The sequence below is a fragment of the Elephantulus edwardii genome, unplaced genomic scaffold (genome assembly GCF_000299155.1).
Source record: "Elephantulus edwardii isolate Elephantulus edwardi_28Jun2011 unplaced genomic scaffold, EleEdw1.0 scaffold00161, whole genome shotgun sequence".
Classification (NCBI taxonomy): Eukaryota; Metazoa; Chordata; class Mammalia; order Macroscelidea; family Macroscelididae; genus Elephantulus; species Elephantulus edwardii.
In genome coordinates this window covers 4,615,613-4,674,528 of record NW_006399911.1, presented here as the reverse complement: position 1 = coordinate 4,674,528, position 58,916 = coordinate 4,615,613, and the positions used below count along the sequence as shown (strand labels likewise).

The following is a 58,916-nucleotide window of genomic DNA, read 5'->3' as shown; positions in this document are numbered from 1 at the left end:
CCCCCCCCCGATTAACTGCCTCTGAAAACCTGCCGGAGGGTCAGCTATGGGTCAGCTATGACTCAACAGTACACAACAACAAACTAAGGCGAGCTCAAATGGATAACTATCCTTTTATGATAAAAAAAAAGGAAAAAGAATTAAAAGAAAGATGAGGTAAAGGAAGAACCAGTAGTAGATTGGAAGAGGTGTTGAGGTCTGGGGACCTCCAGGGCATTGGGGGCACCCAAGTGCAGTTGGAGATCCTGAGGGCTGTGGGAACCCCAGAAGGACGTGAGATTCCCCAAGAAAACATACAAGGGAGGGCAGACTGCCTCCTCCAGGGTTATCATATTGTCATTGCTATGCTCTCTGCTGTATCTCCCCACTTCATCCCAGGCCCAGCACAGAGGGTTAACCACACACACTGGGGCCCAAGCAGGATCCAGCTGAGCCTTGCTGGAAAAGACCGTGAAACCCATTCAATGCCTGTGGGGAGAACGTGCTGCTGACCTACGTGGGCCACACTGGTCCTCACCTTCCAACACCCACAGACATCCCCAACCTGCCCTTCCCAGGCAGGCAGCCAGAGTTCACGCAGAGAGCAGCACGGTTAAGAGTAATCAGAAGGCAGCCTCAGGAGCGCTCCTGGCAATTACGCTGATCACCCCAGGCTCTTGATTGTCCCCCTCAGAAAGTAAATCCCAGGCAGCTGGGCCTGGATACAGGTGGGTGGGGTAACCACAGCAGGGCTGATTGTGCCAGAAGGGTGGCAGGGCCCAAAACGTGAGCATCACCGTCACACCCTAAATGGGACACATTTGCTAAATTTATTTCTGATGCAATTTTACGGTGATTACACTGATTTCTCTTTAGTAATTGAGTCTGGTGCATAGCTTGATGCCTGTGGCCTGGCTGTGAGGCGGCTGGTGCAGGAACAGGAGGCGCTGAGATTTATGGACAACTGTCACTGTCCTCGGATGAAGCTTGGGAGACAGGAAGGCAGCACGTGGACAAGGGGACCCTCATGCATCTCTCTGAGCATCCACTGGCCTGGGGGTCTAGATGAGCCCTGTGCTTGATTCCCTCACTTGGTCTGAACTCAGATGTTGACACTGTATACTCACCAACAAGATAAGGTTGCTGGATGTGAGCCCAGGCCACAAGCATCATGCTTCTCTGGGAAACAGGCACCAGGACACGAGGTTGTTGTTGTTGATATGCGCCATTGACTCACCTGCGACTCATAGCAACCCTATGTACAACAGCCCTAAACTCTGCCCTATCCTGTGCCAATCTCACCATCTCCAACACACCTACCCCCAATTCCCCAGTCACCGAATCAATCCATTTCATAGAGGATCTTCCTCTCCTGCAGTGTCCCTCCACCCTCCCAAGCACGACGTCCTTCTCCAAGGACGGGTCCCTCCTTGCAACATGTCCAAAGTATGTCAGATGAAGCTTCATAATGAATGGTGAAGAGGTTGAGATTGTTCAGTTTTGGTTTGTTTAGATCCAGAGCCAACACTCTTGGCACCAGCAGCCAGGAAATTAAAAGATGTATTGCTATGGGAAAGTCTGAGGTTAGAGACCTCTCTAAAGTGCTAAGTGCAAAGATGTCTGTCTGGAGACTAAGGTGCGCCTGATACATGCCATGGACACGAGGTGACCCGTTCAGAACCAAGCAGCATTTCTAACAGTGAGACCAAGCAGCAGGTCTGGGCTGCAAAGGGCTCTGGGAAGCAGAGGCCAGCACCTCCCACCAACCAGGGACCTAGCCAACTCATTCTGGGAAGCGAAGCGGCCCCACCCTCAGTTCCAAGGGCTGTATTTTCACAAGCCTCGCAGAGCAGTCCTGGCCCACTGAGCTGTCCACAGGCCATCGATTGGGACCTTCACATGGATATTAAACACTGCTCAGACCTAGAAGTTTCAGAAGCCACCAGCCTCTGGGGTGCAGCCTGGCACAGGTATTTTGTTCAAGTCTTTGTTGAGCGCTGGTAGCCTATTCCTAAGGAGTTGTGCTGCCAACCCAAAGGTAGGTGGTTCAAATCCACCAGCTGCCCCATGGAAGATGGACAATCTTCTCCCATGGGATTTACTGTCTCTGAAAAAACCCGCTGGAGGGTCAGCTATCTCTATGGTACACAACAAACCCTTCAACCCCTCCCCAAATGCCCCACCTCTGGACAGTGATGAATCACCTTGGGGAGGTCTGTTTAAAAGGTCACAAGAGCCAGGGTGTGGAGTCAGCACACCCCACTTTGGTCAGGGGTCGGTTGCACTGCTAATGCCCCCTTCCCAGAATGGGTTCCGCCTGTTTTCATGGGGCTCAGCAAGATGCCTGGCTGTCACCTCCCATCAACCTGCCCAAAAACACACCAGGAGTCAGACACTGTAGCAAAAATGTTTAATCTCTCGTCATGTGTGTGTATTTACAAGTACTAAATCTGAGGAACAGTAAAATAGGAAAGAGCCGTGTATGTACACAGAGGCTGCACACCTGGCAGCCACGGCCACCGCCAGAGCTACCAGTGGGCTCGTGAGCGTGGGCTCAGGGTCACTCTGCTTTGCGGAGGAGGGTCTGCGGCATTAAAGGACAGCTAATTGTGGACTTCATCTTAAAAATATCTTCTCTCTAAATACATCTATTCTAGCTGTGTAGCACCAACAGTGGGAGCCGTCATGCCCAAAGCCAGGAGGGCCCCCACGCAGGGCTCTCAGGAAAGTCACGCCGGGAGGGCGAGGAAGGATGCTTTGGTTCCTCGGTGGCAAGTCCCTTGCCCGGCACAGAAGGGAGGTGGCCAGGGGGCCCACCCCAGCCTGCTCCTGGCAGCCCTGACTCCGGGGCCAAAGTTGGACAGTGGCAGAGCCAGCAGCCCGGGTCAGGCTCTGAGGGTGCAGGGCAAGCTCGAGGTATATCAGGGCCTCCTTAGAGGCTTCAGGTTCCCAAACCAAGCGTGCGCTGTCCTTGGGGCACCCCTGAAGCAAGTCCAGGAAAGAACGAGGGCTGGGCAGGGCCAGGATGTAGCTGGGTGCCCAGACACCCCTGGGCCCTCCTGCAGGGTGGGCAGTAGCAGCAGTGTCTGACAGGCTAGGGTGTCCCCTAAACAGTACCTCCACTGGTAGCCTGGGTTCCCCGAGCCTGGCCTAGTAGAGCAGGCTTTCAGGGCGCTTGTCCATCTTCACTGACCATTCCAGTTCAACCCTGCTCCATCAGGATCACCTCCCTGGCCAGTGAGAGGGGCAGCTAAAGACAGAGGACTAGGACCCTGCCCCCCCACCTCCCGGAGTGTGGCCAGGGCTATGTGTCTGAGCCTGTGAGCTAAGAGACGCTGCTGAGCTGGGAGACGGCGTTTTCAGAATTGCCTTGTTCAACGCCTATGTAAACAGATATTGCTAAAGTGCTTGCAACTCACCACGGGTGTGGCTCCAGGACCCGGCTCGCCACAGGGCTGTTCCACAAGGCAGCCCACGCGGACGAGGGCAGCTGGGCAGGGCGCCCACCCCTCTGCATGAAGCTTCAGCAAGGAGGGGCCAGGGGTGGGCTGTGAGAGGGAGGCCAAGGAATCCCGGCCCGACTGAGGGGGAACTGGAAGCACAGACGGCTTTGCTCAGAGCCAGTGTCCAGGGAAGACCTCAAGGGGAAATTGAAGCTCGTGCCAACCTAGGCTGAGCCAGTCAGCGTCAGAAAGGGGCTGGGAGGGGTCCAGGGGTTGGGTCTCAGCCAAAGCCAGGGGGAGGGAAGAAACCAGTCTTCATGGTCTCCGGGAACCTGGATCTGCTCTGTCCCCAAGTGACCGAGCCCTGGTGTCACCCTCAGGCTAGGACAGGCCCGAGTTCAAACGACAGGAGGCCCATGCCTGCTGCAGGCAGACCCCAGGGGCCAGGAAACTCATCTCCCTGGCTTGAAAAGCTTCCTGAGTCAGGGCCAGATCCACACAGCGGGGGGCATGTCCACACAAGGTGGCTCCTGCCTGACCTGGATCTGCGTGAGCACACCTCGTATGGCAGCCTTGGGGGGTAGCGGAGGGCTCTGCTGCTGGGCTGGGCTGGAGAGCAGGCTGGCCCGGTCACAGTTAGCTGTCCCTTAAAGTCGTGGAGTCTTTAGTACCATCGGAGTGAACTTGAAACGGGCGGCTGTTCGTTTTCACAAGTGACTAATTAATTAAAAAAACATTTAAAAAAAAAAGGTCTAACAACCTCTAGTACCAACACTTGCAGGTTTTAAAAGATTGACTTGGACTAAACGCTAGGACGGTCATGCAGTCACCCACGGGCTCACACCTCGTGCTTGGGCGGCAGGAAGGGCCCCTCAGGCAGAGTTGAGAGGGACGGTCCAGACACAGGGCCCCCAGCAGCTCAACCGCCTCCCCAGACCTGGCCTTCTTCCCACTGCCTTAAGATCTTGTTCTCAGTGGTCACACGTCTCCTCCTCCAGGGACTATACACACCCCACTGGGGCTGAGGGTGGAGGATGAAGCCACACATGAATATATGTATATATTCACTTGTGTGTGTGTGTGTGTGTGTGTGTGTATCAAGTCTTTCATTAAAAACATGTCCATTTTTGCCCAGCTGATCTGCAGTCTCTCTGCTTCCTGGACTCCAGTTTCCAAGCCCAACATGATCCAAACCAGGGATGGTCAGAGGCTCTGGGCATTGCTTTGTTGCCCATGCATCCAGCATGAATAAAAACTATTGTCCCAGATGTCCCACTGAGAAGCCGAATGTCACTGAGATGCCAGACTGGAAGCCACTGGAGAGGGGAAGTTGAGAGCAAGGAAGAAAGGGGCAGGGTGCCCAATCCCAGGAAGTCAGTGGCCTGGGAAGACTCACCTGCCCTGTGGGCAGCTGGGAACTAGCTTGGGAGCAATAAATAACAAGCGTGCACACAGGACCAGGACGGAACCTGGACCTGAGTAGCTTCCAGGGCACAGCCCTGAGGACAGGAAACTCCAAAATCCAGTCTGAGGTCACCAGGGCTGCAAGACCCCTCCATAGGAGGGGCGGCTGAAGGGCACCTCTGAGTGAGGTACACAGCATCCTGTCTGGCCCGCGGGAGCACGCGGTGAATCAGGGTGGTCACGTTGGGCGTGGTGGGGTCAGCAGCCCCGTCTCATCCTGACCCACCTCAGGCCTCTAACCTCGCCCCCAGCTGCCGAGCAGGCCCTGGGCTCCACACTCAGCCCCCGGGGGGTTGCTACAGCCTGAGAAGCCGTGCTGGGTCGGCTCCAGGAAGGCTCTGGCCTTGCTCCTCACCCTCAGATGTCCCTCTGCCCTCCCGAAGGCCCGCAGGCGGCTCTGGCCGGGCAGCCAGCCCACCATCCTCGGCAGACCCCTGATGCACAGAGTGGAGAAGCAGACACGCAGGCACATCCGTCCACACACAAAGCTGGCTCCATGCCAGGCAGAAGTCAGCAGAGGCTAGAGGACGCAGTCCTTGGAAACGCAAGTCAGCCGTGTGGGGTCCTGAAGTCCTGGGCTCCAAGCTCCACAGAACAACCCAGAGAGGATGGCCAAGAGGCTGCCATCCGGTCTCCCAGCCCAGGCCTGGCCTGCCAGCTCCACATTGCTTGTCCTTGCCCTACGCAAAGGCACTGGCCACTGCCTCAGCTGCTTAGGGACATGGTGTCCACGACCTGCTCCAGCTTGCTTCGGAGCCGCTGCCGCCGGGCCTGCTCGTCCTTTTCTAGGGCCACCAGGATCTCGGGAAAGGGAGAGAGAAGCATTATAGGTCCGTTCAAACTACTTCCTCAGAGCAGGTATGCAAGTGCCCCAGGCCCCAAGGACACATAGGAGAATGGGCTGGGCCACGGCACCAGCTGTTGGGCAGTTTATCCTTGCCCTTCCCTTGGCCAGGCTGCAGTGGTAAGGGGCACTGCCTAGCTCATCATCTTGCCTGGGCCACCCAAGCCTACCTCAAGTAAGGGGCTCAATGACGGCCCTAGCAGCCCTGGACTGTCACCACTTGCTCCTCTCTCACTCCATGTGCATATGGAATCCCAGTCTCCTCCCAGGCCAGCCACCGCTTCCCCCACTTCCCGTACTCAAGACTTGCTTTCCCAGTTTCCTAATGATGACCCTTAGCTGCCATGTATCTAAGGTGGGCAGCCACCTGCTCTTGGCCCCTGGCCCGTCCTCACCGTCCCAATACCAGTGAGCGCCCCCTCCTACCTCACTCTTCACGCTGCTCCCCACTCTCCTCAGTCCCCCTGGGTCCCCCGCTTCCTGCTGCCTTTGTTGACTGTCTCCATGCCCCTGCCTTACAGTGCTGGTGTCAGGGACATGTGGGCCTGTCTGTGCCCTCTCAGACACATGCACCAGTGCCACCAGCCTGACCACGCTTCAGCCCATGGATCCTGCGCTCACATCCCTCAAACTAAATGTCTGCCAGGTGAGCCGGACCCCGTAGAGCTGCCCCTCTGCAGTCTCTCCACCTCCATTCAACACACCTCTGTGCTTCCCACTGCTCAGGCCAGAACAGGGCTGGAACTGCCATCCACACAGCCCAGCAGGTCCCTAGGGCTGTACTGACGCATGTCTGCTCCCTACTAGTCTCATCATGTCCCTTCTCTAAATATCCACTGTCCCCATCTCATCTGAGAAACTGGTGGGCCCATCGAGGCCTGCAGGCCTGCTGCTGAATCCTGATTCTGCTGTGTCTCTCATACAGACCCATGGTCAGGCCTCTCCTCCCAGATGCCTTGGTCCACACAGACATTGGGGAGGCTCCCAGGACCCTCTCCACGTCAGGGAAAGGGCCATTCAAGAGCCTTGGACCCAGGCCAGAGACTTCTGCTTAGACAACTCCAATGCTTGTCACCAGCCACACCCTCCCCAAAAGATGCATCCCCCGTCCCGGTCCCCAGGAGAGGAACATTTTTGTGACCTGTTCTAGCATGATCCTGCAATTTCCAAACTGCCCCTTTTAACAGCCAAGGGCTACCTCAGAGCCCTGACCAACAGGCATCAGCAGGGCTGAGACAGGGTGGTAGAAGGCTCGAGAGCAGGTGAGCTGAGGGTGGTGGTGCCCACATCCCAGGACAGGAGGCCACTGCCCCGCGAGGCTCACCTCATCCTTGTACTTGGTGATGTAGGAGTAGATCTCATGCAGGGCACTCATGCTGTTGAACTGGCTCAGGTGCAGCCTTGACTGCTCGGCCAGGTACGCACTCATGTCTTGGTCGCTGATGGCTGGCATTTTCGCAATGTCAGCATAGTACCTGTGGGCAGCCAGGTGTGGTGGAATTCAGGTCCTAGCCCTACCTGACCACCCATCTACCCAACCCCGCACCCGCCTGTACCCCCGCACCTCTCCACCCAGCTCTTGTAGTTAGGGATGTCCTTAGCATAAAGCAGCTTATTGGAGGGCGAGTCCTTGCCCAGCTTGTGCTCAGATGTGGAACAGGAGTCCATAAAGGTCTGGGCGACCACCGACAGGCAGGCGTCCGTGATGCTGCTCTTGTGGATGTCAAACACAAACTGTGGGTTCTTGATGACGTTCACCCAGAAGCGCAGAGGCAGGCTGTGGGGAGGTGGCCTGCTCAGAACCATCGACACACTGCCTGGCCCACACCCCCAGGCCAGGCCATCCTGACTGGCCAGGCCTCTTAGCCAGTGTGAGACTGCACCCCTGGGCCTCGGCTTCCCCTTTACAAGGAGGGGTTGGTCCATGACACGTGGTCCTGCTGATGTTGACTGACTTGAAAGTGTCCTCGGACATCCACACAGATGGGGGAACTAAGGCCCAGGGAGGTCAGGAGTTCTCAGTGCTTGAGGGTGGGCACACAAAGGCTGTCCTTATCTCCTAACCCACTGACCAGGCTCACAGACACAACACAGGCTTTCTCTCTCACACACACACACAGCCATGTGTATATACATACATATGGTCAGCTACACATGTGTACGTGTGAAATGCTCACAAGCACCATCACCCTTACATGGTCACACACACCTCCACCTGTACATGGTCTTACACACAGTTACTAGTCACAGGCAAGCACACAGCCAGACACAAGACACACACACAGAGCACAGTCACAGAGCCCAAGGAACATGGGCAACTTATACCTGACAGAGTGCAAAGGAAAGACATACTCATGACTGTTCAGCACATCCAGTTCACAGCTACACACAGGGGACAGGAGTATCTCTCTCTCTCTCTCTCTCTCTCACACACACACACACACACACACTCTCAGCATGCTGCCTGGGCGCCCGCTCCCTGGGTACCAGTTGCTCTTCCAGGTGTGCCGCACGTCAGAGTCGTGGATCTGGTGCTTGTCAGCCTGCTCATCTAGGAAGTCAAACATGTACTTGATGGCCAGGGGCAGGGCACTGCCTCGGTGGGCTGTGCTGAAGATGGTCTCGAACAGGTCATCCACAAACTTTTGCAGTGTGCCCTGGGTGGTAAATGGCACATCTTTCGGCTCTGATACACCACCAGCCCCTTCCTGTATGCCAGGGACCCCACCTCCCAGGTGCCCCGGGCACAGGGTTGGAGGAGGACTGGAGACTGGGCTCCCGTCTGTGCCTGCATCCCTGCTGGCCTACCTTGGTGGCCAGCAGCCGTGTCAGATAGATCTCTGAGACCATCTTGCTGCCGCGGTCCCCTTCACGCTGGTCAAGGTGGTCATGGTTCTTCACTAAGTGCCAGAGCTTGGTGCCGCTCTCCAGGTCGGGCGTGATCATAGGCGTGCGTGAGCGCAGGCTGTCAGGGCTGCTCGCCGTGCGCAGCATGCTCTCTGCAGGCACATGCGGGTGTGTGTCTGTCAGCCCCACCCACAGGGACCCAATTGGCACCACAACCCAAGACCAAGTGTCCAAGTGGTAGGCCCTGACGGGGTCCCCACATCAGCCAGCTCTGACTGCCAGGGAACCTCACCAAGGTGAGATAGCATGAAAGAGGCGCTGGTCTCATGGCTCACCATATCTGCTAAGGGATTTGGTGAAGGTTGAAGAGTTGGAGATGTTGTAGGCAGATGTCTGCTTGGGCACCAGTGCCACCGAGGACCCATCCGTCACCTAGGTGCAGAGAATCAGAAGATGCCACCACTGCCTCACGTTCACCTGGACAGTGAGTGGTTCTCCCTGTACTTGCCACCACACTCAAGAGCCTCTGCTTTCCCAGCACCCATCAGAATGACGCTAGAATAGTTTCACACACTTTTTCTGGGCCTTTTCCATCATTCACCTCACCAGGTAAATCAGAACGTGGCACAGAGCCTGGCAGCAGAACTGGCCACAATCCTCACCCTGGCCCTCGCCTCACTCTAGGGCACTTCGAGCCTCTCGGGAAGAGAGCTGCTGGCCAGCCAGCAGGGCAGTCACCTGGTAGTGAGCCAGGGTGTTCAGCCTCTTCCAGTCATTGTCGATCTTGGTGGTGACATCCTCGTCCTGCAGGATGATCCGAGCCATGCGGCCCTGGCGCCACTCTGAAGGGAGAGAGGAGAGCACAGCAGGGGTTGGTAGGGGCAGGTCATCTGGCAAAGGGCCTTGGACTCCGAGAAAGGAGGGCACAGGAGGGTCTACCTCCAAGCAGCTCCAGGCTTCAGCAGAGAGCCTGAGATGCTGCTTACAGCAGAGTGAGCACCCTTGGGGATGTGCTGTGCCCTCTGCTACAGATGTGCTCCATTCCCGGCTCACACAGAGGCAGCCAGACCCCAGGTTCTAGCCAAGTCTACTGTGGGCTCCAGAACCCAGCCCCCAAACCTGCTGCTACTCCTATAACATCCTTGCTGAGCACATGGCACCTCTGCCTAGCACAACATCAGAGCTAGGAGTACCCTCCTCCAGCTGCCCTGGCCTACAGGTTGTCTCTACAAAATACCCCAGAGCAGTTCTGGAGACAGCTCCGCTCTCATCTTCATCCATGCCCCAGATCAATACATAGCTTCTAAGCTGCCTCTGGCTTCCAATCTCAGTTCTAAACCCCACTGCCCTCAGCCAAGTAGTTCTCAGACCCTGATCACACCCTCCATCCAAATCTTCACCCAGACCAACACCCCTCGCTGCTCAGACACACTCTGGCGCCTGCTAACCCTTGGGCACACATAGCACCCAAGCCCTGATCAGAAAGCCCAGTTCCCTTCAGCTCCTCTTCCGGCTCACCTAGGTCCATGTCCCCAGCCTTGGGCCGCTGGGAGTAGGGCACACCCTTGTAAACAGCATCCAACAGCTTCTCCTTGACCTGCGTCACAGTGTCACAGTTGAGCCCTTTCACTGGTACTTCGGGCGCATTCTCGTTCTCAGGGTTCACACAGTTGAGGGTCTGTAGCAGGGAGAGCGTGGCAGCATTAGTATTTGGATCCTGGCACACTGGCAACCCTCCGCACTGAGATGGATGAGTCCACGGCAGTGCCCACCAGGTAGGAAGAAGGGACAGGGTCCAATCTGGCAGCACCACTCACCAGTGTCTTATAGTCAATCTGCTGGCGGATGAGCTTGTCCTCGCTCAGGGAGTAGCGGGCCTCGCCCGTGATGGCGTCGATGGGACCCTTCTCCATCTGCTGCTTGATGGCGCAGTACAGCATGAAGAGCGGCTCCCCAGCACACTCCTGAGGTGCAGGCAGGAGTCAGGACCTGGGCCCTGCACCCTGCCCTCCCAAGCCACCTAGCTGCTGCTCCCAAAACAGTTACTGAACAGCCCCAGGCAAGGAGAGAAAGGAAAATATCCAATTGGGTTTATGAGGCAAGTGTAACACAGTTTTCCAAAATACCTGAGACTGGGCAAAAAGTAAAAACACACAACCACAAACCAATTTTCCTCAAAGAGATGACAGAATGAAATACTGCCTGGTCCTGAGTCAACTTCACAATTGTTACTCTATTCCACAACTGATGAAGACATAGGATCAATCTGTCTCCTTAATGGTCTTATTTTTCCCTCAACTCTATTAAGCACGATGTCTTTCTCGAAGAAATGGCCCCTCCAGATAACACGTCCAAATCATATGAGACAGACTTTCGCTACCTTCACTTCTAAAAAACACTCTGCCTGCATTTTTCTTCTAAGACAGGTATGTCTGTTCTTCGGCAATCCGAGTACCCTTCACCAACACCACAATTCAAAGGTATCAATTGTTCTGCAGTCTTCCCATCTAATTTTCACATGCATTTGGTACGTTCACATGCAATGGAAAATGTCATGACTTTTGTTCAGACTCACAGTAGTCTTTAAAGTGATAGCCATGATCTTCAGGACTTTAAAAAGGTCCTTTTGCAGATCTGCATAATGCAGTATTTTTATCTCTTGACAGCTGTTTCCATGAGCAATGATTATGGATCCAAGTAAAAGGAAATCCTTGACAACTTCACTATTTTCTCCATTTCTCTTGATGCTGTATTGTGTTGTATTGATTGGTAGTATAGAGAGGATTTTTGTTTTCTTTAGGTTCAGATGCAGGCTCAAACAGAAGGCTCAAAGCTCAAACTGCATCAGCAAGTACTTCAAGTCTTTATGTTCTGCAAGTTAAGATGACACCATCTGCATAACAGCCTGTTTTAACAAGGCTTCTTCCAACATCAATGTCACATTCTTCTTCATACATTCCAGCTTCTTAGATTATTTACTCAGCATATAAACGGAATATGTACAGGGAAGGATACAATCCTGACACACACCTTTTCTGATTTAACCATGCAGAACTGTTTCTTGCTCTATGTATAGGTTCCAAATGAGTACAAGGAAGTGTCCTGGCGTTGCCATTCTTCTCATTGTTATCCTAATTTGTTAGGATCCACACAACTGGATGCCTTTGCATGGTCAATAAAATACAGGTAAATATCCGTCTGGGAGTCTCTGCTTTCAGCCAAGATCCATCTGATGTCAATAATGACATTCCTAATTCCATAGCCTCTTTCTTCTGAATCCAACTTTAATTTCTGGCAGTTTTTCCACTCAAGGTACTGCTCCAGTCATGTTTTAATTCTTTTCAAGGTTTTAATTGTGTGTGATATTAATGATATTATTCTGTAATTTCTGCCTTGTAGGGGACAGTCTGTATTTGGAATGGTCAACAATTGGCAGTTGGTTGGCCAGGTAGCTGTCTTCCAAATTTTTTGGCACAGACAAATGAGCATATCAGTGTTGCAACTGTTCGCTGAAACTTCTCAACTGGCATTCCATCAGTTCTTGGAGATTTGGTTTTGGCCAATGCCTTCAGGGCAACTTGGACTTCTTCCTTCGGTACCAATGGATTTTGATCATATGATTCCTCCGGAAATAGGTGAGCATCAAACAATTTATTTTGGTACAGTGGCTATGCACTCCTACCATTTTCTTCCGATGCTTCTCTCATCATTCAATATTTTACCCAGAAATTCTCTAAATTCAAGTGGAATACACTTTCAAGGTTTTAGTTTGGTTCTTGCGGATTTTTTTTCCTTTTCTTCAGCTTAAATTTGAACTTGTTTATGAGTAACTGGTGTGTCTATTAATGCCTGGTCTTGCTCTAACTGATGATACTGAGCTTCTCCATTGTGTCTTTCAACAGATACAATCAATTTGATTCTTGTGTATTTTACCTGGCCAGAACTGGTCCACATATATTATCAGGTTTTGTTTCTGTTTCATTTTGTTTTTCAAAAAAAGTGCTTGCAATGAATACTCTGTCATCAGACAAAATTGTATCAATGTGCTCTCCAGCCTTATTTCTATCACCAAGGCATTATTTTCCAACTACCAATTCTCCTACTCTGTTTCCAACTTCGGCATTCCAACCACCATTCATCATTAGTTCTAGATTGTAAATGGACAGAATCCCTCCGATTCTCCATCTTTGGCTTTAGTAGTTGATGCATACTGTTCAACAACAGTCACATTAACACGACTTCCTCACAAGATCATAAACATTATCTCAGTATTGTACTTTAGGCTGTTTTTGTTGCTGGTTGCCTTCGAGTCAAGTATGACTCATTGCTACCCTATGAACAAAAGGCCTGAAGCCCCTCTACAACTATCAACATTTATCCAAGTTCACAGAGTTTCCAGAGGCAAGTTATTTAGGAAGTGAATGCCACTCCTGCTTCCAAACATGTCATAGTATGTCATTGTTTTGATGTGCCATTGAGTCACCTGCTTCCAAACATGTCATTGTTTTGATGTACCATTGAGTCACCTGCAATGTATAGCGACACAAATATATAGTTCAAATCCGAAGTCTCCTCTTTTGATCCCAAGGAAGTGGCTTTCATGTCAATGGACCAGCCTCTCTCTCCTCCTGGTCAACCATCAAGCTCTCAGCTCCTCCAACAAATCAGACCTGAACAGTGGCGCCTCTTCCTCCCTCTTTAAGCCTGTACATCTCACAGTTTCTGATCATTCAATGTCCCACCAAGGCCGGGGGTGGGGTGGGGTGCTGGAAATCAGGCATCTACTTCCAAATTTATCCCACAGATATTCATATGCTCCTGACCACCTGCCTGTAGGGATAATGGCACAACAGTTAAGCACTTGACTGCTTAGTGACAGGTGGGTAGCTCACACCCTTCTAGCTGCTGTACGGAAGAAAGACTTGTCAATCTGCTCTGGTAAAGATTACAGCCCAGAGAATGCTGAGAGACAACTGAACAATGCCACGTGGAGTAGCAAGGAGTGCAGCCAAAAATGCTCCTTGGGAAGCAGGGCTAGATCTTGAATTTTTCTTTCTTTTTTTTAAGAAGGTGTTTATTACTCTTCTTTGCATTCCTGGCATATGATTCAAAATGGCCAATACTAGTCCATTTCAGTTCACTAATACCTAGGATATCCATCTTTATGTGTTCCATTTAATTTTTTAAAACTTCCAATTCTCTAAGATTCATACTTGACACATTCCATGTTCCAATTATTAATGGTTATTTGGCTCTCCTTCTCCTTATTTTGAATAGTGCTATATAAGCAACTGAAGATCCTTCACTGGCTGAAAGCCTTACTCAGTCCACGTGACTAGTGCAGACTCGACAGTGAGACAGCAGCAATTCTCCAGTCTTATTCTGAGAACCTTCCAATCTGAAGGTCTTTACCAGCATATGGTGAACAATGTTCCTCTGTTATTCATAAGTTTTTCACTGGTAAATTACTTCACAAGTGGATGACCAGTCCTGCTTAGTATATAGTCTGGAAGCTCTACTGAAATCTGTCTGCCACAAATGACCCTGCTGGTATTTTAAACACTAGTGGCAAAGCTTTCAAAACCACAGCAACACGGAAGTACAAAAAGCTGACAGGTGAGTGGTTAATCTTTCTCAATAAAATCCTGTCCCTACAACCAGAAGAGAATAAAGTACATAAACGGGACATCCCCTTCTAAGAAAGTAATCCTTTTGCACATAAAAAAAAAACACACAAAACAACACACTTCTCCAAACAGCGCAAGAAAGAAACCCACAGACAAGGGAAAAAATATTTGGCAATGACATATCTGATAAGGGATTTATATATAAAATTTATAGAATACTCTACCACTTTAATAAGAAAAAGGTAAACTCCCCAATCACAAAATAAGCACAAGATATGAACAGACACTTCACCAAAGAAGACACTCAGATGGCAAACAAACACATAAAGAAATGTTCAAAATCCACAGTTATCAGAGAGATGCATATCAAAACAAATATGAGTTATCATCTCACCCCAGCAATAATAGCAAAGTTCAACAGAGCAGCAAACAACAAATGCTGGTGAAGTCTGTAGAGAGACTGGAACTCTTATTCACTGCTGGTTGGGAATGTCACCACACTGCAGGGCAGAGTGCTGCTTGCTCAGGTCTCCACTGGTCCTGGCTGTCATCATTTTCTCTAGCCTGTGTCTACATTAGCCGCACCCCTGGCACAGGGGAACTTCTGCAGGTCAAGCGGGCAGCAGGTTCCTCCAAGCCCACAAACCCACTTTGGCCCTAGTAACCAGATGCGACAGTCTCCTATGCAACTTGAACAATCAGAGAAATAGCTGCTAAGGAGAAAGTTTAAATACGGATCCTCCCAAGACCTACAGACAACAGCATGCCTGTCTTTGAAATTGCATTCCATTTGCAAACTTGGGTTTCACTAAGTTGGTCAGGAGAAGGAGAGAAAAGGGCTGGGGGTCAGAGCACAAAACCATTAACAGCTGCCTCTTCCCAGAAACATCACCAGAGAGTGGTAAGGAAGAGCTTTCCATAGCCTCATCAGACCAAACACCTGCACGAAGGCCCCCCAGCCCAGTACTTGTAGGACACAGAAAGACACACAGTAGCACCATTACAGGTCAGAGAGGTGGGGTCACCGGCCCAAGGCCACACAGTGAATGAACGCAGAAGCCAAGATTCAAACCCAGACTCCAAAATGAGCTGCATCAGATGTCCCAGGCTGGCCAGACCACTCAGTCCTACCCTGCGGTTCTCCCCAGCCCTCGTCTAGCTCCACTCCTCCTTCTATGGGGTCCCTCAGATAGTGAGGTCAGGATCCAGAACCCAAGGGCTTCCCCCCATCCAGTCAGCCCCTAGGCTCCCTCCAGCTGTGCAGTGCAGGAACTGCCCGAGGACACTGCTCCTTCTCAGCATGATGCTGCAGCTGAACCAGGGATGCCAGGGCACATGCCTCTCCTGGCGGGAAAGGGGAGTTAGGACCCTGCCTCATACCACACACCAGCAAGACAAATCGAAAAGGCCATACTGGAAAACCTCCTGGAAACCACAGGAAACGGACAGAGAGACAACTCAAAAGAAATACACATGACCAATCGAGCACGCAAAAAGATGTTCAAAAGATTACCAAAGAAATGCAAATTAACACCACATTAACCATTCCCACACAGCAAACTGCAATGATGAAGAAGATTATTAAGAAAATGTTATCAAAGGTATGGGTAAATGGCATTCAAATGCTGCTGGCAGGAAGGCAAAAAAATGTGTGCAACAGTTTTTGCACGGCAGTTTGGGGAGGTGCACCTGACCACCTACAGTCTCCTTCTAGAAATCCACCTAGAGACACAGAGTAGACAACACCCAATGCATTAGGGTGGGGCCGCCACCCCTCACACCAGTCAGCAGTGCCCCAGGCCATCCCTCAGAAGATGCAGCAGCAGTTGGAAGGAGCAGGGCAAGAATGGAGTGCTTCCTGGAAGATGTTCACACTGCCCAGAGCGGGCACGGGAGGTGGGGCCCACTGGTGCAATGACACAGTCCAAAAAAATAAACCCAGAACTCTGATGTGAGAGAAAACACAGACCAATGACTTCCTAACATTAAACTGCTCTCTACTTGCACACATTTACTTCAGTTAAAAAGCCCATCATCTACAAGGACAAGCAACAGACCACTGAGAAAGGCTCGAGCCAGTATACCTTCAGAACTGGAGGACTCACCCCTTTATATTTGCTCCTCTGTGTTTTGAACATGGATTATTTTTTATTGTTTATGTTACATGGATTGTTTTTTATGTTATTTGTTTCTAAACAATATTTTTTTAAAAGAGTTGTGCTCTTTAAAGACAGCATACAGTACACACACAACCACATAAAAAGCCAATGGTCAGCACTAACAATGGAAAACGGCCCCTGAGGCTGCCTAGGGGACCCACAGGGTGAGAACCATTCCTCCTTCCCTCCCACTGTGATGAGAGGCCAGGCCCTTTTGGTGTGGTTAGTGGGGAATCAAAGTAACCCCTGCATGAACCCTCCAGTCCAGCACCTGTGTCCTCCTGTGTCTCAGGACTGGACAAGAATTCCAACATGGCAATAACTAAGAGTAGGCCTGCCTGGAGCCTCCCGAGGCCTCCAGTGAGGACAGGAGCCAGTGTGGCTTCCAGCCAGCCAGTCTCTGACCTTGGCCCTCGCCCTCCACACATACCTGCTCCTGCTCACAGGGCACCCTCAGCTTTCCTCTTGGCTTCTGTTCTCACTGACTCTTGTCACACATGGTTACATCCCCATCCCAAACCTGCTCTTCCTGAGGTATCTTACCCACAGGGCCAGAGGAGAGCCCCCTGGACAGCAACCCGTACTTGCCCCTCCCTGCTGGAAGCCTCTCCCAGTCAAGTCACAACCTGCCTCCGAGGTGACCGGCCTCCTGAGCAGCCTGGCGTTACAGAAGACAGACTGCTGACCTTGGGCCATTCTTGCTCAGGTTGTTAACGGGCCAGGACTAGACAAGGGCCACTACACTGACACGGTGCACAGCTGGCCTCACTGCTCAGAGATCGGTTCCAGGCATTCCTTGTGGTCTGCAGCACAAGCACGAGGTGAAAAAACCTCATCTTCACAGGAATGTGCTTCCTACAACCGCATCACGACAAAAGTGATCATGGTGCATGAACACTTATCACTGCACAGCCTCACAGCAGGCCCCGCGCTCCACCTACTGCGCCTACCACCTCGGCTTTTGCTTTCATGGGATGTTCTTCCTCAGCTTAAACCTCGGACCACACTGGAATCCCACCCTCCCTGACCACCACAACTCAGTGTCCCCCTTTGAAAGACACCCCTCTTGCAGCTTGCTCTTTTTCAGACAAGAAAATCAAGGAGAGAGTTACACAGTTCAGCAGCTGCCACTTGCAACCACTCCTCAGCCACGCAAGACACTGCCTCGGTTACCATACCCTCCAACAACTCAGAGCACACACCAGTCTGTGACTGAGTGATACTACATCACCTCATGAGGACAGAGGCCCTCCACACCACACCTTCATGTGGTCCAAGAATCAAAAAGCTGGGTTTTTCTATGTGATTTCTCAAACTGCACGCAGCCAACTGTAAATGCAAACTATAGACCGAACTCACCTGGGCCTAACACGTTCAGCCTGGTGCAGTCAGCGTGCAACCTCTGCCTGCGCCCTGTCAGAGGCTGGTCACAGGCGAGGGGTTGCACAGGGCTTTCACACAAAGTGCAGAGTGTGCCCCACAGGACCTCGTACAGGCAGCCCCCCCAAGCCTGCACCCCACTCTCAGCCCAGAAGCTCTTCTCCTCAGCCACGTGCACATGTGTGTGCAGAGCTGGCTGGAGACCATTCTGAGAAAGGAACTAGGGAACAGGACAGGTGTCCCCAACAAGCCCACGCCAGGCTACGCACCCCGAGTCAGACTCTCAGCAAGGATTCTGTGAACCCTCCACATCCTTGTGCTCTGTCCCTGACACACCTCAGTCTCAGATTGTCACCCCTACAGCACTGTACCCCTCCCCCAGCACCCCCACTCTGACTACCCCCTCTCCTCGACTTACCTTGAGGAACTTGTACAAAAGGAAAGTAAACCAGTTGGTCAGCATCTTCTCCGCCACCGACTCAGTCCTGGGGGGACGAGGCAGAAGAGGCCATGGAAAAGCATGCCCATCCTTCTTGTGCCCCCCTCCACTCTCTGTGCATGGTTTCAGTGGCTGGCGTAGACACGGCGGCCTCAGCTTTCTGCTCCCAGAGCCCAGATCTCTGCTAGACCTCAGGCTGGTACTGAGCAGCCGACCTCTGACCAGGGGCATCATAGCATGAGGTCTACGTGCACTACCCTGTGGGTGCCTGGGGCTTTGCCTTCAACCTCAAGCAGAAATGAGCGGAGGTTCTGGGTCTCGGGCTCACCGGCGCAGCAACAGCTTGGGGTGATTCTTGCTCTCCAGATTCTTCTCGATGAGGTCGGACAGCAGCTGCTTGAGCACGCCGGTGGCATACTCCATCTCGCCCTGCAAGGCTGTCATGATGAGCGAGGCCACGTTGCCACGGTCACGCATGGAGAAGCTGCGCTGGGCCTCCAGTGTGCGGATGAAAGTCAACAGGAAGTGCTTCTTGGTCAGCAGCTGTCCGAACAGTGTCAGCGACTTCTCCACGTTAGCCTGCACCTGTGAGGACATCACCACTCAGACCGTAGGATCAGCCCCAAGGGAGAGAGAAGAGCTGGCCTCAGGGCCCAGGAGCCCCAGGTACACAGGCAAATCAGCACAATGAGGAAAGGCAGAGTGAGCCTGGCAACACTGAGCGTCCACCGTCCTTCCAAGTTCACACTGTCATTAGGATGAGCTGGGGGTGTGGGTGAAGGGCCAGACCTCCCCGGACAGCTCAGAGGAAACCTAACTGCTGAGAGCAGCACTCAAAGCCCCTTCCCGCTGGGCCATTAGTGCTCTCCCATCAGCTGCCATCATAAGCACCATCCTTCCCAGTTCATGGATGCAGAACCAAGGCCCACACAGGGGCAGGGGGGATGCCCTGGTCCCAGGTCTGCTCTCTCTCATTCCCATCAAGGCTTCTCAGGGCAGGGAGTTTCCCTGCAGACTCCAAGCCAGCTTAGCTCACCCATACCGCGCCACAAGTAAACTGGTGGTGGGGCACAGGGTTCACCCACAGTCAGTCACAAGCAAAGGCAGTAAGCGCAGAGAGAGAGATACCAGAGCGTGCCAGCAACAGGGTAAGGAAGAGACCATGTCCAAAAGGGGCGCCTCATCACAGTATCCCTCAAAGGCAGCCTGGGCTGCGGACAGAACTCCATGAAGGCCCTCGGGTTCAGCCTGAAAGGGCACTGCCAGCCTACAGAGCCAACACCAGAGGGTAAAGACGGAGGGCTGTCAGTACAGCAGAGAAGCCAAGTGGCTCTGCCGGAACAAGAGGCTCGGGGTTGATGTGCCGGGGCCTGTGTAGTTGCCACTCAAAGGGGCATAGTGATATTCAGGTGCCCAGAATAAAGCCCACCTTTCTGAGGGACCCTATCACACACTCCCAATGGCCAGAGTCAGCCCAGCACCATCCACTACAGGTCATTCCACCCAGCACATACTGAGGCACCACCCCATAAGCTACCACTGATGCCCGTGCAATCGGAAGACTCAAAAGGAGGCAGGCAGACCACAAATCATCCATCAATCAGGGAGCCCCTGGAGCCCAGGCTGCAATGATGAGATGTGGTATCCCCGCTTGAAGCCAGGCCCCCTTTCTACCAGTCCTGGGGCACCAGAACAGAGCCACCCTCTCCAGCAAGTAGGCAGCTGGGAGCCATGTGACCAGGCTTGGAGCTCAGAGGCCTTGGCTGGTTGGGGTTCTGCTTCCAGCTCTCCTCTTCCCCTTAGACTTCAAATGCTCCCCAGAACCCAGCTAGCTGCTCACCAGCACCTTGAGGCAGCCCTGGGCAGAAGCAGACGTGTACACTCCACGCCAGTGTTATTATACCTCCATCTCCTTGAGCACAGGGTGGTCCTCGATCCCAGGGAAGAGCACTCGCATAGCGTAAGTCCGATAGTCGAGGAACGGAATGCCGGAGCCATCCAGGTCGCTGGTCAGCTCGTGGATATCCGTCTGCAGTTCGGCGAAGGCTGTGGGCCAGATGCTGTTCAGAGCCACTCATCCTCCCGAGCCAAGCCACACGCCTAAGTCACTACACACTCAGGATGCTCCTGACTTCCCTGGGTCTCAGTTTCCCTATCTCCAATCCAGGGAAACAACCAGGCCCCTGCCTGACTGGCTGACCACAAAAGAGGATGTTGGCACACATGCAGGGTCTAGTAGGGGATGCGACTTCTGCACTTCAAATGCTAGCATTTGAGGGGAGAGCAGCAACAGGTGGCCGGCTCTCCTGCCTCTCCCAGTCCACATCGCTTCCCTGCACTCTCTGTGGCTCAGCTGCCTGGGAAGGAATGAGATGCAGATGGATGGAGGATGGGTAGCAGCCCAAGACCAAGAACAAGGAACTGCAGAGGCCCTCCCCACACCTGCAGCCTCTCTGTCCACCTGACAGCGAGCACAGGAGCCCAGGTCCCTCCCAGGCCAATCGCTGCCAGGTATGCCAGGCATGCCAAGACAGAACATTCCAGAGCCCTGAGGTGTCGGCCCACAGCAACCTGGGAACATGCTATCTGATCAAGAGCCTGGGGAGCCACACAGTTCTGTGGAGCCGTCTGGCAGGTTTAATTAAAAGCTGGAGCCTTTCATCTCCTGGCACTGCTGCCAGGCGCTCAATTACCTCCGCCCAGTCAGGCCATACTGCCAGCTGCTGTGCCCGGCACATGCAGAGCAGACGAAGGCCATCCAGCCAGCAGACTGCCAGTGTTCTCGCCACCCTGGGACCCGGCCTACAGAAGCCCTCCCCAGGCCCTGTGCACCCCACCCCTGCCTGGCCAGTTCCTACCCTGAGTCAGCAAGAGTGCATGTGGCCAGCCTCTGGGCACAGCCCACATTCCTCAGTTCAAGGGGACTCCAGGAATGGATCTTAGTGTTAAAAACCTTGGAAGACCCAGGTTTCTTAGCAGCATGGGGCAGGGCAGACAGCTACGAGGCCACCGTGGGAGAAGGTGTAGCGGGCCTGTGCCCCACTGTGGCATCCTCTCCTCACCCTGGGTGGGTCAGGACAATCCAGAGATGGTAGAGAGCTCAAAGAACCGACCTCTGAGTGGAGGCCCCACAGCCCTCCACAGCACTCACAGTCAGATGAGGTTGAGGATCACTTAAGGCCAGCAGTGGCCCAGCTAGGACTTAGGATAGTGCAGGGTCATGGACTGTCAGAAGGGAGGACCGTGTCCCAGATACCCAAAGCCCAGGAAACTGGCTACCACTCAGTCATCCATTCTCACCAGGGTTCAGTACAACAGCCAAGGTCAGGAGCAGCTGAGCTCAACACAAAGGCCTCACTGTGACACCAGGTCGGCCCCTGCGGTCCAGCAGGCTGGCACCCTAGCCCCCGCCTCCCTGACTCACACCCGCACAGGGTGCTCCTCCTGGTGCCTGGATGCTTGCCATGGCACGGAGCTGTGGTCCAGGTGCATCTGTTAAGACTGGCCAAGTGGATGACTGTGCACCTGGCCAGCGAGGCAAGACCCCGAGCCTGTCCTTCCTATGAGGCCAATAAACTTTGACTACAGACAAGAGTGCATCTAAGAGTGAGAGTGGAACAAGGCAGGTTCCTGCAGGCCCTAAGCCCAGCTCACTTGGGCCAGCATTGCCTTTTACACAAGTCCCATCACCCTCACCACAAAGCGAGCATGGGCCGAGTTCCTGATGCTCACACCAAGAGTTTGACTTCATTCCAGCAGAAAGTACTGTGGATGGACACCTCAAGACAGAACTCCCACAGACAACACAGTCCAGAGCCTGAAGAAATGGAAGTCTGGGGCAAAGAGGCTGCATCCTTCAGGGCAGCCCATGCAGGCAAACTCCTCACCATGGCTCAAGCCCAACTGGAGTCCCTCACCTGCCCTGAGACTCAAGTGTCCTGCCCACAGCCTCCCTGCTGTTTCCACCTCTGTCCTAGATGTTACACCACAAACGTGGCAGGACACTGGCCTGGCTGCTGTCACTCCAGAAAGGGTCACAAAATGGAGTGGACCACAACGGGAAACTGGCCTGGCCCCTGCAGCCCTGGCCCTGCTGACCTTCCTTGCACTCCAAAGCCACACGAGACTCGAGGTTGTCCATCTGCAACTGTAGCCGCTTGAGGGTACGGTCGGCATCGCGTGACTTCCGCTTGTAGGCGATGAGCACGGCCACGATGACTAGCAGGAGCAGGCCCCCGCCCCCGCCGATGCCCACAATGGCTGGCAGTGTCAACAGGCTGTCAGAGTACACCTGCAGCACCCCTGGCGAGAACTCGAAGCCTCCAGCCCGAACCTGTGGTGAGGGAGAGGCTCAGGACCATCGAGCTGCCCACCGGGAGCCCCCCCAACCCTGCCTGTGACTGATGGTGGGTCACAGGGGCATGGGGCTCTGCTGGGGATTGGGCCTGGGCCAAGAATGCAGGCTCCTACAGACACACGAGAGTGTGGGCGGTCAGGGCTGGATAGGAGTTGGGGCACTCTGGAGGGGAGCGGTAGGAGGTGAGTTGGGCCAGGACATGACCTGTCTAAGCTTCATCCCCGAGTAGACAGGCTGTAGGGACCTGGACGCACCGTGACCTTGTGCTGCCCTGTGAGGTTGGGAGACTCGCACAGCAGCTGCGTCTCGGACACAGTGAGCGTGCAGGGCGTGGAGCCGATGAGCACCGTGTAGTTGAGTCTGGAGTTCCCCGGCGCAGGCGGTAGGAGATTTCGGCCCTACCCAGGTGAGGAAAGGGCAAGACCAGGCTGAGCAAGTCCCACACCTAAACTGTTCTGACTCTAGAGCCTTGCAGCTGCCACCACACCCCAGCCGGGACCACTCACCCACCTGGCACTCTTGGAAGGCCTCCTAGGTGCACCTACCTTGAGGATGAGGGGGGAGCTGGGCTTCAGCTCCAACAGGCCTGTGGGACTGAGTGGTTCGAGCACAGGGTCCGGGTAGTAGAGGAAGGTGGACGCGTTGAGCACAAGCAGAGCACGCACGTTGTCCATGACAAAGCCCAACTCATCTGGCCGCTCCCCCAGCTCAGGCGGGGTCCGCACCGGGTTGTCCACAGATGGGGCACGGCACACCATAGTGGTGTCATTGTACACCATGCAGCTCTGGGGACACGCAAGGGGCACTGGACCAGGCTATCCTTCCACACCACTGCCACAGCACCCATCCTGCAGCAGCCTCAGAGCCAGGGGACAGGGGATCCCTGGGACCCAAGAATTTGTCCCTGCCAGACTGCTGCCTCACTTCCTGGTGATCCTGGGCACTTCCTCCAATGCAAGGCCTACCTGTCAAGCTCGTGCCACACACCAGGGCCAAACATCCCTGAGGGGGAGCCAGCCTCGCAGAGAGGAAGGCAGGTCTAGTGGAGCAGCTCATCTGACTGCAGCCCAGGACAGAAACACAGAGGTTGATCGTGGAGCTTTCCAACCCAACCACCTTCCCCAGGGCCCCTCTGTGGGACCTTGGCGGTGATATGAGGGGTAGGGCGAGAATGCTGTGGGTCGAGCCTCACTGGCTGCAGAAGCCAGGCGGGTAGACACTGGGCAAACACTCACATTCTCCCGTTCAATGCCTCCGTACTTGGCCCGGATGCGGGGCTCACGGACGGTAGCCAGGTTGGTACCCGTGACTGTCAAGAGTGTTCCCCCACTGGAAGATGAAGGTGGTATTAAGTTACAAAACAAAGCTTTAAAGCCCCTCACGCCAGAGCCAGCCCCCGCGACAGACATGCACAGACCATGCCTTCACTGGCCTAGCAACCAAGGGAAGACACATTTGGCCTCCAGGGGAGGGGCTCAGGCCTCCACACACAGGTGAGGCAGCCGCACCTGTTAATGCTCCACTCGGGGTCAATCTTCAGGATGGTGGGATCCTCTGTATAGTTATACTGCACCTCGGGGTTGGTAAGCTGGGCACGGTTGATGTTGATGATGATGGAGGCACTGCCAGGGTTCTGACCAGGTGGTGTGAGGCATCGGATCTCCCGAGAGTTCCTCCTGGAGGGGCAGGAAGGGTACACTCAGGGGAGGGAGCTCCCCAGGTTCCACACATATCAGCCACCAGGGGCTAGCACGTCACTGCCCTGGGCCCACCAGCTAGCTCCTGGCCATCAGGGGCCCCACATGCACCACCCCACGGTTACCACGCCCCTAGTGTCACCCTACGTGGTATCTGGAGCTCTGGCAGAACAAGGTAACACACCACCATCCCAGACATGCAGCTTAGGTGGCCTCTGTCTCAGATCACGGTACCACAGAGTGGTCCTGCCTCTGGCACCCTCTCTCACACAGCGCCCTGACCCGCAGCGCTCCCTTGTCCACCCACCTCTCTGGTGCTGTCTTGCTGGGGCCGCTAGGCTCCCAGAGGCCTTTAGGGCAGCAGTACAGGCGCCCACAGCTCTCAGAGAAAGGTTGAGAGTACGAGTGCTACACCCCACCCACTCCCTCCACCTCAGCACCCTCACTCCAAACAAAAGCTCAAGTGCCATCCCATAGGGGATACAGAGACCCCTGAAGGTGGCTGAGAAGGAGGGGGAAGTCCTTGCATTCTTCCTACCCGCAATCTAGTCACAGCACCCACTCACAGCCCCCGCTCAGGGGGCAAGGCACTGAAGCCAAGCAAACTCCATGATTAGTGCCGATAAAAGGGAATTACCACAAGGAAGTATTTAAAGGGCCAACTATATCACCCTAATCTGAAATTACCTACTTCAAACCTCAAGCTTTTGTTAAGATTTCCTTTTCTCTCAGATTTAAGAGAAAAAATATCCTTGTTGTGCTGTACCTGTCCCCTGCCCCAGGAAGGAAGCACCAGAGCTGAAGCAGCCAGCTCTGCCCACCTGCCCCCTATTCCCTTCTCCTCTGGAGGTAGCTCTGGTCACCATGGGAACCCTTCTCCCACCTCCGGGTTTCCATAGCGATCACCCCAGCCATGCTCCCCACAGCCCTGTTACCCTGGCAACAGCAGGGGGTTACACCACCATATGAGCGGAGGGAGGTGTAGCCTGGCCCTGGTGCCCCATCCACATTGCATACCAAGAGAAGGAACAAGGCCGGCCACCAACAGACACGGCCACGTCGCTGCCCGCATTCAGGTGGCTCCCCTCGATGCCGATCCAGGTGCCCCCCGAGAGAGGCCCACGCGCTGGGCTTACACGGTAAAAGGTTGGAGTCTGTGGCAAGAAGGATCAGGTTGGGGTGCCCAGGAAGCCCCTTCCCTCTGGGACCTGAGCCGTGTTTGGCCTAATGGGAGCCCAGGGCTTCAGGGCTGGTCAGCTGGCCCACAGGAACAGCCCCCAGTGTACAGAGACCCTGGAGCTGCAGTCACAATGAGGAGGTGTATGACAAGGGGTGGACAGCATCCAGCTCCAAGGAACAACAGCAGCAATGATGCAGCTGGACAAGAAGGTCCTGAGGAAGGATGCCACTACTAGAGGTGATACGGCCCCTGCACCCACAAATGACCCTGGGAGCCTCACCAACAGCTAATCCTGGCCCCCTGCCCACCCCCACCGCCACCCCCTGGTCTGGGCCCAGGGAGAGCTTACCACAAAGGTGAAGCGCTTAGGCGACAGGGCCCGGTAGTGGGGAGAGCAGTCTCGCACACACACCTCCACCAAGGCGTCGTGCCCACGCACCTGGCTGGCATCCCCGATCTCACAGACGATCCTGAAAGCCATCAGAGGCTCAGCAGCCAGGCAGGTGGGGGCCCACAGCAGGCCAGTGAAGATCCCGCCCAGCCCCAGTGGCCTGCCCCACACTCACTGCTCAGCGCTGATGTATTCGCTCTCCACAGGGCTGCACAGCACCTTGCCCACACGTACACCCAGCCGCACATCCTCGAACTTGAGGCCCAGGTTCTCGCCAGTGATGGTGAGGCGTGTGCCCCCCTGCCTTGGGCCCGTCTCTGGGGACAGCTGCAGGAGGACAGAAGCTGGGTCCAGCACTGAAGGGCTCAGCACTATCTTCCCATCCCCTTGCCATGGGCTGTCCCAGGACCACAGGGCTGTCCAATCCACCTGGGCCTGGCAAAAGGGTCAGGAGCGTGGAGGGGGCTGCCCAGCCTACCTTGAAGATCTTCGGATCAGTGCACCGGCTGCTGCCGTGGCGGGCATGCATCCAGGAGGCAGGCATGTCGGCCGGGCAGTGGTGGCGCAAGGAACAGCGGCGCTCAGCCACGCACCAACCACACTCGAAGTGCGGGTCTGCCTTGAGGCAGAGGCCACAGCTCTCACGCAGGGCCGGGCATTTGTAAAGGTGGGCTGAGGGTTTGAGGGGCATAGGGCATGGTTAGCTTGGCCTCCTGGGCCCAGGCCCACCTCCAGCCCATCCCAGCATCCAGCCCCACTCACCCTGGATGTTCTGGGGGTTGTCAATGACAAAATTGCCATTCCACACAACAGAAAGGTTCACGGGCAGGGCGCTGATGTCATTGCCCTCGTAGAAGTACTGCAGGAGGAGAGAGGTCCGTGACAGAACCACCTCACTGCCAGCCCTAGCCCACACTACACAGCCCAGACTCCTGGGGTGGGAAGCCTCCTCTGCCTATAGCCCTAGTCCTTCACAGGATGTCCCAGGGGAAGAGCCAGCAGCCCTCAGGTGTACTATAGCTCTGAGGTGGGGGAACAAATTTCCAGTGGGGAACCCACCCTCACTCAGCAGTTCCTCCCCAGCCACTAGCTCAGAGATTGTTGTTACATGCCAGGCCCAGGGCCTCTGCTGGCCATCACCCCTGCCCTGCAGTCTCTAGCCATGACTCTCTACTTGCCCAAAGCCATCTACATCACCTTCCTGGAGACTCCCCAGCACAGGACTCTCACTCTGAAGACATGCAGTTGGCCTCACGCAGACACCAGGGTTAGGTGGACTGCCAGGACGTGCCAGTTGTGCAATGTGAACCCTAATTTCTCTGTCTGCCAGAAAGCACCAATAGTCCCTACACCAGGACTATATAGAGGTGCACCAAGTGGGATGAACTCATCCCAGACTAGAGGGGCATCAAGCCTTCACCCTGATACCCTCCTTCAGGGCACAGAGCCCAGGCCCAGTCCTAGAGGGCCTTACTTCCTCAGCTGATGACCTCAACTCCTCCTGTTCTCAGGTGGAGGCAGGCAGCCCAGGGCCTTAGCAGGTACCAATTTATCATTATTTTATCTGCAGAAATTTAATTGGATCCTATCAAACTCTCTCAATACTGCCCTTTCTCTTCAAACAGGAAGATAAATGTCGGCCCAGCTAGAAGAGAGGGCGAGTGGCAGGAGGGAAATCAGAGACGAGACGGAAGAGCAGTGGACAGACTTGGAAGAGACAAGAACCACAGGAAGTACAGGACGCCCAACAGGAAGTCCAAGGAGATGCACACAGGTGGTAGGAGGCAGGAGTGAAGGCAAAGGGTGTTCTGGGAGTGGTGAGCAGAGCAAGAGGGGGGGTCTGGAGGGACAGCCAACCCGAGAGCAGCCCTACTGTGCACCCCAAGATTTTAGGAAGTGGAGCAACTACAGGCCAAATGTCCAAGGTGATGTCCCCAAACCAGTCCCCCTCAACCCATTCCAGGCAAAGGACTTCTGCTCTCTCAAGCACATGCTTTCTCAAGTTGGGCACCGAAGCCTAGGGCACACAGGGACCTGCCAGAGGCCACAGTGTGAGAAGGAAGCAGGATATGAACCCAGGTCTCCAGACTCCTGCTCGCCCCCCTTGTAACTGCCACCTGTCACCTCACACACTGGACGTGACCAAAGGGCCTTTTAAAAGCACAGGCACCAAGTGTGGAGTCCCAATAGAGTCCCCAGGCTCTCCCCTGGCAGAGAGGCAACACCCATTTGCTGATCAACAAGTACACAAATACAACTGCCTACCCGGCCATTCCACACTGGACCACAGGGACATGAAGAGCCAAGTGCATGAGCTTTGTGGCCCTGACCAAGCATCCTGGGGTAGCAGGAATGATGACAAATGGCAGACACACCTCACACTCTGAGCCTGACTACTGTACGATTCTATGCAAAGACGAGCACCATCCACACACCTATGATTCTGCATGGCACTCACCCTGCATTCTGGAACAGCCTACTCCTTGCAGTCGGCACAGCCCTCACTCTACATTCTGGGACTGCCTGCCCCCTGAAGCCCAGCATGGCTCTCCTGCTGTAGCCTGGTACAAACTGCCTCCTGCAGCTCAGCATGGTCCTCCTGCTGTAGCCTAGCACAGTCTACATGCTGCAGCCTGAATGGCTCTCCTCCTGCAGCCTGGCACAGCCCTTCTTCTGCAGCCAGGCACGGCCTCCCTCCTAAAGCCCAGAACAACTTGCCCCCTGCATTCTGGGTCACCTGTCCCCTAAAGCCCAGCTTAGTCCTCCCCCTGCACCTTGGCACAGCCCTCTGTCTGTGGCCTGGCCCATCCTCCCCACACACTCTGGCATGGCTCTCCCCCTGCAATCTGGCACGGCCCTCCTTAAAGTCCAGCACATCCCAGGAGCATGACAAGGACCTGGCCCATGGCCCCAAGGGAACTCAAAGGCCATTTCAAGTCCCCAAATGTAAGCCTGGTTCCATGCCCTCCTCCCCACATAGGCACTCACCGAGGAGTTCTGACACTGCAGGCTCGAGCTGTTGAAGCGCAGGGCAGTCACACGGGCTGGGCTGCCCGGGATATGGAAGAGGCACTCATATCCTCGCTGGCCCGACTGCGGCTGTGGCAGGTTTCGAGCTGCCAGGGTAATGGGCTTCACCACACCCACAGGCACATAGATCTGGGTGGAGGGCAGGATCTGTGGGCAGTCCTGTGGCAACAAGGGTTCCACTGAGCTGGGGGCCCTTGAGGCAAGGTGCCTACCCCCATGTCTGCTTAGGTGAGAGGTAGCCAGGTGGCCATGCAGGTTTCCTTCCTGAAGCCCAGCACACTCTGTCTCAGGTGGAGGGCGCATGGTCCTGGGAATGAGAAGGCCCCATCTGGCCTGCAGCTGAAAGACCCTAGAGGCAGCGGCAGCCAAGAGAGGCCCTGGGACCCAGGGAGTAAGTAAAAATAGGCCAATCCAGGCAGAAAAACAGCCTGGCCCCCAGGGCCAGCATTTCGGCAACAATAACTGATGCAACAGCCCCGCTTCCTTGCAGCACGGCTGGCAGCGGCCACAGAGGAGAAGTGTGCCCCAAAGAAGCTGAGAAGCAGGGCTTTAAATAGAGACACCACTGAAACAGGCCTGGTCCCCCGGCACAGCAGCTGCTCCCAGGCGGGCTGGACAGGCAGCTCCACAGAGAAGTGTGGGCACAAGGGAGTGCGGGAGAGTGCTGCGGGGATGCCCTTTCAGACAGACACCCTGGGGCTTGGCAGGGCCGCTGGCCACTCACTCAGGGGCTGTGTTTCCAGAGGGTATTGGCTCTGTGGCCTCTAGGGAAGATGCAGGCATACATGGAAGCCTGCTACATCTCAGCACTGTCTATCCAGCTGAGGAGAGGACATCCCCAGGGCACGAGGTTCATGCCAGCCACTTGTCCAGAACTCCTGCTGTCTTCTCTGCCCACACTGCCCTCCGTAGTGGACTCTTTCTGATCACTGAACTTTGTGGACTTTTTCAACACTGTCCTCTCCATAGACAAACCCTACCATTTCTGCCACAAGGCAATGACTCTGAGTGCCCTCTGTGAGGTTCAGCTGCACCTTGGGGCTCTCACTCTGAGAAAGGTGACAGCTGAGGGCTGGGGGCATCCTTTAGGTCCAGGAATGTGCTGTGGTCCCTGTAATGGCCTAAGCCAAACTGAGCAGCCTGTTGTCACAGACGGCAACCAGTAGTGCTGGCCCATCCTCGGGAGCCTGCGGCAAGCGTCAATACACACAGCACGAGCCCACCCAGCCAGGTCTCAAGGCCACTCACATGCCCACCACCACACTCCCCAGACCTCTAAGGAGGATGGATGTCATGGGTTATGGTGCCACATGGACTGAGGAGTTGGAGGCAGTGAGAACAGGCTCCCCTTGAGGGATGTGCCTATAAGGACAGGGACAGGGAGGCTCGGGAAGAATGTGGGATCAAGCGAAGGGTTTTGGGGAAAATGAACTCATAGGAACTGATACCACAGAAACTTACTCTCTTCTATAACCACAGAAACATCAGTCCCAAGTTTTCATTTAAACATTTGGACATGCTGCTGGAGCGGCTATTCTGTGGAAAAGGACATCATGCTTGGAAAAGTGGAGAGTCAGTGAAAGAGAGGAAAGATCCTTAATGAGATGGACGGACACAGTGCCTGCAGCAATGGGCTCAAGTGTGTCGGGGATGATGAGGATGGCGCAAGATTGGGCAGAGGTCAGATATGTTATTCATATGACACCTGACAGCAGTAATGAATACAATAAATCCACAGATCTGAAGAGTCTATTTGTTTGAAAGGACTTGGGTAAGTGATGCCAGAAACACTTCCACCCTGGGGCCCTCCACCACTGGTCTGACTCCCCATTTTGGGTGGGGGTGCCCCAATTAACTTACGTGTCTCCCCTGCATTGCTGCAACCATGTGCACTGTTCACCTTCTTGAAAAAGTAGGGCCTGGTCACCTGTGCTGACCAAGGTTCTGCTCTCCCTCCACCTCACGGGCCTTTAGATAGAACCCTTTAAGCAGAACCCTTTGTTCAAAGAGGTGGGGTGATAGTGTGGGGACTTGCATGAGGGGCAGGCAGGAGAGATTTAAATGCAGAGGAAGGGGCTCCTCGGGGGCGAGGGGACTCTTGCAGGGGTGGTGGGAAGCACGTGTGTGTCTAGTGATAGGGGAGGGTAAGTCTATCATCTGTGGGGTCTCTCAGGCTGCTGTTTCTCTAGAGAGCTGAATGTGCTGAATGAGGACATTCTAAGTCTTACATCCTGGCTCCACTAGTCCTGACTAGACAATGGGCCCTGCCCAAAGGGTCCTGGCTCCAAGCACCCCAGTCAATAGGGCCAAGACCTGCCCTGCACTTGTCCTGAGCAACTCAGGCCCCAGAGAGAAGAGAAAGGGTGCTTCTGATCATAAACAAAGTCAGTGCCTTGCTAAAGGCTCCAAAAATAATTACTACTTAATTATTATCAATTATCACACAGTGCTTCCAACAACTCCAGGAGGCAGCCAGCAGCGCTGGGAGTTAATCACACATCTCTCCCTTAGCCGTCTCTTTTGCAGCACAAGGCTCAGGTCCATACTCCTAACCTGGCCAGTACTGCCCACTCTTAACAGCCCAAGCTCACTGGCGTCTGGCAAGTTCAGTTACAGCCCTGATACTGGGTCCAGGGCTTAGCCTCACCCAAGGCTTCCTCCTGCATCCCAAATGGCAAGTTGGTTTATCAATGAGACCAGAAGCCACAGGCAGATACCAGAGGGCCAGAGTTACCCGGACAAGTGCCCTCCCAGACAGGCCCAGGCTGCACACTACTGATTCCTGCCCTCTAATATTCAAGCGTCCTGCCCACAGCCCACACAGTTCATGGGTCCACTTTCCACAGTGGGGCCCAAAGCAACCCCCCCAAGCACACCTCAAGATGTTCATACCTCTGACACATTGACTCGGCCCTCCAGGAAGGCACAGTCAGCAGCGTTGTGGGTGCAGACATGGCGGTACTTGCACCAGTGGCAGGGAAAGGAGCCGTTGACACAGGACAGACAGCTATGGGAAGAGGGTCAAGGGTCAGGTCTCACGAGCTCTGCTCTAGCTATGCCAATGCCACCTGAGGGCCTGTTCCTCAGGGCCAGTTGCCTGTTACTCACCTACCCCTCACCCACTGACTCCCCCAGCTCACCCTTCAGCAGTGGGAAGCCTAGAAGAGACAGTCCACATGGAACCACTAGCCACACATTACCTGGGACAGCTGAGACATGGCAAGTGCAACTGAGGGACAACACTATTCACTCCGCTCCTTTTTAATGATGCAGATTTAACCCCAGCGGCCATGTGGCTGGCCAAAAGCAGCAGTGCAGTGTGGAGGATGGGCTCAGGCCAGGCAGCAGCTGGAGCCCAGGCCTCAAGGGCCATCAGGACCAGGTGCTAAGGAGCCTCAGGACGAACAAGCAGATGCCTTCACACCCGGCATGTACCTCTCTGCCTCAGCAGCCATGAGGCACATCTACCCCAGCACACCTCACCATATTCCCACAATGGTCTCCCCTATGCAGCTCCCCACCATGTAGTGTGTACACCCTCAGAAAACGTTAAGAAACTCACATTTATTTCAATCACTGCTGGCACACAGTAGGTGCTCCAGAGAGCTGGTTAAGAACATGAACCCTGAAGTTGCACACCATTCAGTGGGAAACAAGATGTGAAGCGAGGTACTTCCTATTCTCTAAGGGTGCCCACAGCCAAGACCCTAGGCAGAGAACCTTCAGGTTCCCAAGACGTTCAGACAAGTCACACCCAGTACAGGCTGGAACCACACCCACCTGCACCTCCTCCCTCACCTGGCCTTTGTTCTAGGCCTGCAGGCCATCCTCACCCCAGTGGCTAGCAGTCCTGTGTACAGACTGGAGTCTGGCACACCAGCCCAGCAGCACTCAGTGCCTCAGCCACAGATCCTCTCTCCTGCCCCAGCCCATGGCTGACCAGTCTGAGCTCTGCTCACCAGATTCCATTCCATATGGGTCCCTGTCCTGACCCCACACCCCTGCACCTGCATTGCCTCCCCTCCTACCTGAGTGCACAATCTCAATCCCTCTGCCCCACCAGATGCAAGCTGAGGGTAGGCTTCTAGCTCCAGGAAGGGCAAAATGCATGGAGGACCACCAGACAAGGAGTGAGGGAAGGCAAGGCGGATGTGCCCTGCTAGGGGGAGTGAGGGCAGGCAGGGCAGGTATGTCCCATCAGGGAAGGGGGTGAGGGCAGGAGGGGTGGGTACTCCACCAGTGAAGGGGTGAGGGTAGGCAGGGCAAGTATGTCTCACCAGGGAAGGGGGTGGGGACAGGTATGTCCCAGCAAGGAAGGGGGTGAGGGCAGGCAGGGCAGCTATGCCCTACTGGGGAAGAGGGTGAGGGCAGGTGGGAGAGGTGTACCCACCAGGGAAGGGGGTGAGGGCAAGAGCGATGAGAGCTCCACCAGGGAAGGGGAAGAAGGCACACAGGACAAATGCCCCACCAAGAAAGGTAATAAGAACAGGAGAGGCAATTGTGCCCCACCAGGTAAAGGGGGTGAGGGCAGGTGGGGCAGTTATGTCCTCCCAGAGAAGGGAATAAGGGCAGAAGGGACGAGTGTCACATCAAAGAAGGAGTGAGGCAGGAGAGGTGGGTACCCCTTCAGGGAAAGGGCTGAGGACAGGAAGGGCGGGGTGCCCCGTCAGAGAAGGGAGGGAGGACAGGCAGGGCGGGTGCCCTAGCAAAGCCTGCCCTGAACCATGACCTGAATACTCACGACTGGTGGACGCTGCAGTTGTAGAAGACAAAATCCACCGATGCAAACTTCTTCCCTGTCTCCTTGGACTTCAAGTAGAGTTTCACCACCCTCTGGTCTCCTGCCAGAGACACACAAGTGGCTGCAGACATGGCGAGACCACCCAGTGACACAAAGGCTGTGTGGGCCCGGACCAGGCTGAGCCCTTATTCCTGCTGAGGCCCACAGCAGAGGACCATGTGTGTTTCCAAGGACCCTCCAAGTCCTCATGAAGCAACTGCACATAGCAGGAGAAAGCTCAGCTTAGGAGGTCTCACTGCCCATCCAGCAGATGGTCAGGGGGTAGTGGGGAACACTGAGGAGCACCCCAGGCCAAGAAGTGAACCTGTAGGTGAACAGGTAACTGACTACAAGAGCCACAGTGCCCAGAGCTCAATAAGACGAACCCCCACAGCTAGAGACAGCCTGACACAGGAGCCCATGTGGTCTGTACACAGGACCTGAGCTCACCCTCACTGCTCTCCAGCTTCCCAGTTTTCTGCTGTCCCACACGTTCCCCCCACCAAATACCCTTTTTTCCACACTGTGGGCAGTTTCACAGATCTGCCCCAGTGGGAGGAATACTTCTCCATTCCAGGACACGACTGAGGGAGAGAACCCTGGACACTAGACGTTAACAGTCTGGCTCACACACTATTGGAGTGAGGGGAAATTGGAGTGCTGGGCAAAAGAATCACTCCCTGCAAGGCATCGGGCACAGCAGCCACCTCGCCCCTCCAGCCCACAGCCCGGAGTCTCACCTTGACCCCGAGTGATGGGTGCCACCTCACGGGCAGAGGGCGAGTGGCAGTGGATGCGGCCATCTTCCAGGATGCTCTCAGACTCAGTGAAGTCCTCGAAGGAGCAGTTGACCCCGGCGGAGAGGTCAGGCACATTCCAGGCCTGCAGCACGAGCTGGGAACAGCGGCCAGGTGGGTGAGCACCGTGTCTCCCTCAGGCCCTCCCACAGCCCCTGCTGGAGTTGAAGTGAGCACACTTACAGGGACCTGGGACATGGTGACAGACACATTGCGAGGCTGCACAGTCAGCTGCACACACTGCAGCAGGTCTGAGGCGAAGCGCTGGGGCTCATCTGCCCGCTCACACGCATCCTGTCTAGAGCAGCTGAGGGCAGAGAATGGTAGAGTGGGCAGAGGCAGGAGACCCAGAGAACATCTCAGCTAGCCAGCTCCTGGTGGGGGGTCCCCACCCAAGACACACCTGCTCCTAGGAGCCTCACCCAGTGTCCAAGAATACCACAAGAAAGCATGTGCTGTCCAGGGGGTCCCAGGGGGGGCTTGGAGGAGTGTGTAGCCCGCCCAGGGACATGCTTAGGATGGGGTCATCCCAGGTCAGTGACCAGCGGCAGGGTTAGGACACCCACTACCACCTGCCCACCCCATCTAGACTCACACGCTGTGTAGGACACACCAGCCGCAGTGGGGGTCCCGGGACCCCAGGCACAGCTCACAGGACGTGTACTGGACACAGCTCTCCACAGGCACCTGCGTCACCTGGTGGAACCCACCATGTCAGGAACCCCTCCAAGGCCACATATGGCAGCTATTTCCCAGAGGAGGCCCACTCCTGGGCCTTTGCTCTCTGAGAGGTTTGACAGTCAATGGTGGAGCAAGTGACTGGCCAGTAAGGAGCCCAGAGCTCAGTCACAGACTCCTCACTGCAGGTCTGCAAAGGGACTGGCACACTGGGCCCCCAAAGTTCCACCCTGATCACACAACCAGCCGAGGCCTTACCCAACAGTCCTGTCAAGGTAGACAGGGTAGAGACCGGTTAGGTCTGGCCCCTCCTCTCAGGCCAGGTCCCACCCCAAACCCTCAAAGACAAGCATCCAGATTCTGCTTTAAGTTGTACATTGTTCCTGTTATCAGAAGTTCCTCTATGGAAAGGAGTTAACCAGTCCAGCTCAGCACTGTCAGGAGGGAGGGCTGGGAGTGCCTGGCACATTACCATGTGGTGTGGTGGCAGACATACCTTGTGAGAACCTGTGAGTAGGTGGGCCCCGGGCACCCACTGTGTGAGCCAGGCCTCTTGCTGGAGGTGAACCAGCCTCACACTCTGATGGGACCCTGCTCAACTCCCTCCTTGGCCACAAGCCCAGCACTGGGGCACTGCCTGTGGGCAGCAAGCTGGGGACCCACCTGCTTCTCCGTCATGGCGTAGAGGTACTGGCGGTTGGGGCTGAGGACGAGGTCCCGCAGGATGGGGCTGCCCTCCTGCACCACCACGCTCTCATAGGCCAGGGCTGGCCGGCCGCTGGGGCTTGCCAGGTCCACCAGGATCTGTGGGCAGCAGGGCAGGCAGAGGTTACCCATGCCATCCTGCACCAGGCCCCCTCAGTCCAGGAGCCCAAAGCATCGCTTATAGCTACCCAACAACCTTCTACAAGGATTCACCCCTACCCACCCCCAAGGTGCCAGGACCCTGTCAGGGCAGACCCTGGCAAAGGCAGATGGGTGTGTTAGGGGTGGGAGTGGGGCAGCCAGAGGCCACTACCCACCAGTGAGCAGCACTGTCACACCCAAGGCAATGTCCACAGGAGCATGAACCAGGTGTCAGGCCCTCCTGCAGAGGGGCCTCTGTGGAAGGGTAGGAGGCAGGCAGGGCTAAGGGCCTGCAGGGCGATGACGGGGTGGTGGGGGTGAGTGAATGGCCTAAGGTCAAGGCCTGAGGGGGTGCCAAGGTAGAGCACATCCCTGGCAGAAGGCAGGGGAGGAACACAGGCATCTCATCTGTATGGAAATATATTCCAGATCCCAAACAAGCCGGGGCCGTTAATTAGCCAGCTCTTCTCCTCCGCAGCTTGTGATGCTGCAAGTATTTTTAGTTGCTTTTACCAAACAAATGTATTTAATTAACAGAGAGACCCAGGGGGCTTTCCAGAGATGGGCTCATGGGGTGGCGCCAGCCCAGCCCAGCCCAAAACGGGGAGGGCTCCCATGGGTGCTGGACAAGGGCCAGCTCCATCCTTGAGCGCCCTCCCACTTGGGTCTGACCCACTCCACCTCCAGCTGTGTCCCCTGACCCAACTCTCAACCTCTCCTTGCCCCTCCAAGGCCCCCACATCCCACTCCCACCCCAGCAGGCCAGGATTTTGGTGGAGGGCACCCAGCATGGGACCAGTAGAGCAGCCAGGGTGGGGCACTGTCTCTGGCTCCCTCATCCCTCTCCCCTCCCCCACCAGAGCTCCAGCCAAAGAGGCAGCCGCATGGAGAGTGGGAGGGCCGCATTCCTGAAAACCCAGCCAGCACCCCCACATCCGCTCAGCTGCCTCCCCACCAAGCAGGCCTAAACCAAACCAGGCCCGGAGGAGGCGAGCCCAGGGCTGGGCAGTCGCCAGGACGCTGGAGGCTGGGCCGCCAGGGGCTGGCCCAAAGTGGACAGAAGGCTGTGGCCCCAACTTCGTGGAGGAGCAAGCAGCTCAGACGCAGCTTGGGGAGCACTCAGCAGGCAGAGCCAACACCAGGCCCGCCTCCCCAGGCCTGACCGGCTTCTGTGGCCTCCTCTGCCAGAGGCACCGCTAGGGGCACCGCTAGGCCAACACTGCTAGTCCGTTCCTTTCCACTCCGGCAGCATCTGGGCTGTGCCAGACAGGGCAGCAGCCCCACAACCCAGGCACACCCAGGCTCAGACACACCCAACCGTAAGGCCCAGGTGAGGTGTATCACCACTGTAAACCTCAGCGTCTCTGCCTGGTGATGAATTACCAACATGTCTGCCTGAGTCATCCTAAAAAGTAAACAGAGGACAAGCCAGGATCCTGAGCAGAAGGGACAGGAAGTAACCAGAGACCTACAGCAACTGACAAACTTAAGCAGCTATCACACAGGCCTGCGCAGGGCGAAATGACCAGTGGCAGGGAGCAAGGGGGGGGGGGGGCAGAGAGAGCGGGGCAGTGTGCAGCCTGGGCCCAGGAAAGGACGGACACCACTCCAGAGAAGGTAAGCACTCCAGGCCAAGACCCCGCCCAAAATGCAGAGCAAGCACCAAGATCCGCCCTTACCTATCACCCAGGCCACCACCCACCACCAGGATGGCCCATCTGCCCACAACCATAACCGCCCAGCTCATCCAGCCTTCCCTGCCTGGCCCTTCTCCCTAGTGGGCACTCCTGTAGGCACAGCTTGCCTTGCCCCTAAAGTGATCTAGTATGACAGGGCCAACCCTTTATGTGGGGGATGATAACCTCAGCCCACAGGTCCATCTGACCTGCCACCTCTTCTTCACTGAAGGTGGGCTATGTGTGGAATGGCTGGGTGTCACACAACTGATTCCACCCAAAGTGGACCTCTTTAGGGAATGTGGAAGCCAAGGGGACAAGTCAGGAAGCTCAAAAGAGGAAAGCGGTGGGTCCAGGCATCCTGGGGAGAGGAGAGAGGCCGCTCCAATCACCAGCTGGATGGAGAGGAGGCTCTGGAATGCCCATCCTGCCGCAGTCCCCAGCCCTCCCCCCAGCAATGTGCCGATGTTGACAGGTGGCCGCCAACAGCTGCAGTGGGCAAGCGGCTGAGGAACACATATCCAGCTGTCTGCCTGCCATGAACCCATCTGTCTACCACCTGCCCTCACACACGCAGGCAGGTCTGGGGAGGCCCAGGCAGGCTTCCTGGAGGGGAGGCACAGAACAGGTAGTCAATGGGGAACCACAGATCCTCTCTGAAACCTGGGGGACAGAAGGACAGAGGAGGGCCCTGCATACAATATGCCCGCTGCCCAGACTCAGCAGAAACCCTCCATAACTAAACCAGAAGGACCAGGAGAATCCTCTAGCAAGGAGTGACCATGGGGAAACTCACTGCTTCTTCAATGCTGGCTTCAGAGCACTATATAACCAAGGTAAACTGAGGGTCAGGTACGAGGACGGGCAGAGAAACATAGAGCCCACAATTCCAGCTGTTCTGGTGGTGTAAGGCCTGCCCCAAAGTGAGGGACCAGATCCAGCACACAGTTCTGTCCTGGAGGAGGCAGGAGAGGCCAGCTGGGGGCATACCAGGGAGAACAGGGGAGGGGTACAGAGGGTGGGGCCCAGGGCAGCACAGGGTCATGCTGGCTGCAGGACAGGCAGGCATGTGCCAGGTCTGGACTACACGTGCCAAGCCGCATAGCCCAGCCCACAGCTGTCTCCTCACGGGCCACCCAACTGGGCCAACTCCATCTCCCTCCAGTTGTCACTCCTTTCTCTGCAATCCTTTCCTGAAAGATCACCCATACCTCCCAGCCTGGGCTCTGCAGCCTTTGCATAAGTGGCCCCAAACTGCCCCGGACTGTCCTCTATTGCCTCCATGCCTCTAGACCGAGCTCCTGGGGTCCCTCTGACCCTCTTCAGGGATCCTCTCTGCTAAGCTGGCTCAGAAGCACTGTCTGGTCCCCTGGGCCTGCCATCCATCCAGGTGGCACCATGCTCGGATGGGTGCCAACTCATCCAGCCTCCAGCATGACACCTCTCTCCCTGGGCTTCCTGGCCCATTATTAAACTGGGGAGTTGACCATGAATTCAGCGGTCCACATCCCTGTTGGGTAGTGGCCACGGGTGCAAGGGTCAGGCAGGCCAGTGTCTATCAGCACGAGACTGGGAAGGTCCCCACAAATCTACCGTGGGCACTACCTAACTTTCCACTCAAACACACGGGACCCAGGTAAGCTCTCCTTCTGCTCAGGGTCCCACAGAGCCCAGGGAAGGGTAGGAACTGGCGAAGGTGGGTATGCTCTAGCTGTAGAGGCCCCCAGCTGATCAGCCTGCCCCCCTCACTGCTATGGCTGGACAACTGCTGTAAGCAGCTGACGAACTGGCCAGGTCAGCTGTAGGCCCAGCCCAGCGCCAACAAAGGGCTTATTCTCCGGGTGTGGGCAGGCGGGGCGCAAGGAGGATGTGTGGGGCTCCCCAGGCTGACTGCCAAGGACGGCACGCGCCCTAGCTGCCCGGAGGCAGGGGGCTGCCCAGTTTGGCCCCAACCCAGAATGGGGAGCACCCTGCACTGCCCACCGCATGACAAGGAGCACGTGGTGTCCAGATGAGGGCAAGTGGGAGGAAGGAGAAGAGGACACATAACAGTTGGGGGGTGAGGCAGGGTGTGGGGGCTGGCATGTCTCATTCACAAGCTGCTCATGACCTCTAGTCCTACAGTCAGTTTTCAATCCTACTGACAAACCCATTCTTGGGTCAGCAATAGGGCGGTTTCAGGAGGGGCTCTGAGGCTGAATGAAGGCCCTAATGCTGGTCAGCAAGCCAGCTCAAGTGGGACTAGAGGGTCCCTGAGCCCACACCTCAGTCAGTACTAGAGGAGCTAATTCTCAGTCTTCCTGCATCTCATGAGTCCCCACATCATGGGCCTTCACGGGGCTACTGCGGGACCCCCACTCTACCAGCTAGACCAGGCTGCAGCCCATGCCTGGGCCCACACAAAGGGGCCAGGTGGAATCTGATACGGGGAAAGCAATTAGCGACTTCCTCTCAGCAGTAATTGGGTAATTAAAACATGATCTGGATCCCAGAATCACATGCCCACATACACACGTGCAGATGGAGAGCAGGGCCCTGGAGAGGAGGCCGGGTACGAGCCCTGGTACAGCCGGGACAGGTATAAGGCTGGCTCTGGCAGATCTGTCTTGGCCCCATCACCTTCCCTCCTGAGTTGCGCCCTACCAGGTAGGAGAGTGCCATCCAGCCCAAGGGCTGCATGAGAATCATGACAGTCTGCAGGTCAAGGATGGAGGTCACAGACAACTGGGCACTAAAATGACATAGTCTTCAGGCCACAAGCAACCTCCTAACAAAGTCTGCCCTGAGCCCAGGATTTGGTGTTCTCACTCTGGGCTTGGTATGGGCCACACTGGGTCCCTGATGATCACATCACACCAGCTCTCAGCGGACACTCACTGGGCCCATCTTCAAGGTGGGAACACAGAGACACGCAGCAGGATCCATCGGGAGCCACCCTCCAACTCTCCACCCTGTGACCTCAACGTCACCTGTCCTGCAAGATCCCCCAAGCCTGGGCCCTCAGAGACACACCCACATACACCACACCCATGTCTAACTGGTCACCAACATGGGCTCTGGAGCTCCATCAACATCTAGAAGCCACTTGTCCTCACCCCACCCAAGGTCAGCCCTCTACCGCTACCACCTTGTTTATGGCCTGATTCCCCTGATCCCCTAAGATAACCTCACAGGAGTGACTCCGGCCTGCTTAGGGTGTACCAGCAAGTGTTTCCCAGCCTGACACCCCAGCCCTGCTTGGCCCCACACACACAGAACTGCCTTCCAGCTCATTGCCCAAGCCCCAGGCAGTTTTGCCATCCGCCCTGACCCACCACTATACACTCCTTATGGAAGAACCACATGGACAGCTCCTGAGGGCAGGCGCCATCCGCCCACTGAAGGACTGTTGTGAGAGCACTCCAAGGCGCCTCCACCAGGCTGGCCATGGCATGGCACACTCCAGAGAGGTACAGGGAGGTTCCTACCAGCCACAGTTTATGGTCAATGCCCATCCCACAGGCACTGGACCAAGTCAAGGCCCAGGGCAGAGGTAGTACCACTGGCCACCACTCCCACAGCTGGAACAGAGCCATGTCTTCTCTCCTGAATCTGGGACAGCACCTGACATACTCACACAGCTATGAGAAGGCAGCCTGGTGCCCTCCTGGCCTAAGCTTCAGCATGCAATATCCTTCTCAGAGAGGTACCTGTACAAGGTCCAGAAAGAGCATGGGTCCAGGATGGAGTCATAGTGGCTGGGCGAGGAACCATGAGCAGAGCACCCTGAAGTCGCTGCCCAATGACAAGGGGCCCAGCATGTACTGGGCACAGGAGAGGCACGTTGCCATGCCTGCCACCCACTGGCATCTGAGCAGAGATTACGCAGGGGCCTCCAGGCCCCGTCATCCTAGTCCTCACGACAAGAGCACACTTCTGTCTCCGGAGATTTAAGGTTAAGGGATGATGGGAACCCAGCAGGCTTACAGTCAGCCCAAGTTCGTGAGAAACACCCAGTGTTCTATAACAGAAGGAGCTCAATGATATAGCCAAGCCCGCCTACCACAAGGCAGCATAAACCCAAGTGCCATATCTACAATGTGGCCGTGACAAGTCAGGACACGAGTGACATAAGGACAACCCTGAGCAAGGAAGGCAGCCAGAACACCACATGACACAACTCATAAGTTCAGAAACAGGAAAAGCAGCTCCAAAGACATAAGTCAGAGCAGGAGGCCACCTAAGGGCAGGCGCGTCTGAGAGCAGCTCCTGGGCACACACAGCCTTGGAGAAGCAGCTGCTGGGGAGCCTACGAGGCCTGGCCTGGGGCTCTGAGGCAGGGCCAGCATTTCTGTGAGGCAAAGTGTAAGCACACTCCCTTCTCCAGCCAGAGGGAGACTCCAAGGCACTTCACTGGCTTGTAGTGACCACCAATGTCAAAGAGTGTGTTATCCTCAAGTGGCTGCGGCCTCCACAATCCTCCACCAACCCAAGATACAGAGATGCCACTCGAGAGAGGCAGGCAACCTGCCTGTTCGCCCTGCACCTCTCACTGTAGGGCTACCCTTTTCCACGTAGACTCTCTCAGTCCTCAAAGGCCAGGTCAAAGCAGGAAGCAGGGGGCCAGGCCAGGGACATGGAGGCTGGAGAGCTGGGACCCCAAGAATGGGCTACACTGCACCCCTCGCCCATAGTAGATGGTGAAAGGCTGGCAGGAACTTGCAAAACGAATTCCACCCAGGTGTCTGGAGCACCATCCAACCCGAAGACAGTGTTCCAGGACCACCAGACGCAGAGCAGTGTGAAGGGAAATGTACTGGAGACCTGAAGGCTTATGAAGGAAAGTGCCTGACCCACAGAGCAATCCAAGCCTGGCCAAGGCCAGCGCTCCTGAAGAACTTGGGCTGCAGGGAGCATAGAAGGCCCCTAACAGAAAGAACTGTAGGTACCAAGCAGTGAAAGGAGGGGTAAGTGACTAAAGTGGAAGTGACCTCCAGGAATGACAGCAGAGCTGTCTGTCCCCACCCCCCATGCCAACCACAGGGTCACACAGGAGGTCTGAGCAGCCAGCACAGGTGCACAGGGCTCAGTCCACCTCTAGGAATCCAAAAGGACACTAGGGGAGAAAAAGAAGCAGGTGGGTGCCAGTTCAGGAAGCCAGTGCCCTTGATGCCGGTGTGCAGACAGAGGGCAGACAGTAGACACAGGGCCATGATGTCCCCACCAACCCTCCCTCCATCGTCTGTCCCGGCCTGCACCTCCATCAAGACCACACAGGGCAGCGCCCAGCCCAGAAGGCAGCATCAGTCTCTCCATCCTCACCACGTTGGGCACATGTTCTGCCCAGGAAGGAGGACCGGCACCTCCAGCCTCATGTCAGGTGCACGCCCAGCCCAGGAAGGAGCATGGTCCACTTCATCCTCATCACATCGGCACGTGCCCAAGCCCAGGAGGGAGCATCAGACACTCCATCCTCACGATGCTGGGGTGCACGCACACTCAGCCCAGGAAGGAGGATCAGCACCTCCATCTCACCACGTGGGGAGCACACCCCGCTCAGGAAGGAGCAAGAGCCACTCCATCTTCATCACCCCGGGCACATGCCAAAGCCCAGGAGGGAGCATTGGCACCTCCATCCTCACCACACTGGGAACGTGCCCAAGCCCAGGAGGGAGCATCAGCACCTCCACCCTTATCACATCAGGCACGCACCCTGCCCAGGAAGGAGCACTGGCCACTCCAGAGAAGGCAGGACATCCTTATTATCCAGTGGGAACTGGCCCTCGCCAGGGATGGTGGGTGATGGATTTCTCTTTTACCCCGTACCAAGGCTGGCACACCTTGCATGGGGCATGACCATTACAGAGGTCAGTCTCAGCCCAATCTGCAGCTCATGAATTTGCAAGCACTGGCCCACCTCCTTACAGAAACAAAGGTGAACCCCTTGCTGAAGCCAGGACAGAGTTACCTGTACAAATACTTGTGCTCTGCAGGAAGTGAGTAAGGAAGGCTCTATGTGGGCAAAGGGTAGACCACTCCCACCACACCAGGGCCAGGACTGGTTCTGGAGGGCTTCAGCCAGGGTCCCAGGGTGGGCCGTGTCTCAGGGATGGGCTCTAGCCTAGAAGAAAGGCTGTCTCCTGTGGAGGGGGGATAGGGCCTCTGGGAAGGAGAGCCAGGAATACCCAGCCAGCCAGTCCTGAGCAGCTGAAGTTGGCAGGTCTTATATTAATTGACTACAATTTTATACAACACTTTTGGTGGGGCCTGGCTCAGGGCCAGCCAACTCCCTGGAGCTCCCCTAGTACTGTGAAGCCAGGGTTGGGGAGGAGAGCAGCTGGCACCACAGCACTGCCCCTACTGGCTGTGGGCACACTCCAGTCCCCAGGGTCAGCTCCAGTGTCTAAGACAAGAGGGTGCAGGCAGCACCAATGTCCCCACGCTCTGATGGTGGGGCAGCCCAACTTTGCCGCAGCAGCAATAAGCGTCTGGATTTAGGCACAAGAAGAATCTACAGAAGAAAAAAACCACAGTGGTCTGCCCTGGTGCTGACCCTAGAATCATGCACCCTACCCACGCCCAGGCTGGATATAGGAGGGATGAAGTAGGAGAAGGGAGTTCTCTGGCTACTGCAGCCAGCAGGGTCAAGGACAGGGAAGCAGTGGGAGGTGAAACAGCCAGCGAACCCCACCCTTCCAGGCCATCTTCCACTCCAAATGTGGCATGGACACCACCTGCAGATGTCCTTAAAGGGAAACCCAAAGTCAAGCTGAAAAAGGACAAAAGGAAGTGGAGGTGGCAGACAAGGCAGGTTGGCTCTCTGCCAAAACCTGAGCCCTGACACCCCCCCCAACCGCCCCTCCACCTCCCAAGATGGTTGAGAACAAGAAGGAGCCAGGTGGGGATCAGAGCAAGGGCCCCCCGCCCAGGAGCAGGTGGAAGGGGAGGGGTTTCCAGGAGGAGCTGCTCTCACACTCCCACCCCTCACCCCCGGACCACTCTCATCAGAGAGGGAAGAAGTGGCTAAAGAGCGCCCTCCCCGGACAAATGCTCTCGAGGCCCATTCCCTCTCCTTCAGGACTTCTAGAAAAGGGACTGAGAAAGGAGCCTGGGCTCTGAGATCTGATCTCAGTACACACTCCACTTCCCCCTCAGTAATGGGAGGTGTAGCTTCCTGGTTGGGCTGCCATCAGGAATGCACACTGACAGATGAGGTGCCAGCATTGTGACACATGCATCCCAGGGACGAGGGTACCTGATCATCTGTCTCGAACGCGGTGCCTCACAGCAGTTGTTAAGAAAATGAAGGCTCAGAGAGACTCCAGCAGCTGGTCAGACACGCTACCCCAGAACATCCCCAAAGCTCAGCTCTGCTTGTTCAAGATCAGGCACATGCCACTGAGTATAAGAAAGCTGTCCAGTTGAGGCCAGCAGCCAAGCCCTCTTCAGTGAACTCAGAGAGCAGGGGGCACAGGGCAGAGTCACCCAAAAGGGCACCAGCTCTTACTCCACTCTGAGGCCTCATGTCTCCAGCACTGCTGACTCTACCCCAAGGGTGCACAGTGTCCTCAGACCTCTACACAGCTGGCCACACGTCTGTGGTGAGGAAGGGGCAGGTTAGGACAGACACACTGAGGCTCTCAGGGAGGTGAGATTGGGGCCCCAGGCAGTGGGAACGGGGAGGCTGGGGGTGTCCAGCACACAGGTCATGGGGCTAGGAGCGGGAGTCCAAATTCACAAGCCTGAGGGACAGTCCAGCCACACAGACTTTAAGGGTGGAGTGAAGTGGGTCCTGAGGTGGGGACAAGGGGAGTGTCTAGCACCAGCCTGGCTCACAGGCTGAGGGCACAGAGACAGCCAGGCTCTCCTTTGCCTGTGCAGACATCGAGCCAGAGTGAGGAGAATCCTCTGCACTTCGCCCACCTTTCGGCCTTCTGCACTGAGAGGGGCAGCAGAAACTAGCCTCTGCCGCCCTGTGCCTCAGATTCCCCTCCAGAAAAACTCAATGGAGGCGGCGGCTGGGGGATCGGGAGTGAGATGGGAACACAAAGCCAACTAGGATTCACACAGGAACGGTGCGGGGTTGTGGGGGGAATATGAGCAGGATCTGACAAACCTGTCCTTCAGCTTCTGCACAAGCTTGTGGGTGGCAGACAGCCTTCAACATGCCCATCCACCCACCCACAATGTCCACTCCAGCACGGCCAGCCACTCCAGGAGCTCCAAGGCACCGCCACCCCCTGACCCATGCGTGCCTTGCAGCCTTAGTCTCCGGCTCCTTAAAGGAGGCTATCTAAGGCCAACATCACTCCAGCTGCAGGGGCGAGGGGTTGGGGCTTACTCTCACAGCCCCTCTGACCCCACCCGGCCTGGAGCACCTACAGGAGCGCAGCCCCCCAGTCACACTCACTCATTCCCGAGCCAGGACAGAGGTTCTAAGGGGGACAGGCCTTCCAGCAGTCACAGAGCCTGCAAGCAGACCCCAGGAAGACACATGGCAGAAACTGGGAGACCTCCCCAGGAGGCCTGAGGGCCCTGGAGACAAGGGAGGCCCTGGATTCCTGGGGCCTGGGCCCTCCAGAGCAAGACATCACCAGGAAGGAAGATCCAGGGAGCCCCATGTCAGGACTCTCAGGGCAGCTGTTACTTCATCCACAAGGCCCATCAAGGCCCTCTGTGGCTCTTAGGCACAACTCACCTTATGGTCTTCCTACCCATCCCCCCCCCCCATTCTGTCCCTATCCAGCCACTTCCTGGTGGCCCTGTTGCCCCACACCATCCAGTACCCATGAGTATGGCTGGAGGAGCTGAGCCAACAATCCTCTGTGTGTTCCTCCACAACCCCCATGTCCTAGCATCAACAGGGGTTGGGAGGTGTGAGGAGGCAGTACCCTTGCCCTGCCCTTGGCCTGCCTGTCTCCACACGCGGGGTAGGGTAGGAGGCTCCCCTGCCACCAACAGATGCTGCCTCAGCAGACACTGGATCCACCAGGCTCGCGGAGCAAGACCCAGGAGGGGAAGAGGGCTGCATCAGCCTGGGCCCCACTGCTACCAATGGACACCTGCCCCGTCGGAGCTCACACAGCAAGGGCTGCTCCTGGGGGGAGGGGGGAACTCACCCACCCTCATAGCCTCAGAAACCAGACACAGAGCCAGAGCCAGAGCCAGGGCCTTGGGGACACAATGGCAAGCCCAGCCCGCCCACCATTCATGTGGCAAACTGCACCCACATCAGGACATGTCCCCTCCCCTCACACTCTTAGCCCAGCCAAGCCCACCTTTCGAACTCGGCCACTGCGCGTGCCAGCAAACACCACTGTACGGCCCTGGTAGTCATAGGCAGCCACAGCGGTCAGGCCATCATCCTTGTCCACGAAGAGAGGCGTGCCTTCAATGGTGACTGTACCCCCCAGCGGCTGGTTGAAATCCTGCCCACAGAAGTCATCATCGATCTGCAGGGGCTGTGAGAAGGGAGAGGGTGAGGTCACAGGCCAGGGCTTCCTGCCTACCTGGCAGCATCAGCCAACTGCAACTAAGCAGCCAGGAAGGGTCCTCTATGGGCTGGGAGGCAGCTGCAGAGTCAGGCCACTGAAGACCTCACTGAGGGGTTCTGCACCAGGACTTCTTCAATGCTCCACAGTCAGAAACTGGTCCTTCTGACAGAGAGAACCAGAGGCCCCTAATGCAACTCCAGGCCTAAGTCCAGCAGGGGAATCTCTCATAACTGCTCTTAGACCCCAGAGAGAATAAGGCAGGAAAGGCCATATCACAGGCCCTCGAAGGTCACTGACCAGGAGGCTATCAAGAGAGCTGGAAAGGGGCTGGAAGAGGAACTGGGGCAACCAGAGAGGGGCAGGCTCAGGGCTGCGATGAGTGTTGAGAGCCGAGTACAAAGGGACTGTACAGTCCCTGAGGGAGAAGGCAGGTGTAGACAGTGGCAGGGAACCTGGGAACATGCCCAGAGTTGAGCCACCTGGAGAGTGTACTCAGACAGCTTTGAGTGGTGAGGAGATGATGGGTGGGCAGCAATGAGCCTGGAGTCTAACCAGTAAAGCATGGGAGGGGGAGACATCCAAGACAAGCTTCTGCCCCTCGTGGCCAGCACAGCCACTGCTCCCTTGCAAACACTGTGTGACAATCCAGAGGCTGGAGAGAGGAAGGGCCTGGGGTGAGCCCTCACAACTGCATGAGCAGAGAGAAAAGTGAAGCCATAGCCAGGCTCATCCATCAAGTGAGCAGAGCCAGGGTGGGATCCTGGACACCCAGGTCAGGCTTCAGGAAAGCCTGCCTCCAAGGTGGAACCTGTACCCCCCAAGCCCCACCCCTCATATACCACCCCACCACACACACATATGTACTACTCACATACACACCACACTCCATACACATACTACACAAACACGTCTATATACCACCCCACAAACTACTCACATCCTATACATATACACCACACAAACATTCCGACCCCATCACACATACACTCTACACACACACCTCAAATAGCCCCTTACATCACTCCACCACACACACAGAGAGCTCATATACACCCACCACACAAACATTCCCACACCCCACCCCACCACACACATCCTGACTTACATACACACTCCACACACCCACACCGTATACACACATACATTATGCATATACATCACTCATAAAAACCCTATACACACCACCCCACCATATACACACACATTACTCACATACACCCTATACACATAACTCAAACATCCTATGCATCACCCCACCACACACACACCATTCACACATGCACAATACAAACATGCCCATACACCACTCCACCACACACACCACACAAATATCCCCATGCACCAACCACACACAACTCCCACTCACATACAAATTACACCCCCCCATACATCACCCCATTACATAAATACAATCACCTATATACACACTACACACATACCACTCCACCCCACAAATACAACCACCCACACACACACACAGCATATACCATATGGTGTATACACATTACACAACACATTCTTTTGATACATCCACACCACACATCCCATACATCACCCAACTGTACTCAAACACCCTCACATACCTCTGACACCTCCACACACTTAGATACCCACAGATACCCCTCATACACATACTCCTCTGACACATCCACACAGCACACACACACTCCCATACACCACCCTATCACACAAACACACTTCATACACACACATATACACACACACAGAGGCTGTGTGACCCTGGCTGGGTCATTTCCCCACTCTGAACCACCACCCACCTTGTTCAGAGAGGAGGCAACAGTGCCAGGCACGGTCAGGGTCTAGCAGCCTGACAAAGTGCACAGGCAGGTGGCAGTGTGGTCAGTGCACACCTGGGGACTGATGCCCTGACCCCTGCAGAGCGAGAGTAGCATTCTCTCTCTCTCACACACACACACGCACGCACATGCACATGCATGGTCATACTTCACAGCATACAGCGGGGCAACCCTGGTCCAGTCAGCACAGCGCACGGGGAGCCAGGAGCCTCACTCACCGAGTTGATGCAGCCCAGCTCCTTGTTGAGCAGCCAAGGCAGTGAGAGCTTGCCCTCCCCACGGTAACAGGACTGGATGCGCTCCTTGATCCTCTCCTTGATGGCCCTGAGCGTGAACAGGCACAGCACTGACTCCTTGGGCGGTTTGACCCGATTCTTTTGGCCCTGCGCAAACACGGTGAACAGCACATCCTCATCCTCCTTCAGGCCCAGCTGGCGGGCCAGAGCGCGGCCGGGGCGGCTCAGATAGGCATCCTGCACCAGGCGGTACTCAACGCCCGCCTGTTCACAACCAATGGGAAACTCGACATACGAGTAGAACTTGGGGTCGTCCACGCAGAGCCGCACGATCTTGGATGTAAAGAAGTGCTCCCCAGCAACATCGGGCGAGGTCAGCTGCGTGTCCAGCTGCAGGGTGAGGTAGTAGACAAACTGCTCGCTGCGGAAACTATACACATAGTAGATGTCGAAGGCAGGGAACTTGGAAAGTGTGTCAGAAGGGATCTTGAGCTGTGAGGACACAAACTCATCTTGGTACACAAAGCCAAACATGTCAGCGTCCTCCTCATTGGCCATGAGCCGGCGGCTGGACAGCGTGGGGAAGTACTCAGACTTGCCGTCGATGGGAGTGCCCACGAAGAGCTTGGCCTGGCCCTGACCAGGCGGGCCCGCGATGAGCACGCCCGCCATGCTGCCTGCCTCACGGACACTGGACAGGTAGTGTTCCTTGCGGTGGTGGGGTTCACCCAGCTTGAAGAGGTCATCCAAGCGGAGGAACTGGCAGATCCCCTGCGAGGCGCTCCCACAGGCCAGCAAGCGGTTGGCGGCATAGTCAAGCAACAGCAGCTTGTTGACGTTGTCGGTGCTGCCCAGGCCATGGGGACAGGACTGCACGCTGGGCGGAGGGTAGCACTTCTCATTGTCCTCCACAGGGCCCGTCACGTGGGCCCGCAGCAGCGTCAGGTTGCCTGACAGCTTGTAAATGCGGTTCACGGCACCCACATACACCTCGCCTGTCTGCTCATGCACCACGAGGTGGGTGAGGCCCCAGTCACTGGCTGCAAAGGTGCGGAAGGGGGGCTGCAGGCCCTCACTCAGCCGGGCCACCGCTGCCTCCACCCAGAGCCCCCCCAGTGGCAGTGATGGTGGCAGCAGCAGCAGAACGGGCAGTATCAACACGCTCAGTGGTGGTGGCAGCATGGTAGGCCAGGGCGTGTGGCCAAGGAGCCCGGGTCCCACAGACGCGTACTTCACGGGGCCAGGAGGCTTAGCCCTGTGGGAGAAAGCAGGAAAGAGAGGTGAGTGGGCAGCGTGGGGCCACACACCCACATGTGACAAGACATGGGCACAGGTGAGTACAGACACACCTGTGATGTGACCAAGAAATGAGCACACACATGGCAGATGTGTGTGCTAAGGTGTTAGCACGCACACGTGATGACAAACACAATGACATGGGACAACAGGTAAAAGCACACACTCACGTTTCCTGCATGTACACGCACGGGCATCCACACACGCAGACACACACAGATACACCCCCTGAGCATTTATAAGGCCTCACTGTGAGCCACGTATGACACTGAGCACCAGGGGTCACAGCCACCAAGCCACTCGGGACCCAAGGAACCCAACCCTCCCCACACAGCAGGGCGTACCAGGTGTGCACAAAGACCCAGCTCTGGGCCACCTGAGGAGCCCTGCTCACTGGTGGATCCTCAATCAATGTCAGATCCAACCATCACTAGTGGAAGCAGAGAAATGGATTTAGGAGCAAGGGGACAGGGCACTGGGATCTCACCACCACCACCCCATCTTGAGGTCCTCTGGGTCAAGAAGGCCTTACCTCCGCATGCTGGGACCACGTTTTAGCACTCCTGCCCCTCCTTAAAGACTCTGAGCTCCCAGATGTGGGGTAGGAGGGGACATACTCCATCACTGTCACACTACAGCAGCTTGGCTGGGGGCTTCAGTGCCCTTCCCACTCCATACTGTAGCCTGTCCCAATCCCTGCCTCTCTGAGGTCCACAGTGCCTGCTGACCCCTCTTCTCAGCTTACAGAGTATCTGTGACTTGGACATCTGCGCCTCTCTTGGACCAAGGAGGGCAGAAGGTCAAGGGTCCTGCCCACCCACAGGCAGCACAGGGTGAGCATATCTATCCGGTGAGGGTGATCTGCTGTCTGCTGTCTATACACAGGCAGTAGTTCCTAGAGCCAGAGAAGAACAGCCCAGGTCACTTTTACGGGGTGACCCTAGCTCAGGTCCTCACTGAACAAAAGCCAAGTTATAATACTCCTCGCACCTGCTGCCACAGCCCCAAGCCAACTACCATATCCTGACCACCTACAGCCCTTTTACTCCCCTACAAACTCCTTAGGCTCCTTGGTTCACTACCCTGAGCTCTCTCAGTACCATGATCAAATTCCTCAAAAGAGAAGGAGGCTTCTAGCAACCCTACTCCTCAGCAATGCCCATGCCCCCTCCACACCTCAGTCCTGCCCAGGACTCATGGGATCCTGGGCACCTTCTTAGCCCTCTCCCAATTCCCATGCCCACTCTCCACCATCATACAACAGCTTCCATCTGTGTTTCTCTTAAACTGACGATTCTCTCACCCCATAAGAGACCAGCTGACTGCACTGGCTCTTAAATCTTGCCATGGCCCCCATTACTTTCAGAAAAGGCTAACCTCAGCCCAGACGACGGTAATCTAGCACTGGGGCCGGAAGTGGGGTTAAATACAGGCTCTGTGGCTCTGCAGTTGCAGCCCTGATGGGTCACCCCACTTCCTCCGGGGCTGGTAACAAATGTGGTCGGGGGAAGTCACCCATGAGGGCAGCACTTCCCAGTATGCCAGGGCCCTGCCTTATAGGTGGGGAAACTGAGGTCCAAAACATGAATGTCTCTTCAGAGTCCAGGCAGGGAGTTACCCAAACCCACCCAATGGACTGCAGACGGCCCCAAACTGTCCAAGTCTGCACCTGAACAGCCTCTCTCCAGCCCCTCCTTTTTGTCCCTCTGACCTGCCAAACCCACCCCCACCTCCAGACCTTTGTGGTCACAAAGCCTCCACTCCTCCAGCAGTTGCATGTCCAGCTCTGCTCAGGTGACCGGGTAAACTAAGCAGACAGCTGCTCCCTCCCTGTCACTCCTGCTGCTGATTTAACGTGTGGCACAGAAGTTGCTAACGAGTGGTTTTTACTTATTGCTTCCAGACACTCTCCACACTAGGGTGGGAGCTGCAGAAAAGCAGGGTCTGGTGTGTGTGGCCTGTCACTATCCATTCCAAAGCCATGTCCAGAACTATGGAGGGGTCAGTATGTACTTGTGGGATGAGTGAGTGAGGAATCAAGCCCATGAGGAAGGAAATGAGCTAGTGAGGAGGCCAGCCAGACCTGAACAGAACAGCCCTGTTCCTCAGCCCCCACACCTCCTGCCCAGCAAACACCCAACAGTGCTAGCATGGCAGAGTGGGGAAACTGAGGAAAAAGGGCCTTGGTCAGGACAGCCCACCTCAGGAGAACCAGGATCATCTCCTTGGCAGGACCCTCCCAGCAGCCTGTGCTTTCCCTGAGGTCCTGCACTCGGACCCCTGCCCAGACCAGTGGTCCCTAGGGACTCTGTGGCCAGCCAGGCAGTAGGTGAGCAGCGCCTGGGCCACGTGGATACTCAGGCAAAGCACAGCCTAGGGAGGAGAAGTCTTCAAAGGGCTGAGCTGAGAGTGAGTGGTGTGAGCGGGGAGAAAGCATGAATCACTCACCGTTTATCAGTTCAAAGCAGGCCTGCAATTACCGGGTTCTGGGCTCACCCCTCCTCCAGGATAATTACACACGTCTTAATGCAATTACGGGCCCTACTTTTTATATTAGCCAGAAAAGAAGAAGCCACCATCGAAACCCCAGCCAGGCCCTGGGTGCATTCCCAGGAGGATCCTGGCCCCAGGCTGAGTCCAGCACCTTCAACTTCACACGGGTCAGTGAAGACCTCTGGGCCATGTCCCATCCCATGCCTCAGCACAGGGAGTCTACGGTGCCCAGCTGATCCTACAGAGCAGGGATTGAATTCCAAGCTTCCAGAGACCCAGTTGGCCAGGCTGCTGGGCTCAACGCCCCAGGAACAAATGCCTTCATTCCAAAGCAGAGCTAGGCGCTGGTGAAAACCAGGCAGATGCTGGGGCAGAGGGCACCACCAGATCGTGTGCTCTGGGCTCAGTAAGCCACAGAGCTGGCCCCTCTAGGGTCAGGGTAGATCCATTTCCACTTGTTCTGGAAGAAACCATGAAAGGCTGGAGATGCAGGTAGGATCCCTGTGGCTATCAGAACAGCAAGAGCAAAGGCCTAAGAGCCCTAGAGCCCAAACTAGACTGTGCAGTAACAGACCAAGTGTGGAGGTTGGAAGAGGTGCTCATCCAAGGGTCAGCCAGAGAAAGGGAAGGGCCATGATCCAAGCAAGTGGGGGCCAGCAGCACATACTGCCATCCGAGAGGGTAGGCTCAGCAGAGGATACAACAGAGAACAGTCCAATCTCTAGTCCCAAACCACCAACCACACACTGGCTCCTTCTTGAGAAACAAGGGCCCCCAGGGCCATTCCTATTTCACAGAGCCATAGTCCAATGCCAACTCTCCCCTCTACCTCCAACCGGGACTTTCTAGGCTTAAAAAGATTGAAGGTGGAGACAAGTATTATTCAGTGATGCCCCACAAGTAACCAAGGGCCCCCCAAGTTTTGTAATTCTGTGTTAGGGGAAAGGACTGGGCAGGAAGGCTGATCCTGTCACCCCTGTGGGCTGGGGAGGTTGTCCAAACAGCCCTGCTAGCCCAGCTGGTCAAGATGTAAAAGACCAAGATTCAAATTCAGAGTCTGCTGTTTGCCCCGTTGATTTGAGCTACTGTGGGCATAAGGATCACCCTGACACTACCACAGTGAGAGCTCTGCAGGCTGGCAGTGATCTAAGGCAACAATGGGCCTCAGGGGCCCAGGTATGCTGTTTACCAGCCCCCTCATTTCTCCGACAGCCAAAAAAAACACACTCAAACAAGGCTCTGCAGCCCCTTCTAACTAGGTCCTCTCCATGACATCCCTATTCCTAAAAGGCTTTCTCTAGCTCTCACTGTGTCACCCTCACAGGCGTACTTGAAGCAGGACCCTGAAGGAGAAGCCCAGGTTGTCTCTCCAGCACAGGCTTGGGCTTGCTGAGGGCTGGGCTGTCTCAATGTCTCTGAGGCTCACAGCCTCCCCTATGCACCCTACACCAGCAGGGTAGCCAAGATTGCCTGGGACATGCTCCCAAGGGCCAGAGGAACAGAGGCTAGATCCTACTAGCACAGTAGAGCAGATGAGGAGGGGGCTGTCCAGATGCAGAGAGCTGGTGCAGTCCAGGCAGCCCCAAGTAGCAGGAGCCCAGGTCCAAACCACACCCCAGCCCTGTCTCTGCGGGACGATGGCCCCAGTACCCCTCAAACGAGACAGTGGTGGTAACCCTGTGGTTCTAGACCAGCCCTGTTAAGGGCTCAGGCCACTCCAGTTACTCCGGCCCCTCCCACCCTTCTGATCAGAGCTGCACCTGGGATCTTATCCCAGCTACCTTCTCCAAGACAGCCCAGTCGCACACCAGGACCTCGGACTGGACTGTTCAGGAAGCAATTGCAAGCCTAGTGGGAAGTGGGGCTTCCCGAAGGCTGACCCTGGGGAGGCCCTGCGAGGAGGAGGCCCAAACTGCAGGCAGCGGCTGCTGCACACCTCCTCCCATGGAGGGTGCCCTACCCTGGAGGGCACAGCTGACCCATCCCAGCACCCTACACAGCAAGGAGGTGGGTGCACATGCTGGGCTCCTCAACTCCCACCCTAAAACCCTGAAGGCAAGTCAAAGCCGGAGGGGCCGGACAGCCCTAGCCTATATCATCCTCAGCAGGCTTCTGCAACCCGACTGGGCCTGCCCACTCGGAGGCCCAAGCAGAAGGTCCAGACGCCCGGCTTGGCCTGGGACCTGCGGGGGCCCTCCCGGTGGAGCCTCCAGTAAACTTTTCCCTGCTGCCTTTGAGAAGGGAGCAGACCCGCCGCCCCCAGCGCGCGGCCCAGGCAATGTTCGGCTGAGCCGGGCTGGGCCAGGGCCGCCGGGGCGGGTGGACGAGGACTGCGGCGTCCGGCCTGGGGGCGCAATCCGGCCAGCCCGGGCCCCGCCGGGAGGGCACGCTCACGGTCGGTACCGCAGCTGCGCGGCCGCGCCCGGACACACGCGGGCGAACCGGGCCGCCGCGGGCGGCGCCGTGAGGACGTCCGATCTCGCACACCGACATACAGACATGCGGACAGCCGGCCGCCCGCCCGCGCGCACGGACGCTCGCGCCGCAGTACCGGCCGCGCACACCCCCTGCCCGAACCGGGCCGCGCGCAAGGCATCCCGCCGACGGTCTCAGTCGGGTCCAAGGGTCCAGGAGGCGCCTCCGCCCCCTACCCAGGGCCTGCGCTCGCCGCACCGCATCCCTTTCTTTCCGGCGTCCGCTCGCCCGCAGCCCACCGGGTCCGCCGGCCCGCCCCAGCCCTGGCGCCGTGGGGAAAAGTTGGCCCGGTACTCACCGGCTGCCCTGGGGTTCGCCCTGCCGCCTGCCATCGCTGCGCCCCTTCTCCCGCGTTGCCGCCCCTCGTCTCGCTCCGCGGCCACCGAAGCCCCCCAGGCCGCCCAGGCCGACGCCGAGGCCGCTGCGCCCGGGCTCCGCTGCGTGGCCGCGCGCCGCCGCTGCCCAGCATGAATGGGGCGCGCCGAAGCTCCGCGCGGGGCTGCCGGAGAGCGCCAGCCTCGCTCTCGCCGCCCGCGGAGCCTGCGCCGCGCGCATGCGCCGCCGCGGGACCGATGAGAGAAGGGCCAGGGGCGGGGACGGGGGCGGGGCGGAGGGGGTGGGGCCTCTGCCCACCTGCAGAGGGCGCTCTGCCCCGCGCCACGCGCGCACTCGGGCCCACAGCCCTGCTTCAAAGGGCGATGGCAGCCGCCGCCTTAAATGAAGCGGCGCTGGGGGTAGTAACGGGGCAGTCCCCGGGAGGAGTTCCTGGCGCCTAGGGGACCTGGGCCCGGGATGCGGGTGTTCAGACAGGGAACACAGCCTCTGTCTAGAGAGGGGTATACCGAGGCCCAGGGTAAAGGATCATGCAGGAAGATCGCTCTAGTCTACATCTTTAGGTGGCACGGGGCGCCACCTAGGATGGACCCTTCAAGCTCGTGGTCTGGAGGTGGCCACTTGCGATGGAAACGCGACTGGAAACGGAAGGTCCCGGGCCATGAGATTCATCATCAATCCTCTCGTGATCACGATGGAAGGGGGTGGGGAGTGGCGAGGGTCTGGGGGAGGGGTCAGCCGAGGGGCCATCCAGCTGGCCGGAACTGGGCCCAAGAGAGAGGTGGGAGGGAACAAGGAATCACAGGAGAAGCCCATGGAAAGGCGGGGTCTTGAGAAGAGAGAGGTGGTGGGAACCCTGGCCAGCAGGGCTCTGGTTGTAACCTGAAAACAGCGGCTACCCTGAGAAGCGCTGGGCGGGGTCTCTACCGTGGAAGAGGTGTCACCCCTACAGAGGACAACACCCCAGAGCTCACCACCGGGGACTCCTGAGGACCTAGAGGCCCTCGCTCTCCTTAGGCAGCCACAGTTCTGACCTCCACGGTGAACCTCTCCTGACTTTCCTTTGTATCCCTATATAGTAAGCCGTTTTCTTTTGCTCGTTCTTTGAACGCTGTGCTGAATCAATCACACAGGACGCTCCGGCCTGTGGCTTCTTTCTTCTCGCCTGGGTCCACTCACCTTGTTCTTGTAGGTACTATGCCCTTTCTTGTTTTGTAGACACACACATACACACACACACACGCATGCACGTACGCACGCAAGGTGGCACCACTTTTTGCCAGTCCTCCTGCTGATGGACATGGAATTGCTCCCCACGCGGAGTTCGGATCATAAGGTTAGGATGGAGGCTCTGTGCATGTCTCCTGAGCAACACAGTCTCGGGGTAGGGCTGCAGCTCTGTTTAACTTTAGTCCATGGTGCCAACTTACACCCAACAGCATTGTGTGAGTCCCAGGTGCTCCTATCCTCACAAAACTTGAATTGGGCTTTACTTTTTGCCAGTCTGGTAAAAATGAACTGGAGAGGTGGTTGTTTTTTTTTTTCCCCATTATGGTTTTAACTTGCAATCCCCCTCCCCCCCAGTAAGCAAGGACATGCCTTGCTTCATTCCACAGTGCCCAAGGTCACTGAGTCAGAGGACAGCTCACCCCAGCAGCTAACAACAACAAATGCAGTGCTGATTAAATCCAAGAATGCAAATGAAAGTGGAAGAATGGAAAAATATCTTCTGTGTAAATAAAAACCGAAGGGAAGTTAGGATGGCAATTTTAACATTTTTTAAAAAAAACAGCCTTTTAAGACAAAATTGCAAGAATAGATAAAGACATGTTGTTATGTGCCATCATGGTGATAAAGGGCGATAGTGATAAAAGAAATTATATATATATTCGTCTGACATACTTTGGACATGTTGTAAGGAGAGACAGGTCCTTGGAGAGGGACATCATGCTTGGTAGGGTAGAGGGACAGCGCAGGAGGGGAAGACCCTCTATGAGGTGGATTGATTCAGTGACTGGGGTAATTGGGATGGGTGTGTCAGAGGCAATGCGATTGGCACAGGATAGAGCAGGGATTAGGGCTGTTGTACATAGGGTCGCTATGAGTCGCAAACAATTTGATGGCACATAACAACAACAACATACACACACACACACACACACACACACACACACACACACCCCTGGAAACTATGAATGTCAATAGTTGTAAAGGGGCTTCAGGCATTTTGTTCATTGGGTCACTATGAGTCATGCTCTACTCAAAGTCAATCAACAACAAACTAGACACACACACACTCAATGTCAAAACATCACACTATTAAACTACCAATGAGTTAAGAATTTTTTAAAAAAAATTATAAATTTCATAACATCGAATGAAAATGAAACCACATTAGATATACTAAGGCGATTCAGCAAAGTCAATACTCATGCATCTGTCAAATCAACAGACTAACTCCTCTCTTTAGAAACTAGAAAAAGGACACGCTAAGCCTGAACTTGCCAGAAATAAATAAATAAAAACATACATACATACATAAATAAAATAAAATTTTAAACAAGAAAGCAATACAACCAATAAACCCAGAAGTCAATTCCATTAAAAGATTGATAAAATTGGCAAACTTTAAAATAGTACTAAAGAAAAGATATAGAAAAATGGGAATAACTAAAATGAGAGTGGGAACATTACAATTAAAATAAAGATAATTATACTTGGACCAGGAGTCAGTCATCAGAACAGAGCAAGGAAACACTGCATTGTTCAAAATTGGGAAGGTATATGCCAGGAATGTGTCCTATCTCCATACCTTTTCAGCTTATATGCAGAACATATTATCCAGGAGGCTGGGCTCTGTGAGGACAAGTACGGCATCAGGATTGGTAGAAGATTCATCAACAATCTACGTTATGCAGATGACACAACCTTGCTTGCTGAAACTGAAGAGGACCTGAAGTGCTTGCTGCAGAAGGTCAAGGACTATAGCCTTCAATATGGATTGAGGCTCAATGTCAAGAAGACAAAGATTCTCATCACTGTGCCAATTGGCAGCATCAGGATGGATGGTGAAGAGACTGAGATTGTTGACAGCTTTAGTTTGCTTGGCTCCACAGTCAACACTCTTGGCACCAGCAGCCAGGAAATTAAAAGACATATTGTGATGGGAAAGTCGGCTG

At 55.8% G+C, this 58,916-nt stretch overlaps 1 protein-coding gene across 1 annotated transcript; it reads right to left on the bottom strand.

Annotated features, from left to right (window-relative positions):
• Window positions 1–5,590: 5,590 nt before the first annotated feature.
• Window positions 5,591–50,322, bottom strand: PLXNA1 (plexin A1). The gene is made up of 31 exons (XM_006895168.1): window positions 49,123–50,322; window positions 46,872–47,054; window positions 35,756–35,896; window positions 35,010–35,110; window positions 34,598–34,721; window positions 34,358–34,511; window positions 33,579–33,678; window positions 31,730–31,844; window positions 28,796–28,996; window positions 26,570–26,666; window positions 26,286–26,479; window positions 25,983–26,134; window positions 25,766–25,886; window positions 25,254–25,390; window positions 24,048–24,215; window positions 23,775–23,868; window positions 23,085–23,324; window positions 22,794–22,937; window positions 22,281–22,515; window positions 20,086–20,228; window positions 18,511–18,767; window positions 18,162–18,228; window positions 10,395–10,541; window positions 10,096–10,255; window positions 9,316–9,419; window positions 8,913–9,009; window positions 8,539–8,729; window positions 8,218–8,387; window positions 7,295–7,507; window positions 7,055–7,205; window positions 5,591–5,687 (listed from the first exon to the last, which is right to left on the bottom strand). Exons 1-31 carry the CDS (start codon window positions 50,320–50,322, stop codon window positions 5,592–5,594), a joined length of 5,697 nt encoding a protein of 1,898 aa, XP_006895230.1. The 3' UTR covers window position 5,591.
• Window positions 50,323–58,916: the final 8,594 nt, after the last annotated feature.

What these genes read in the sequence shown, in the direction of transcription:
- PLXNA1 (XM_006895168.1), bottom strand. Translation starts at nt 50,322, where the DNA reads ATGCTGCCACCACCACTGAGCGTGTTGATACTGCCCGTTCTGCTGCTG. An exon ending in TCACCATGTCCCAGGTCCCT is followed by an intron (nt 34,512 to 34,597) that starts GTAAGTGTGCTC and finishes CGCTGTTCCCAG; the next exon opens with CTCGTGCTGCAGGCCTGGAA. An exon ending in CAGGGCAGCACAAGGTCACG is followed by an intron (nt 22,516 to 22,793) that starts GTGCGTCCAGGT and finishes CCCTCACCACAG; the next exon opens with GTTCGGGCTGGAGGCTTCGA.